The sequence below is a fragment of the Numida meleagris genome, chromosome 3 (genome assembly GCF_002078875.1).
Source record: "Numida meleagris isolate 19003 breed g44 Domestic line chromosome 3, NumMel1.0, whole genome shotgun sequence".
Classification (NCBI taxonomy): Eukaryota; Metazoa; Chordata; class Aves; order Galliformes; family Numididae; genus Numida; species Numida meleagris.
Window position 1 is genome coordinate 56,886,166 of NC_034411.1, and position 72,089 is coordinate 56,958,254.

Sequence of the window (72,089 nt, forward strand, 5' to 3'; positions counted from 1 at the left end):
TGAAAAATAAGTATTCATTGCTTTTGTGATGCTGTTAGAAAGGGGCAGTACAACCAGTCATGACAGTCTTGAAATGTAAGCAGCTGGAATGTTATTTGAATTAAGAATTTTTTTTAAGATCAAATCACTGCACTGCAGTTTGTAGCTTTAGTGGCATATGAATACCGTGTGAGGCAGCAATTTGTTTCCATTTCCATGCAAACTGCAGAATTTATTCTGTTAGAAAATGGAGAAGATCTATTAAAAAAATTTTGAGTGAACTAACATAACGTTCAGGCTATACCTCTACTGATAACGCAAACTTATGCCCATAGTATTGAGTGTTTTCTTATGAACTGGCAAAGATTATGTATATTTTTTAATTACTATCAGTGGATAAGGCATTACACTTACTTTCAAGTTTAAACAAAATGGCTTTTGCAAGCCTATGAACCCATGAAAAATTTTAGTTGAAGTCTGCAAAGCCTAAGCAACAATGATTTTCCCTTGCAGGGTTGGAGATTGGCATTTTCTCCCACGTACAGTGCTGATTATGTGATGGAAGGGTGTTACATAGGGCCAAATCTGTCTCCCCTCATCATCATTCTACCAGCCTGATGTAAAGCTTTTTGAAGACATTAGAAATCATCAAATCCACATTTCTTACTATAATCAGTGTTGCACAGTGTATCTGTGAGTTATCTAGAATCAATTCCCGTTGGTAGTAATCTAAAAACGTTTGCTGATTGATTGAAATAGTTTCAGATGTGGTTACTGATAGGTACCTACCTGAGGTTACAAGTTGCAGGTGCTTTTTGCACTGGCATTGATGTTGGCACTTCAAGATGATATCTTGCCTACTTGCTCTACTTAGAATGCCCAGGCACAGAAATAAATGAGAGTATTCTAAAAATTATGCTTATTTGCTGCAAGATTTCTCTATTGTAAAATACACTATATATTATACACTACATACAAGAGACTTTGCTCTCAGTTGGGAGTTCTCCCAGAACCCAATGCACTGTTTATGTCACAGGATGTGATGGAAGCTCTGTGACACTGTACTCAGAGGTGTCACTGAGAAAGCTGAACACCAACATTGAGAATACCAAGAGGTCAGTGCCGCAGGAAGGATAAAGGGCTAAGAACCACGATCTTAAAGAAATTTTTCAGTTGGTTATTCCAATTGAATGTTCCCACCTTTATCTGTAAACAATCCACTTTGAGTTTTAAACAATATGAGAGCTGAACAAACAGCAGAGGAAATAAACATGACTATAACAAAAATGGTTTCATATTTGTCCTCTTAGAATAACTGCAACTTCAAGCTCCATCAGCACCTAAGTTTGTGTAAAACCCAAATGTGTGATCGAGACTTTCTTGTGTTAGATGCATCACAACGCTAAAAGATAAACATATTTTTGTCAGCCCCTTCACACAGGAGCCAACTTATATCAGCAGCATAACATTGCCACATCAAACTAGTACTGCTAGTGTAGGCATACCAAATATCATTCTCTTAAGAAACTATTTATTTTCACCTCACAAATATGCTGTATGACTCTAGGATAGTTATATTGCATACCTCAATCATTATGCATTATCTAGGTTCATTCAGAGTATGACTTACAGTGGAGTGAAAAATCAGTTGTATTCTTCATTGTAGTTTAGCAACAGTCTCTGATTTGGTTGGACAGACTTGGATGCCTCTGCATTGCTGAATGAAGTATAATTCTATGTTAATGATGGTGTGATCACTTAACCAAAGAGTCAAACCTGGATGTTCAGCTCGGTCCCAGATCTCGATATATTAAATAATGCTAAGCTGTGCTTGGAGTGTACTGCTCAACTGAGATGCAAGGAAAAAAAAAACCTTTTTTTTTTTTTGCATAGGCTTCTAAAATTTCTTCTTTTAAGGATACATACCTTCCTCAGTCTAGAATTAATTACAAATTGAAACACTCTTAACATATTTCTTCAAAACTCCCCCACTGAGCCTAAAAATCAGACAAATGGTCAATCACATGCTGTTATTCATATCTGTATTTAGCAGCACTTTCAGTGGAGTAAATCAGCTCAAAATGCAAGTAAATCTGTAATAGCAGGATCTGGGAATTTGCACTACCTTGTTCCACTTACCAGCCCACAGAAGTAATTTGTGTACAGTGCTGTCTGAGGTAGAGATTCTCCGTGCATAAAGTCACTGCAGAAGGGAACACTGATCATTTGTTGCATGTCACCACTAATTTTGTGCTCTAGTCTCAGGTTTAACTATTTAGAAATAAACACAAATATCTTGTTATTGCCAGGTATCATAGACTCATTGTAAATACAGATAGATATCTGGACAAAACCCTTCTGGCCAGAGTATTTCTTTTACCTTTTCTTGTTCTTTAAGATTTCTAAAGGTACAGAACACACAAGTCAGTTGCTATAATTTCACTTCAGTTCTTACTAGCATAATTCCACTCATTAGCATAAGTGGAAAAGGTAGCAGATGATCATAGAAGACATTTCCATTATATATAGACTTTATGTCAGTCTGAATGTTTTTTAAGTACACAGCAGTATCCATGTGGATTAACAGATGAGAAAAAGCAATTCAGAACATTCCAGAGCATACTACCACGAGATAACCTTAACTTCACTGATAAACACAAGGGAAAAAGCACATACATACCTCTCAAAGAGTTTCACTTTCCAACTCCATTATAGGAACATTTTCTACACAGCTGACAGTTGGGGGGTTTCTACTATGAAAGATGTTCCTGCTGTTTTTTGTTTTCCAAACCATTAAAATCTTATGTATTTAGAAAACCTGGCTTAACAGTGTGACATGTTCCTGTTACAGACACTGGGTTGGTTTTTTTTTTGGTCATTCATTAACATTAGAATATTCTCTATTTAGAAAACATGGCTTAGCAAGATGATTTAAGTAACTTCAGATAATTTTCATTCAGGTTATACAAAACACTTGTCTGAAGAACAGGAATGCGAAAAAAAAAGAAATGAGCTGTGCACTGTGTCTTTTCTTGATGAGGTGCTGCAGTCACACTTCCCCCACATTTACTAAGGAAAAGGTTAAATCATTTTGATTTTCTCCCTTCCAAATACTGGCATTTTTTAAACATAAATTCAGTTGATTTCAGTTTCAAATGTTGGCAAAAACGTCTTTAGCTGTAAGATCTCAGAGACAGATCCCTGTCTTTCCTGGTAAAAGTCAAGCCCAGTTAGCAGCTCCACATCCCGAACACGAGCGGAATGAGCCTGAACTCTTTCTTCAACCCATTCAGAAGACGACCTATTATCCTGCCAAAACAAACAAGAACAACGTGCAAGCACTGGTCATTGTCTAACAAAACCACCCGACAAGAGAGTGTCTTTTGTGGCATTAAAGACCTTCAGTTTGTAGAACTTTTTTCTGAGATTTCTTAGACATCCTTGCAGCCCTACTTTTAGGGATCTCACTTAAATGGTCAAATGGATGTCGTAGAATCCTTCACCTCCAAAGTAACACAGAATCAAAACTATGCTAAAATGGCAAGTAGGACTTTTAACTACAAAGTACATGAGTCATACCTAAAATACCCAAATCAGGATAGTTTTAATTATGGTAAAAATTAGCTTCAGTACTCAGGCTAGCCAAAGTGCAGGCAGCTGAGACCCTGAACAAAGTCCTTGCAGCAGCTCAGCCTTGACTGCTGGACAGCAATAACAACTGCTGGATAGATGGGGAAAAATGGAAATATAAGCTCTAATCAATGCAATAAATATACAGTTGAAAATGTTCAATTATTTATGTATAAAGCCTTTTTGCAAACAGATGACAATTTACCATAATACACAATGAAAAATATGGAGTGCAGCAATATTTGAGGTCTACTGCTAAACTTTAGAAATAACAGTTTTAACTGCTACAGTATAAAGGCTAAACCATGCAGCGTATTTATTTTGTACATTCAGTCAATTCTGAGCTATCAGCAACAGCATAAGCTTATACCTGTCTGGAATTACAAGTTCAAAGTCACTAACTCAGTTAACATTTCATTGCTTTGAAGGCCAGTTCAAGTCTGTATAGCTATACTTGGTGTGAGGAAACTCCTTGACACAGACACTGAGCTAAAGAACCTGCTGCATCCTGGGGCTTATAGAATATATATATATACACCAACAGATATTACAATAATACAAGGGCTGCTCCGAAAGTAATGCCTCCTATTTTGTTATGTTGGCCTGCAATGGTAGCAGTTGATATTAGTAGTCTGACAGTAGAGGCTGAACCTTCCCACAAATATTCTGTTACATTTTGTTGCTATGAAGCACAGGCATGTCATTGAATTTCTCCATGAGGAAAAAATGGCATCCACTGATGTTCATCAACACTTGCTGAACATTTATGGAGACCAAACAGTGGATGTGGACACAGTGAGATGGTGGGTGGTGCATTTCAGCAGTGGCGACAGTGGATCACCCCTGCTGGTGCTCATCTTTACAAGCGCAGCGTGCAGGGTCTTGTTCATCACTGGCAAAAATACATAGCTAATCATGGTGACTGTGTTGAACAATAGTGTTTTGTAGCTGAGAATTTCCTCTATCAAATAGTGTTATTATTATATGTAAATATTACTATTGCTCTTTATTGTAGTTTACATGGAAATAAATAGGAGACATTACTTTCAGAGCCACCTATGTACATGTCATGCTCAGCTAACTTACTTACTTTGTTTGCTACCAGAGATATGTACTCTTAGTGGAAAGCATACATCTTATTTAATTAAAGCACATATTTGTGGTTGTCATCTGTGAATTTCAACTGCAGAATGATTCAACTAAGTGCCTTCTGTCTAATTTTTGACATACATGGAACAAAAGACTGAAGGAATTCCTCCACGTACTTCAAAAAGAGAAACACTATAAGACCTCTAATACCTCTGGAGTAAGTTTATCTTGTAGCCTTCCATAAAGTTGTCTCATCAAATGGTTGGCTGTGCTGCTGTTGGCAGCTCTTCTCACTCCCCTCTCAGGTGACAATATTTCCAGGTTTTCTAGTCAAGCCCATTTGTTTCCTGCTACCTTTCCTGGAGCTTCTTGCTGTCTTAGTCATCCCTATCTATCAACTCACTCTCAGCTCATGGGAATGAATCAGCTAAATATTTAGACATCTGAGAATCAGTTCACAAAGCTCATTTGCACACAGAAACATAAAACTATACTTACAGCACAACTTTCAGTGTTGTCAGGTCGATGAGGAATGATGAAGGACAAAGCATCCAAGGAGCCCGTACAGTTCAGTGGAGTATGGGATGTGTTCTTGCAGCTACTCAGAACCACAAAGTAATGGGTTGGGACAGGGATTTGTGTGTTGTTTACATGCCTATAAAATAAACGCTAATTAAGAGATTTATCTAGATATCAACTATGAAAACCATTGATGTCACTAGTATTTTATGAAACTCATCTCAGCATAGATCTTTCACTACTTTATGACTTTTATGTATTTTTTCTGATTGACATTAATACCTGGAGGGATTCATAGTCTCAGTATTTGTTTCATGAAACAGCCGAACATGCATAGATTAGTCTTTTTGCTACAAGCACAGTTTTCATTGTGAAAACAACAGAATTATATGCTCAGCAGTCTATTTTATCAAAGTCAGAGATCTCTACATCTGGATGGTGCATGATAGAGTGTCACGTGTGCACTTCATTACATTAAGAATTTTCACACTACACTAAACAGGAGAAGAGAAAAAAGATCAGCCTCAGGTTCTTGTCAGCAAGCAATGCCAGAATGATAACTTGTGGCTATGTGATATATATACCAGTTTAGGATTCCCAATTCCCAATTTATTTGCCTCCATTTACTGGTTATTCTGTTAACATGGCCACTTTTGCGTATAAACTTACGAGGAGCTTCCCAAGTTTGCTGCATTTCTTCAAAATTTAACCAAACACCATCAGTGAAACCATTATTCTGCTTAGTACGACCGACTAACATGCTGAATAAAACATGCTTGTTCAAAACTGTAGACAAAATTATGTGGTTGACTGCGTATTACAGCATTCTGCTTGGAAGGAAGTTCCAGTCTCTCCTCCCTTACAGCCTCCTACTTTGTGGCAGAGTTGATTTTCCCATTCTCAAACCATTTTTGACAGATGTGGTATTAAGTCTAGCCTGGAATAAAACATTTCCAATGACAGATTCAGTAGTGTAGATTTCCCAGCAGTTGTCTACTGCATAAGTGTTCTTACTGTCAAAAGACATATTCCCTATATTTGGTACAATTCAAATTGTTAGCTTTTATTCTGTTTTTGTTTGTTTGTTTTGTTTTTCCTCCTCCTGTCACTATTCACTAGTATAAATATTTGCTCTTTATATTTCTACTTCACAGAATTCTGCTTTATGTAAGTCTTCCTTCAGCCCTATTTCTACACACAGTTGAATTTTAAAATGTATTTTGTTATGCTACCAGAACTCATTAAAAGGTATCTAGAACTTGTCAGACTTCCAACTGTGTAAGCTATGTTAAAATAACGCTCAGGAATATAATATGTTACACGCCCAGTTATATGATTCAGTGAATGCATCCAAGACACAAAACTGATCTTTAGTAAAACACAGTTTGAGAAAACAGGGAGAAATTACAAACTGCTCAGCCAGTACAACATAAAAGCAAGACAACTGTTCTTAAACACATTTTCTGTGTACTTACATACTCTCCCAGTATTTGTGCTATAGAGGCTGAAAAATCTAGGCATTAACTTGAGAAGCAAATTATTGGTCTGTATCTGTGCAAACGTAGATTGCTACATATATAACTGCATTTTTTTTTTCCTCTTTACTGGACCTTCAGTTTCTATAGTATCACATCTGCCGGCAAGATAATTTGCTATTGTATGAGTAACAGTGGGTATATCATTACTATGGGAAGACTCAATTCTCCTTGATACTTCCTTTTTTGTTCTTTACAAAAATATTTTGTTTGTGTACAGCCAGAAATAACCCATCATTTGAATTTTCCATGTACTTACTGCGTAATTTCATCAAGAGTATCAAAATGGCCATCATAATTGTAATCAAACACTGGTCCACTGATAACATTTACTCCATTCCTTTCTCTAGCATAGTTCTGAAGAAGTACATCATGGAAGTAGTCCCATATGTCTGCAAATGAACAAAAATACAAGCATATTTAATTTAAAATTAGTTATTTCATGACTTAAAAAAAAAAGAACACGGTACCTTTTTATTACTTATCTGTAGCACAAAAAAAATTGAAACTAAAATGCCTGTAAAAACAACCCTTTATGCATAGTTTGGATTTCATCAGAAAGTACAGACTGTCTCTCACCTTTTAAAGAGTAATGGTAAATGCTATTACACCTGTAAATGCTATTACTCCTGCACTACCAGAGGTAATGCATTTGATCTGAAGATAAAGATACAATTCTAAAGCTGAGAGGCCATCTATTTCTGGCCCGTCTGCTAGCATCCACAACTGTGTCAATTAGTAGAATCCAAGATAATGGCTTTTAGAATGGAATATTTACCACCTGAGGGCCAGTCTAACTCTACAAAACTCACATAAAATATCAACGGCAATTTAGCTTATTTAAAAGATGTTATTAGAGCAAATACAACTTCTATGTTCCAAGCTACTGAAGCTGTTTGAATATTTACAGCTATCAAGGGAAAAAACAATCAAACAAAAAAATCCCGTAAGTTCAGAGGGCTGGTAGGTTACCCTTACCTATTTATCTTGTTTTGGTCTAAAGTAAATTGTTGTAAGTTTAAATTTTTATAGAGCTTTCCTTGGAAAACTGGGTTTTTCATAACGTCTTTGATTTACTTGGAAGATTAAAGCCACTTAGGTTTTCAGGATCTCTATTTTTATATGATGTGTGAAGGATAAATGAGGTCTGAATACATTAGGAAGGTAGTTACATCATTGCTTCTGCTTCAGCTTTCTACTGCAGCAATTACTCTTTCTCTATGAGAAATGAATGAAGGTTTAAGAGTAAAACAGTAAAAATACAGATTTGTAGAAACCTTTATCAATGATTACCAATAACGTGAGTCAAATCGGATGGAAAGAGTTCATGTAGGTTACTGTACTTGTCTAACAGAAACATCCACCTAAAAATATTCTACAATGAACATTGTTTGGAGTTGCTGTTTGATGAAACAGCAGGTGTCAGGGCATTGTTTACAAACTTGTCTTCCCTTGAGACCTTGCAAAAGGAAAGAAAAGGTGCTGTTTTCCTTCATCTTGAGACTTTCACCAATAGGGTATTGTCATATGAATTCCACAGCTTGTGTTTCATGTCATGACAACATATAGGAAATGAAGAGAAAATTCAAATGGAAACAGGTATACCTAAGCAGAGGCCAGACAGGACTATAAACATAAAAAAAATAGTTTACATAAGTGCATTTTAAAATGTTAATCTAATTTTTGAAGCTTTGTATATATTTGCACAAGATCTGGATACATTAAGACTATGAATTCTAAGTCCTTGTCATAGCTATGCAAAATCCAGAGCCATAATTACAGGGAATTAATCAAGTTTAATCAAAATCTTGGATCCTACCTCTAAAAGCTCTATACATGGGAACAATATTGCTAGTGAGTAAGGCATCATACTGTTCAAGTGCAGATGAATTGAAATCTATGTAAAAGAAAAAAGTATACATTAATGAGATACTACACAAAGACAAATCTGATATGTCACTATAAATTGCAGGTACATGCAGTTCAATCATTATACATTTCTTAACATTTAAATTTCCTTCTATTCTGAAGAAGACAGAACATTCCCTGTTCATTACAGGGGAGTTGGAGTAGATGACCTTGGGGCTTCCTTCCAACTCAAATGATTCTACGATACCAGACGTGAAACCATATACAAATACATTTATGTCTGAAGCATATTGTGCTAGACAGAAAACATCCATCATAATTATGACAAATACCAATGACAGTTAAACAACAAATTTTCTTACAGTTAATACTCTAAAGAATAATTTTAGTATATTTGTTGACAGAGTAGGAACTATTGGAGCATAATATCCCTGTATTTATCACCTATTATAATTTCCAGACTATTCTGCTTTCATGAGATGCATTTTCTTTTAATTTTCTTTCCCTATGAAGTAAGTTCCCCAGAAAAAAAGTATCTTCAAAAATATAACAAATGGTGCAGTACCTTTGTGACACGATGACAAAGGCTCTGTGCCAGGACTATCTGTTTTCTATCAATTTGTAACTTAAGTAGATATCTGAGCATGGGTGTATAATCCTGCTGCAAGTTTAGTATCTCCAAAATTTTTATGTAGTCTGTTAGTCATTAGCAAATTTGGCAATAGGAAAGGAGCATTCATACAGGGAAAGAGGGACAGCCCTTCATTCCAACCCTTTACATCTTTCAAACCTGTTATCACAATCAAGTTGTTCCATTTATTTAAAGAAAAACCTTAATGCAAGATTGCTCCTTGCTTTAGATGCACGGAGCTATTGTCTAGCTTTTGGTGAGTCTACAAACTCTGGAAATATTTTTCTGCCCAATATGCTGATCCAAAGAAGTTTGCTTTGGTGTTTGGTTATATGTTTAAACATAAACCCACATCCATCTGATTAAGACTTTCTAAGCTCCGGCTATAAAAAGAACCGTGCTCACTGGGAGGGTAGAGGAAACCATAGGTCAAGTCCAGCCCTTCTGGGTAGTTGGAACAATTTTGGCTATGAGCAATGGGGATTCTAACATCAGCCCGCAGACAGTCTGAAGCAGTGGGAGGAAGAGAAGATGTGCTTTCCTGCAAAAAGGAAAAAAAAAAAAAAAAAAAGTATTACACCCACGGTTGTGGTTAACATAATGCTCTGTATGTTTTTAACTCTCTCAAATGGCCTTCATTGAATCTTCTGTTTTCATAATGAATCAGGTCAAGATAAGCAATGGACGCTGATGTTCTCGGCCTTGTGTTTTCCCTCTTCTTCTGTTTTTAGGTAATTCCCTAAAACCCTCACACAGCATGTAAAACTGCAGCAGCAAAAGTAAGGTTACACCTTAGGCAAAAACAAGTGACAACTTTGGCTCATTCATTCCTTTTATGGGAATACAAACTTGATATCACCGCAAAGCAATATACTCCTCCAAAACAATGAATATACAAAGATGACAGTATCACCACACGGTAGCATTTGAGGATGCTGTCTTGATAATAAGAATCTGTGGCTCTGAAGAGTTAAATAAATCCAGGGTAAATACAGCACATTTTACTGGCTAGCTTCACTAACATCCACTGAGATACATTAATATACACACTAGCTAAGAACTGGCAAAAAGCAATTCTAATCAGTATAACTGTTTCTATAACCTTATATTTTACAATAGCATTATATTTAATTTCAGAATATGTGTTCCTGTATGTAACTGTGCTTTCTTTTTCATACTCAATTACCTGTTATTTAATTTCTTTATATTTTTACAGAAGTTAGACACTCAAATTGAATTTTAGCACGTTGTACATTCTGATTGGTTCAAATAAAGCAGAAAAAAGAAAAGAAATAGGAAGTTCCTCTTGTGCCTCTTTGTACTCCTTGATTTAAATTTATTCTTTCCTATTCTTTCTATAGGAAACATATATCATTGTTTTAGTCTGCTTTTTGGAAATAAAGGCCTCAGTCACACGATATCTACCAGACTTTAACCAGAATTCCTTATGGATGAATGAGTATTTTCAATCCTCTTTATTACACATTTATGAATTATACTAATATTTGATAACCTACAGGTTTAGTCACAGTGTATGCAGTCCACAGTGGCATCCAGATATCATGACTGTATCCACTCACATATTGATGATGGGGAAGGAGGCAGTAGATGTTTTCCTTCTGAAGAACTTTGGGTCTCCCATATGGCAAATGATATGAAGTTGCATTCTTTACTATAATTAAAAATATATATATTTATTCATTCTATAAAATTTCTCATGGAATCAAGGTTTAAGCAAGCAGAGAAAAGAGACAAAGCAAAATGTAAATTAAAGCATTAATAAATACAAACAGAACTGATGAAAAAGACAAGTACGTACTTTTTTTAAGCTCTTAACTCAGTGGGGAAAAAAGGTGTATAAAATAGTTTTCATTTTATGTTCAACATAAAGAAGTCAACATAGTACTATATCAGACATTCAAATTCTCATTTCTTTGTAATTTCATATTTAAAACTTTGGAACTCACCTTGCCAGTGAAGTGAGAACTGTATCATATTGGGCTGGGAAGTTTTGTAGTGCTCCATAAAATTTCCAGGAGCGCCACAAAACAAAACGCAAGTACAGGAGTTTTCATTGAAGACAAGCTTGGGGTTGCAAGGTGGCAAAAAAAGTAGTTATGGCATACAGTCCAGAAGTACACAGGCTTTCCACTGAAACTTGTATAATTTTTCCCAGTATTTTAACTGGATTCAGATTTTGTTCTTCGACGCCAATGTGACTACAAAAGCATCAATTAGTATCTTTTATAGAAATGCAAAGAAACAAGAAAAAAAAGTTAAGTTTCCGACTTGGCTCTCTTATTTCACATTAAATTGTAGTTAACACTGCCAAAGTTTCCACTGAAACCAATAAAACACAATCTAAAATAGTCATAGATTCAAAAATGTTGCTGTCCTTCTCATCTCTAACTACTTACTTTCATCTGTGGTGAGATTTAACCTCTCGTTTATTGCTGAAGCATTTGTCACCTGCAAAATATTACAGAATCCTTCAGAATGATTCTGCTGTTCACAAAATTAAAAGAGAACACACTTGACAAATATAATTAGAATATTCCAAAATTCCTACTTACATCCTTGCATGTGCATCCCAGTTCATCTGCGGGAGTCAGTTGGGAAACTGGACATGAGACAGGAGATGACTCTTCTTTTGCATGTGAAGGATTGTAAAAAGGTTTCTTTAGCAGATGATTTAAGCTACCATGCGTGCCATTGTTTGGTGCTGGTGTAATATGCAGCAGATCTGTTGGAAAATTTGAAAACATGAAACATATTTTGAAGCTATTTTAAGACTAAAGTGGTATTTTAGATAGTACAAAATATCTTTGCAATTCTACACATTTTCCATGCATTTCTTATAAATATAGAAAAAATAGCATACTGAATTATTGAAACTATTAATTATCATTATCATGCAATTTTCTAGATACAAGGGTTTACAAATATCTCCCACTGCGTGAATGTATCAGAATACTATTCATACAATTTTATACATTGCCATAACATTCCTAAGATTTTATGACTTTATGCAGAGTACAAACTTATTTGCAAATCATCACATTATGAACATGCCATCTTACTGCATTTCTGTGTGATCCTTTAATCCATGTTTTCTGAGGCTCATACTTCCTAACAGCTCACTGCCAGGGCAGCAATCATCCACCTCAAGCTACAAGAGTTGTAACCCTCTACAGTGCTCTTATCACAAAATGGTTCCATGAGTACCATTTCAACAGCAAGCCCAAGTGGCAGGAGCACTTCCCTGTGGTTATTCAGTGGACTCCTTCTGCAATCAGGAACAATATCCAAAGCAGAACAAGTTCTGGCAGCTAATGTTTCAGCACTATAGAGAAGGCAAAGCATCACGGCTTCTACATTTTGTACGAAAAACCTAGCTTCTGGATGAATTCACTACACTTTCATTTACCCTTTTATTAGCTCTCATAATGCTGGTATTTGAAAATACTGTTGGTTTATCATCTTAAGTGTTAGATTGTTTCTACTCACCACACATAAGGTTGTAAACCTCTATGTTTTCAAAAGCATCCACTTCTGTTTTTTCTTTAAAGCTTGGGCCATATCCTAGGAATATAGCCTGGATTGTAATAAAACAAAAGCTGTTATATAGAGAAACTCAAATTAAAAAGCAGTTCAGTTGTACTTTATTTGAAACAGGGACACTGTCATAAAAGTTTCAAACCAGGATTGCTCTGATAAAGAAGGCAAATTTTGCCCACTGCATATAACTTGAAGAAGAATTGTTTTCTTTTATTTTTTTAAAACATTTTGGTTTATATTTACGAAAACTATTGTTTGCTGTGTTTCAGATTCACTCTTTTTCATATTTTCATTGCAACAGCTGGTAAGAGTTATGCCATTTCAAGAAATGTCGAGTCACGGCACTCACAGATCCCATTTAAAGGCAATCCAGAAATAAAAGGTTTGGTTTTGTGGCGTTTTTTTTTTCATTTTATTTTTTTGTTTGTTTAAATTCATGTTGCATTACCAAAAGTCTTTGGGTAGCTTAGGAACCTATAGCTGTGCCTCTAGCAAGCAGCAGGAAATTGGGGAGACCCATCTCAACCTTTACAGAGACCTAAGTCAATACCACCAATGGTACAATGTGGTACTGGGCAGCCCCTGCTGGAGTCTGCAAGCATTTTAACAGAACACTAATACAACATACAGTCTCACATTAGTTTCTACTAATTTATAGGCCTCCCAAGATGCTTGCCATGAAATTCAGGAAAAAGGACTAAACGGGACAATGATCTGTTTTAAAATAATATTCTTATGTTCTCGTAATAGAAAAAGAATTTAAAATTTATTTTTAAAATACAACATTAAGACATTACTACTTTGAAAAATCATGTTTCCTCAATCATTGTGTCACCAGAAGATTATCTATGATTATTGTTTCCAGAATTTTAACTTTTTTAGCATGCAAACATTGAGCACTGTTCTTATTGGTATATAACATGTGGTTTTAATACAGTTGTGAAGATCTGGAAGGCTCTGGTTACTAGGCACAGAATATGGGACAAGTAGTGGTCACGCTTGACCTTTCTTAAAGGTTCACATTACAGAGTACATGAAGAAAAGTATCTTCCAGAGCTTGAAAGCTCAAGACTTCAACATTTTTTCACTATAGCCAGAAGTGAAAATGAGACAAAACTTAAGTACAAGCTATACAAAAATGACTTTTTGCTCTGATGACATGTGTAGGGCTTGTAAGACAGGCAGAGAAAATTAGATTACACTAATTTGAGCACGCAGGCCTTCAGATGCTCTACTGAATTCCCAGAGCTTATGGAGCTTTTTTGGTCATTGCTTAAGTAGAAAAGGAAATAATTTATTTTTCTACATCTGAACACGGTATGCTTGATTTAATGGCTCCATGGAGTTAAGGTGAGACAAAATAAATTTTACTACAGGATCCAAAGTGCCAAGACATGTACACATTGATGAAAAGCAATACAAATATGTGGATCTAGTATGTGTTCACAGTTTAAATGTCTGGATGACATATAAGAAAAAGCACACTGTAAGAACTGTCACATATTATCCTGGTTCACCTAGCACATTCTGATTTTCTTCATGAGAAGATGCAAGACCTGAATAAAAATCATCTTACCTCCATACTTTTAAACTCGTTGTCATAGCCATGGTTACCCTGATCACAAAATGTGTAACTGTTGTCCCTAAGGAGAAACCATCATACACTGTAAATTAAAATGGCATGAATAAGGTCAGCTAATAATTGTCAACCCAAATCACAGACTCTGTATAATATCTTTAGAACTGACTCTGAAATAATATTGCACTACTTTTTGCTCATTCTGTGCTCAAGCTTACAAAGATCTCTGTGTCTGGTAATGCAGATTGTGATGGACAGAAATAAAATGTATCCTACACAGCTACTGAATCAATGTTTTTAAAATAAGTTGAAGAAATGCTCTTTTTTGAACTGAGGCCTTTACATGTCAAGAACTTTCAGAACAGTGCAATCTACTTAGAAGAAATTCTGTGGTATCAATACTTTAATATAAAAGTCATAATGGGAAAACTCAGCTGTTATTTTCTGTGGAACAACATAAATAAGACTGCAAGGGATTTTGCCTCACAGGAGAGTGCTATTTCATCATATATTTTAAAGGCTGAAGGAGATAATTGTGTGTGAGAGGGTTACAGAATTAATAACATGTCAGAATAGTCTGACTTATGATGACTAACACTTGTTTAAATTTACTCGTTGCTGAGATACACAGAAAGACAGTCATCCTATATTGATTCAACACACTTGTCATGACCATATATCCTGTCTTCAGTGGCACCAGGACATTGGAGCACATTTTTTTTAAAAAAAGAGAATATGAGGGAAGTATCAGTGAGGGAAATGAAAAGAACATAATGATAAAAGTGATGGTACCTCACAGCCAGCCACTGTCGATCCACCAAAAGATGAACTTTATCAATACGAATGTTGTTAGCATAATGGAATCGTTTTGGCAAGTTAGGTGTCAGATAGGGCTTGAAGTGCTGAGGTGACCTTTTGCACTGCATGACAGAAAAAAGTCCAGTCATGAATTTCATGCAGCATCAAAAATACACCATAAATCATTCAATATTAGGACAAACATCTTAGTGACAGGAATGTAAGTACAGAACATATCATTCACAGCATGCTTCTCCAATATCCTGCAGATCCCATTTTTGGTCCAAGAGGCAATGGAATGAAAAGTGACTTGTTTTGGAACTGTTTGGAAATATATCACTAGAACATTTAGCTATAATATTAGTAGTTCACAACCTATAGGAGAAAGTTCCCTGGCAGTTAATAATTTTCTGCCACCTTCTATCACTACGCCATTCAATAAATAACGAAGAAAACCAAGTATACATAACATAGTACAGTCTATAGAGTTTTAGTTGCAAGATTGAACAGGCGATGTCTAGCACTCAGCTGTTGGCTAAAGACCTTAGCTTTCACATCCACATTTAACATGTTAATATAACTGCTGTGTTAACAGGCATGCCACTAATGAATTTGGTATTGAGAGTCTACTGACCATCAAACAACATGCTGCAACGATTTAACTGCATGCGGTCATCAGGAGCCACTCTAGCAGCAAGAAAGCATCACAGTAATGTTTCAGAGGCATTGATCTTGTTTTCTAATCCAGCACTGGGGCAACACTGAACACTGAAAACACCAAGTGAAGAGCTGCTAGCAAGTTGTTTAAGCCAGAGAAACTGACCTGTTTTATCCCATGGGCAATACACAAGACTATAGCGTGCCTGAAGTCTGATCTGCCATCTTCAACTTTAAGTCCTAGAATTGTATGCTCTGCACAGAGGGACATTACTGTGTGGAATGAAAGTAAATGTCCCTCATAGTTATCTAAGAAGCACAGTGGAAAATGAAAAATAAGGATGCAGCAGTTTTGCTAGCTCAGGAGAAGACACTGTTCTGCAAACAATACTCTAACAAGAAAAAATAGAGGGAATCGACTCCATTAATGTACAATACACAGTTCTCTTCTCTGTCCAAAAGCTTCCTCCTAACAACCTGAAAGAAACAAAATACACAAACAGTAGCTATGGACTGACAAGGGAAGAGAAAATCTCATACCAGGTTATTCCTAGAAGACAGAGATGTCACCTCTCCTTGAAACTATTACAAGTAGCAGTTTCATTGAGGGAAGAGAATATGCAGAATCTGCTGTTGCCTCTACAGAATGCTCTTTGGTATGACATGATCCATGTCAATGGGGTAGGTGATGTAACACTGAAAATGTTCCTTCTTAACCTCTGATATCCTACTTCCATGTCTGCCTTGTATGCTGAGGAACAAAGGGTGCATTCTTGGGTATTGAGAATCAATAAGTATTTAACCACGAAAGTTTACTGCTCTTTGGACTTCAGGTGGCTAGCAAAATCTACAGGTAACATACTTTCAGTATTCAGTTCTTCAACAGGTTACAGGAAGACCTCTAGTGGTGCTTTATCAGAAATACACCCATCTGAGATAGCCTAGTATTTCTCCATGCTGAGTAGTTATTCTAAAAGTATCAGAACATCTGCCTACTGCTTGGACTAGGACTAGTCACAGAATAGAAAACAAACTGGCACTGAAGGAGAGAAAAGAGAGTGAGTTGTTTTTATGCTTAACTCACTGTAAGTTATAAACGTAAAGAAATACAAGGCATCAAGTTTCTTACATGGGTCCTGGTTTGTACACCACACTCACCCCACATGTATAAGTGTATATCTTGAATGCAAAAAAAAAAAAAAAAGAAAAAAGGAAAAAAAAGTGACACTACAAGGAAAAAGTATTAAAATATTTACTTACTGTGAGGTTTTTAACAATTCCTTCTGAGTCAACTGTTAAAAAGGAAAGATAAATTGATATACATTAAGATAGTTCAATATGGTTTAGCACTTTCACCTTTCACATTTTAGAAGAGCAACTTTAGTCTTTTGACATCAGCTTTCTGAAAAATAAATCTGGACAGTTTACAGAAGGAAAATTCTTTCAGAAAGAGTAAGACCATTAGTAGAAATGATTCAACAATTCTAAGGAGATTAAGTCACATAAAAAAAATAACATTATTCACTCCTCTGGACTACTCAGAATGCCTTGTTCCTGTCTGACTTAGTCTGCAACTTAAGCCAAGGAAAGTCTGCTTTATGTTGTATAAATGCTGTCTTCAAATATTTTTAAGCCAAGTTAAGGGAAACAGCTTTTCACTCTGCTGATTAATAGCAATTATCTATTTTCTATATTTATTTATCTATTTCCTGTCATAGTGTTTGTGCAATCCCAAGATTGGTCCGCACTTACAAGTATAATAGTTCTGTGGAACGACGCTTGCTCGAATGCGAGCTGCAGGCCCAGCATATATGTAGAAATTAATCTGATTGAAGTAATTGGTCATGTATTCTAATTGGCTGCAGTAGGTCATATCCATCCCTAAAGAATACAGAAACCGTTATTTTTCTAGATATAAGAAAGTGAATTATAAAATTGACTTAAAGTAGTAAGTACATATATTACACAGCAAAAGAAAACGACTCAGTGAAGTTTACGCTGAGAAACAAAATGATACACGTTACCATGATCAGCTAAAACAATGATGTTTACACAGTTGTGCAGGTTTCTCTGTTTAAGCCCCTCCATTAGCATTCCCAGCGTTTGATCTGCTAGCTGTAAAGCTTTGATTACCTGTGAGAGAAACAAGCTTCCTTAAAACTTTTCCTTTTTACTGATTTAAAGTTATCATTTAATGCAAACATGAAAGTCTGAAAAAAGCAGGTTTTCTGTTAGCTTTCACGTTCTCAATATTGCTTCTTCTTTTCTTTTGCGCAAACATCTTTGCTACAAAGATGAGTTCTTCCATTCCTGCCCACTACAACAAGGCTCTCTGTGGAAGACCATTATTAAAGATATTGCACAAAATCATTCCAGGAGGGAGCTGATAGGCTCCTTAAAGATGTAACATTTTCTGTGTGTGCAAGTAGAAAGGAAATATTACAAATTAACAAACACTGAAGGAGAGTGTAGAAAGTAAATAGAAGACAGTTCTGGGAATTTGCTAGGCTACACGCTTCAAAATATCACTTGCTGATAAAATTCAAGTTCAGTCTAAATACACTCAGCTTGAAATTTAATATTACTTCTAATAGTTTGATCAGCAATGATCTTCCGCTAATCTTTTATGATTTCAGCAGTGTGTGTGAGCCAAAGGAGCTGTAATCCAAACAAAGTGCTTAACCACAAACAAGAAAATAACGGAATGAAAACTCATACAACAATTGTGGTGATTTTTGATCTAGCATCCTTTCCAAGTTGATAAACTGGAAAAGTTCTTAGTACTCTTCCATTTTTAGTGATATTTAGTCCACTAAAAACACAAAAGCTACTTACACCACCACTAACTGGTCCAAATGAATGTCCAGAAGAATCTGGTTCTTCAATATACAAAGTGTAGAAATCAGGCCTTGAGTTGTAAATAAATTGGAAAGGAATATTATGAAAACTTGGAGACATAATTACAAAAGAATATTTTCATTTTAAAAAGAAATGAAAGGAAATGTGAACAGAATTATAAGTAACCTGCTCAAACCTTAACAACAGCAACAAAAACCACACAGCAAATACAATCATCTACATTACTGTGAGTTTTGTAATTAACCAACATGGATTATTTGAAATAACATTTTCAGAAACTGTATCCAGTATCTTTAATAGAATCCAGAAAACACTATGTAAAACTTCAAAATCTTAGAAGAGAAAAACAAGCTGTTCCTTGAGATATAAGTGGGAACTACCACCCAAATTACCTCATCCTGCTTAAGTGATGAAGCTCTGGAGAGCACCTCCTAACTGCATACATATGAGGAATTTGGTAGCAAATCATGATTTAAAAGATTTCACATGTTTTCATATCACTCTAAATACAACAAATAGTGATTCTTCATCTGTCATTATTTCATTTAAGCAGTTACAACAGGCTTACTTATAGAATAGGCTTAAGTTCAGCAAATTCTCATTTGAGATGGTGAGAGAGATTCCACATTTCACAACTACCAATAGAAAGCTCAGCTACTAAGTATTAAAATCTTTCTAAGCTGTATTCGTACAAACCATTGGAATATTGCTGTTACCTCTCAGACTTGGTTTTATCAAGCCATTTTAATATTCCTGAAATTCTCTCTTCATATGTAACTGAGCTGAAAAAAAAAAAAAAAAGATAATATATCAACAAGTCCTTTATGATTTGCCTTTCTAATTCCAAAGAACATAGATACAGAGAAAGACACCACTCCGTATGGTAAAGACAATGACTTGGATTTCAAGAAGGACATATCCCATTAATATACCAGTAATCAGTTTTATTATTCTCATTTTTGATTGAATGTAACACATTTTTAATGATATATCAGATAGACTCTGAACCTGAAAACAGAAATATGAGTGGGAGTATTCATATGTTTAGAACTGAATACATGCTAAAAAGGAGTTTTCAAGTTCAGAAAAACCTGAAATACGAGTCAGAATATTTTTTCATTCTTTCCACCATGTATAGACCTCGGACTTTCATATTTTAAAAGCAAACAATGTCCCCAGAAAAATCTTCACGAGGTGCCCTGTCTCCTGTGAAAGAATTTACTCATTTAGTATCTTTACTTTCCCACAAAGCCATGCACAAGCTTCGTGTTAATAAACTATAGTACTCAGGTGTTTTCTGAGTACCAATAGTAGATATCACAGCAAAATATTTGTTATCTGTAAAGACTTATATTTACATTCTTGCTTTGTAATTGTGAAAAATCATCATTTACTGAAATAACCATAAAAATTTTGAGATCATTTGCTGGTATCAATGTCTCCCATAAGAACAAGATTACTATGAAGGTTATTACTGTATTTTCATGCATGTAACCAGAGAATTAGCAGCAGTGTGCACATTATCACATTTTCAAGCAAAATCAGAGGAAATTTGTCTGAAGTCCATCTTCCTCCAGTAGCTTCCCTATCCAGGACCTTACTTCAACAAGTTTCTGCCTTCTATAGCCTCTTGCCACTGCTTCTAAGGGTTACTCAGGGTTTAGGTTATTGGAAAATGTTTAGGTTTAGGTTATTCTCCAGTACGAGAACTTGTAAAGGGTTAGATATTATATGGAAATTTTATGTATTAAAATGTGGCAGTTTTTAGAATAACCCAGAAGTGGCTACTGATCAGTCATAAGAGGCCTTCCTAGTGGGAAATTAGTGGTTTGCAGTTGGCTGGAATATTCAAAACTGTCTTTGAGAGGATAGCATACATTCAATAACCTTTGCCTTTCTCATTGTGAAGAGCCTAAAATTTAACTGTTAATGGTAATTCCATGGTAAAATCACAACTATATAACAAGGAACTTGTCACTCAGACTGTTGTTTAAAAGCCTTGCATTTTATTGCCTTCAACTGTTATATGGCATTTTGGATTTTTTAAGTAATTTATGGCAATTTACCACAATCCCTATAAAAACTTACCTATTGAATAAATAGAAAAAGTTGGGGTATGTACCATTAATTGGAACATCAGAGCCTGGCCAAAAGTATGTGCCTGCTTTCAAACCTTGGTACATTGCTGTCAGCCAGATCTATGGATAAAGATACAAACAATTGATTTTATGGCATTTACACCACTGGAAGACCTGAGATGACCAGAGTCAAAATACCAAATTGGATTAGAAATACGGACTACAGGCACACATTTCCCTTTCTTCTTTCATATATCAGGCAGCTACCTAACAAACAAATAGGTTAAGCAGATACTACATGTATTTATATTTTTTCTATTTTTTGTACTGCTTGATATTTCCAGTAAATGACTAGTATTATAACCACAGGTACAATAAGGAGGCACTTCATTGATGAAATGGGCCAAATTTTACACATAAATATTCATTTTGCTGGAAATTAAGATCCCTGTTATTCTATCCCTTGCTTTTACATGCCTGGATATTGAAAGCGTCTTTGTTATGTTATTCTTGTTGCTGTTGTTGTTTGTTTGTTTCATTTGTTTTTAAAAAATGATGTATTCTGGAAGTAGATTTGTAGATTTCATTGTTTGGCTAGCTGTCAAAAATTAATCAAACAAACTCCACAAAATAAAACCCTATCAAAACTTTACTAAGGTTTCCTGTAGCGAGAATTCCTTTCCAATAACCATCAAGATATTTAAGGATTTTTCATTAACTGTTACATTGGGAGAAATTTTTAAGTTTCAGAATTAACATTGCAAGAGTTCTTTTATCTTCATAAAAAGCAAACCGTTTCATAGTCAGCTTATAATATGAAATATTATGACATATATTATGATATATATTATGACATAATATGACATATACCGTGTGCTGCAAATATATCACGCAACTTTCCGTTTTGTTCTGTTTTTGTTTTGTTTAACAATATGGCATGTGAGCTACTGGACATAGAGAAATACCATAATAGAAATAAACTTACTGGCTGACCCTTCCACCATGACGGCTGAAATTTTTCTGTGCCTGAAAGTGAGAAATGCTTGTTCAAATCTACATCATACATGTTGTTATCAATAATACCATGAGATTCTGGATACAATCCCTGTAAAATGAAAAGAAACAAACAAGTAAAAACCCAGGCATCTAAAAATAAAGTACAACTTAAATTATGTTGCAATGCAGTGTTACAATTATTTTATGGACATTTTATCACAGAAACAGAACATACTTTATAACTCCCATAGAACATCATACTCCTACTAGTGAATTCAGTGTGCCTTTCAAGTTCCCTTTTAGTTTCCCTGTTCCCTCCACAGCTCAACTAAAAGCTGATCTGCTGTAGATTAAGTACCATGTATGTCACATGGCTATGTATCAGGTTGCTAAACCTGTCCCAACACAGACACTCATCAAATGGCAGTGTCCTCATCCATACTCATCTGTATCCAATTAGAATGACAAGGACCAGGAATAACTGGTTCACAGACCAGAATATGATAAGATACAGACATAACCATATAGACCATATTTCTTTCCCTATACACAGTATCTGTATCTCACTTCTATAGCTTGACTTCCCATGTCATTAGTCATTAGATGAGTTAATTCCTTGGCACCACAGGATCTTTTCTGTGTCATCTAGATAAAGAGAGGCAAAAATAACAAACTCTCACTTACTGTGACAATAGTATAGTGGTTTGGAAATGTTTTTGTGGGGTAAGCAGCTCTCATGTATTTTGAATGTGTGCCACATGTTTCTGCAACAGATCACAAAATTAATAGATTTCCTTATACACCTTTTTTTCCAACTGAAAACTAACAGTTTTATATACAGAAAAAAATTACACCAGTTAATTGCTCGGTTGCTATGGTATTAGAGAGGAAATTTGACTCTCTAATATGACACATGCTTTCTGATGTTTCCTTGTGAGGTAGGTCTACACTGCCATTGGCATCAGTGAACACAGGATGCTCAATGTTCAGCTCTCGGAACCCTATGTGCCTGAAGCCATTTGACACATCTCTAACAACACTGCTTGGCCTCCAAGTGCTGCTCCTGCATCTGGTCTGCCAAACCAACTGCATCTCATACTTCAGAACAATCAAAATGGCACTGGCATATATGCAACCAGACTGAAGCCTTAGGTCAGTCCAGGTAAGCTATTCTACAGAGCTGCCTGGTAGACAAATGCATGGGAAGGCCTCAGCTGCCTAAGCACTAGAGTCCAATGCCATTTTAGATATTCTCAGATATCCAAGACACATACAGGAAGCTGGTAGTTACCATGCAAGATAAACAAAAGAACTGTGTGCCCTAGGATCCATAAAGCAGTTACCTTCATGGTGTATATTCTGTAACAACTTGCTTGATTAGCTCTACTGAAAATGCTGGGTTAATGGAGGTCGATAGAGAAGAAATATTTTATGTTACAAATCAGCTTTACAGCTCTTCCTTTCACAAAGAAAGGAAACTCCCTTTCCTACTTCCTGTAGATTTCTAAGAATTTTAAGCATGAGTGGGCATACGTAAATACTGACTACTGACTACAAGTACAGCTACTTTTGAATTAGAACTGCTCTTGTTAGAAAGGATTTGTTGGATACATATAACTCGCATGGTGTTCATGCCTTTAAGCATGTTTCAAAAGACTGGAATTGAACACTGACTTCTCCATGCATAATTTCTTCACTGATGAGGATTTCTTCCACTGTCAGAATGACAGCAAAAAATGAAGTATTTGCACAATAAGCCATTAGCACACTGCTTTGAGTTCGAGCTTCTGCATATTTCTCCTTATCTACAAACAAGATTGCTTACTATTCAGTAAAATGTAATACTTTGCAACAACAGTATGAAGTTTTCAAATAAGCACAGTAGAAACAGAACAGGATATATTCTGAATAGACACAAATGCTGTCAATCTAGACAGTGACTTTAAAAAGAGCATCTTTGAGGGACACTTCCCAAAAAAATAGTGCAGTTCCTTACGAGCAGGAAGTTTTAGTAGAGTACAGAGAGCAAATGAAATCCAGCTCTGGAACTATTTTTCAGCTTTAAAGTGTATTTGAATGTATGTTTCAAACTACTTGTTTAATAAGAAGCTGCAGGCCAATATTAATTGCCTTGTTAAAAAAAAAGTCATGTTTGCTGTGCACTCAGATACAAGAGTTAATGTAGAATATGAAATACTGTGATACAAGAATTAATGTAGAATATTAAATACTGCAAGTATACAACTGATGATGGAGACCTGATTTGGGATCTTATTGTTGAGAAACACTTGTGAACAACAGAGCAGCAAAAGGGACTAGAAAGGTTGTATGCAGACTTCTAAAGAAAAGACACAAAGCACTCTAGGTAACTTACTGAGTTTTTCAATATTTGGCAGCAAAGAACTCCAAGTTTGCAGATATTCTGCTCTAAAACCATCCATTGAGAAAAGGATAAGTGGTGGCAGATCAAACCTACAAGAAAATATCACTTTTTGCTCATTAAGGAGTTAGAAGAATTGATGACTTGGTAAAGTTTTTAACAGCAATACAAATTCTATTTTTCACAAGCAGAATCCTGAACACTCATATACTTCCAGAATTGATATCATAGTGGGAGATTAACAAACAGTGCAAATACACAATTCTCCTGAAAAAGAAAACAATGGATGAATAAAATACAAGCTACTTAGTACGCACAGAACCTATGAAAATAAGTTGTTTTGTTCTTTTTCATCTTTTAATTACAAATATAAATCTATGGACTAGCATCCAAATTCAAGCCGAGAGTATAGAACAGCCAAAGCACCTCTGAACATAGTAATGAGTTGGATTCTGTCTCTTGTCTCTTCATGTATCTCAGGACAGCTACACAAAGGACTGTGAAAATACAGCAATCACCCAGTAGGCAGCAAGGCTTAGGTGGCCTCAGGGCTGGGAAATGTAAACTTCTTGCGATATCAGGTTTGAGGTAATCTCTTGCCTTACAGCATTTGCTTTGTGAAAACATTAGCAAGCAGTCCAAATTCTTTGTGGATTAAATCTTACAAGCTTCCCAGGTTCACTGAGCTGGAGAACACTTTCTTACCCTAAGTGCACTGACAAACTGTACTTAAAGCTAAAAGAATGCAGCTACCATGACTTTAATAAGACATTATGTAAATAATAAGGATTAAAAAGCCTCAGATCTTAGTTCAAATGTCAGGTAGATAAAAAGCGCACAAATTGAAACTGATCTCCAGAACAGTGTTTAGATTCTTGTACAAATTCTAATTAGAACATGCTACCAGTGAAAAAAACCTAAGTTTTTAGAAATACTGTCTTCTAACCAGTCCGAAAGGACTCAAAGAAAAATACATTAGCAGATATAAAATGATAGTGTTCTAGCATTGTTCTTCATAAAGAGTAAAAATCTGTAGGATCAAGTAATCTAGTTTTGTGATCCAGTCTATTAACCATCATTATATGCTCCAAGGTCACATTATAAACATAAAAAGACTACAATTAAATGAGAAATGTAGTTTGAAATAGGTTTCACTATACAAAATATCTCAAAAAAGCCCAACTATCTGTAATTCATAGGAAGGGTTCGCTGTATAAACCTGGAAAGCACTGAGAGAGAATAACTACTGATTCAATGCAGTAACCCTGCATGAACTCTTTTAACTTTCAGTTATAATATAAGTTTTGTTAACTTTCAGTTATAACAAAAAAAAAAAGGTTATATTTTCACAATATCACAAGAAACAAATTGTCCCAGTTATTTTCTCATTCACAGTGCTCTTTTCAAAACAGTAAAGTACACTGGCATCAACAGTTTGTATAAGAACACTTTGTACAAAGCAGCATCCCATTTGGAATCTGAAACAAAATGGAGCTCCATACACCAGTGTTGTTTACAGCACTTAGAAGCCTTCCTCCATTTAGAGTTTCTAAGCTCTTACCTATGAAACTCTGTGAACTCAAGAAGTTATTTGTTAACCTAAGAAGCGCATTTTTGTACCTACACTGAGAGGTACATGCAAGAACCCATGAACTTTAGAAAGAAGCTACACTACTAAAGGTATTATTGCTATAATGAAGTATAGTGTACCAGTAAAATAAATAACAATGATAACATCAAAGATACTGTAACTGAACCAGAAAATAATCCATTTTACTTTGTGACCAACTTTCAAACTATGTTTCTGGCTAGCTTCTACCTAAGACGTCTACCTGTAGATAAATATCTATACAAAATAACTACAGGTGGGCATAAAAATTGCTGTGTTCCAGCTTTTGCAGATATAATGCTACTTCCATAGCTTCATTTTTATCTGTACTATCAGAGACACTGTACTAGTAACCTTAAATGGACCATGAACAATTTGTGTTACATTAATCTTGAATTAACTCTAATAGTTTTTCCAGGTTTTTCCAAACTGACTTACAATCTGGATTCAAACTCCTGTACTCTGCTCTAAACTGTAAATGATAAATGAATAGTCTGCAACAAAATGACAAAGGTTTTAGAAAGAAAAAACATTGCTAGCCACAGTCCACTTCTACAGAACATCCCTATAGGCAGGGACCTTATTCTAAGTAAACTTTCTGTTTTTCTAACCTCTTAAAAAACCTACTTCAGCTGACTGGAGTATTTCTGAGCATCATATTTTTATTTGTTAAAAAGATAAAAAAAAAAAAAAAAAAAGTATCCTACCCAGCTGGACATTGAGGAGTTTCAAGTGATACACATGGTTCTTCTACCCAAGGTATTTCACCTAAAAGGACAAAAGAAGTACTGAGTTAGCATTAAAAAAAAATAATACAAACAATTAGAACAAATAAGTTTCTTGGATGATCCTTTCAGAGAACTTCCCGTGACTTCTTCTGTTTCAATACAGAATTAATGTAAAGTAGGACTAAAATACCTTTAGAAATCATTTAATGCAACCTGTTAGGCCTTTAAACACTGGGTACACAAACAAGATGTAGGAGAAATAACTCTGAAAGCTTAACCTCTAAGTTTTATCTAGCTTTAAATGGAAAATATTTAACTTGTATCAAGGATACACGCTAGAATACTGCCTTCTTTTTTTGCAGATTCCATTTATACATTTAGTGATGACTGCTGGGGCTTTCATTAGCTTTTTCTCCCACTTTCCTTTAAAGAACCCAAGTCCTTCAGTCTTCCCATGTGGACCATGGCTTCTGCCTTTCAAGTCATTATTCTGTTCTCCCTTGAATATTCTCCACCTGCTTCTCACGTACACTCATTTATGATAACAATCTGCCCATCTCTTTGGATGAAATAAGAGATGTTAATAAGAGAAGAAATAAGAAATGTATGGAAAAAGGAAAAAAAATATATTAAGAAAAAGAGAAGTAGCAGTGGCTGTTAAAGTTTTTAGCTTAACGTAGAAAGTTTCTCTCCCAGTAAGCAGCCAAAGGTGGGAACGTATAGTGATTTTAATTAGGTCAGCACTCACTACTCAAACAAATTAGCATTTAGTCAAACTCTTAGCTGTTTGTAGTTTCTTTTTACATTTAGGTGACAAATATACATAGGTCACTCTGAAAGTAATGCCTCCAATTAATTTCCATGGATATAGCAAACCACGGCAACACCATGTGATAGAGCAAATTTTCAGGTACAAAACACCATTTTTCAACACAGTCACCATCATTAGCCATACATTTTCACCAGTGATAAACAAGCCTGAATGCCGTGTTCATAAAAATCGGCATAAGCGGAGGTGACCCACTGTTTCACGGCTGCTATGACAGTGTAATGGCCAGGAAAATGTTGCCCACTCAAACCATCTTTCATCATCCCAAACAGATGGAATCAGAAGGCACCAAATTGAGACTGTACAGTGGATGTGGTAGGACAGTCCATCCAAGACTGCCAATGTGCTCCATAGTCTTCAAACTGATACGGGGCTGGACATTATCATGTCGCAAGAGAAGGGTTGTCTTCTTCTCTGGCCTGACTCTGAAGTTTGAGCCTTCAGCTTAGTCACCATCATGGTGTAACGGCCAGAACTGACGGCTTGTTGAGGTTCCAGGAAATCCGGAAGGATCACTCCCTTTCCTATCCCAAAAGACAATGCATATCACTGTACCCACAGAGGACTGTATCTTGAAATTTTTTGTTGATGATGACTTCATGTCACCACTGCATGGACCACCGTTTTGACTGGCTCATAGTGGTGACACCATGTCTCAACACTGGTAATGAGGCAGCCCAGAAAACTGTTACGAAGTGCCTTGTATTGGTTCAAATGGTCCTGACAAACTTGCATATGGCGTTCTTTCTGTTCCTGTGCGAGCATTTGTGGGACCCACCTAGTGCAAACTTTGTGATATTCTAACATTGCCACTATTGTTTCCAATGCACTGAAGCTGATATTCAGCTTTGTACACAGTTCCCTGGTTGTAATTCACCAATTCACACAGATGAGCTAATTGAAACATTCTTCATTTCATGGTGTGATAGCTGTGCATGGCCATTTGGAACGTGGTTTGTTTTTCACATCACTGTTGCCACTGCAGAAATGCACAATTCACAGCCTCACTATGCTCACATCCACTGCTTGGTCTCCACAAACATTTAGGAAGTATCAACGAATGTCAGTGGGTGCAATGCTTTCCACATGGAGGAATTCAACGACACACATTCGCTTCATACGCACTTCCATGTCAGATGTCATTCTGTCAGACCACCCCTCTGCTGCCATCTGTCACACGGCAACAACATGTAATGGAATATTGGTGGGAAGGTTCAACCTCTACTGCCATACCACCAACATCCACTTCTGATGTAGTGGGCCAACATAATAAAATAGGGGGCACTACTTTCATAGAAGCCTTCATAATATTGCAGAAGCTACCATCAGTCCCTTCCATCTGAACATATACAGGAATTCTGAAAACAGATACATGTTTTAAGTCAGCAGTATACTTTTCAGATATCATTTCCATAATCCAAATTTACCAATGATATTAAACGTTTAGATAGGGTCTGTATGAAATAATTAGGTATGATCAAAGATATTAAATTAACAAATCCAATCTGACAATTAATTTTCAATAAAATGAATGGGAAATTTTAATTACATATATTCAAATTCCACGGAGTTTGAAGCAGAAACCATGCCTTCAACTATTTTTGAAAAAAAAAAAATCCAAGCAACCACAACAACAACCAAATTTGGGTTACTCCTGCAATATTCTAATGAATGACACATATCTCACATTTCTCTCTAGGAATCCTCTTCTTCCTAGTAAAAAATATCAAAAGTTTTCACTTGAAAACATCTTCATCTTCCAAAATGGAAGGCTCTATAAATAAAGCTCTAACCTTGAGAAACAAACATATCTACCTTTACATTTCCAGTGTTCGCCCAACTATTTATTTCACATGATCTTTGATTTACCTTTGCAAACTGTATGGTAGTTTACACAGCAGTCATTTTCCTGCAAACAGTCATCAGAACAAGAACAATAACTTCCAGGTAATCTTGTCTCACCACAACGGAAATTAGTACAACTCCAGGATCGAGCTGAAAAATGGTAGAAAAAGATTATTATTCAATCCCCAGAAATTCATGTAAACTTGTTGTGTTAAACTCATATTAACATATTCTACTTGAGTAGCTTTATAAGTTTTATCTGAGATGAAAACACAAGACTTCTTTTAACCCATAAAGACCATTCCTGTTGCCAATGACTGGTAACAACAAATCATAGAATAAACCATTTTAGAAAGGTACTGTCAAAGACATCTTGTTCAGTGACTTCTACACTTCCTGGAAGATCTCAAAATAAATAAATAAATAAATATTAAATCCATATTTCTCCTGTGGAAGAGAAAAAGAAGACAATAGATCTTTTTTTTTCTTCTCTTGTGCACAATCTGCAACAGATAGCAAAAAAGATATAAGGAGGGCAGAAGCAGGCAGAAAGTGATAAGGATGAAGAAAATCCTGAGCTGCTGCCAAGAGAGCATAGAGAGTAACTGGAAAAGAATCTGGATTTAATGCAGAAACAGATAAACTTCCTGGAGGAATACTGTAATCCTGATTCTGCTAATTGTTCCCAAGTGATCCTCAGGCCTACAGAAGGCTGAGAATGCACAGCATGGGAAACACTTATTAATTTTTAAAAAGACAAGAGGTTCTGGCACACAAGCATCATTTCAGTCTCCTAGTCAAAGAAAATCTGAGCTTCTGCTCATCCATGACTTCATCTAGGCCAAGAAACACTCACTGCAAATGCTCTGGTTTTCCAAGGGAGTTGGCTGCGCTGTACTGCTGCGCTCTCTGCTACATGGTATTATGCTCTAATGTGATATGTGAAGCCCATACAAATTACTTGAAAGAATATTTTTGCCTAAAAGGCACTCCTCTCCATAACACAGAGATGAAATAATCTGAGAAAGAGGCGGAAAGATTTCTTGTCACATCAATAAGCTAAGGGCCTCTAACGATCTGAAGGCAGCATTCACTCAACACCACTAACTTCCTCCATCCCCAGATCATCATGTGGAACAGCAAGCCTCAACACTTTTTATCAGATGGCTTTCCATGTCCCTGTGCAAATAAGAGAATTGGTCATTTTCCAGTTAATTCTATGCAACGCAAGAAAACAGAATCAAAACCCATGAACAGTGCCTCTAAGGGAACATACTTGGCTCCACACAGGCATCTTCATAGTCCCAGCAGCAGTTTTGGTGCTCCTTGCAGCCGCTGTCACACTGGCAGCCCACCACATCTTTCCGATAGGGCTCGTTGCACTTGTGCCTGCAGCTGACTGCAACAAGAAGACAGGGTGGTCTTAGTGCCCAGGCTGCAAGACAGCCATGTCCCATCTGGATCAGCTAAACAGATCATGGATGCAGAGAGAAAAGGTGTTGAACAACTTCCCAAAACAATGTCCCAAGTCATTTTCCACTGTAATCACTAGTGCACAGGTTGGACCAAGCAATGTGAGAGCTGTAGGATGTCTTCTGGATGCAAAAAGTCCTGTTTTTTGTTTCAAGTGCACTCACCTAGGATCTCTGTCACAGCTGTCTCTGCATCCTACTCAGCCACCGGTTTCTCCCCAGCTTGTTTCTGGGTCCAGGACACAGAGAAACCCAGAGGGCTAGGCAAGGCCATAAGCTTTAGTGCATTCAGGAGCCTGACCATCTCCCTCCCACTTACCTGGGACAAAGTGCCTAAAAATCTTGCAGGTTTGATTGTTTTGAGCAAAAGAAAGAAAAGGGTCCAAATGAGGGGCTTCACACAGGAAACGGAAATGTACAATTAGTTCCTCACCACAGCTCTGAAATCCCCATGCAGGGAGCGAGAGCTCTGATACATCCAAGGACAACCTCAAATCTCAAAATAACATCTGCAGATCCACTTAACCTATTAGGAGCCTTGTGTCTGTGACCTCTGTACTGTAGAAGTACTGTATGAAACAATCCAAGCATCTACATTTCCAGTTTTCTCATCCATCCACAAAGCTACACAGAAATATATATAAGCACTTAGGCTTGCTAGTAGAATTCCGTTATAGTTGCCAAAAGGTTTGTGCCTCTGCAATATAAAAATCAGGCTTTGATAGCCACTATGTATGAATCATGTGGAGCTAAGAATTTTCTTTCTCATGCTAGTCAGATTTTTTCACATGTAGAAAGTTCTGAAGTTGCACTTTTTGCACTTTGCTCTTCACATGAGTACATTAACAATAATTGTTCACGCAACAAACCTATGCAAATGACTAGAATAATGAACAAACACATGTAATGATCACAAACGGATCTTTCTTAAAAAAGTACAAATGGAAAGAAGAAACTAACAGTTAAGCGTTTCATTGCTGGAACCTGCTCTGCCAAGAAGAGCTGTAATTTTCCACAAATGTGCATAAGCATACACAGTTTTTCTTTGTTTTTAGACTGAAGCTTAAACTATTTTGTTTAGTTTTTCCCCTATCCATTGGCTTTAGAACAACTCAAAGTTGTTTAGATCCTCTACCTGAATTAAAGTGATACAGAATATACATATCATATACATGATATAGAATACAGAAAATATATTTCAGAAGAAATATAAACCTTTTCCTCTGCCTAAAATAGAACTGTTTGTACACCTAATAATCTGCAATCCATACTTCTAATTTCTTCACTATATTTACAGAACTGTGTGAGTTCTGCAAATTTAGTATGTCATTAGTATTACAATTTAGTATGTCATTAACTTTTATCTGGAATAGACAGTACAGTTATAGGAGCTATCAAGAAGTTTACCTTGAGTATATGAACTGAATGAATTGTAAAACATCAGCAGATGTCACGCCTGTCCTAAATGTACAGAGCAGCAAACCACCCTACTCCTTTGGCTCCTCCCAAGACTATAAGTCCCCAAAACACCTCTCAGCCATGACTCACTTTGCACCTGAACAGGACCACTCTTTCCCTTTGCCCTCAAAGGAAATGCAGCAGTACAGTCATGTACCACTCCAGGTTGAGGCTTCCTCCCGACTGCCTTGTAGCGCTATGTGTCATTACTTCATCTTTCCTAAGCAGAGCTGGTTATAAAAGTAGAAATAAAGTTAGGCAGGCCCTATTTATGATTGCTCTGTAAAGTCTGCAGAGACACCAAAATTCTCATTCGGTGCCATCTTCCACTTTCCATTCACTTACTACAACTATGACCAAGTTCCTCAGATAAATGTCAGAGAAGATTCACATGGTAGGCATCTATGTATTTTACAAAGGAAGTAGTAATACAATACACCTGCCATAAAAAAAATAATTACAGTTCCATCTTGTTCAGCAAGGATTGAAAGATCTTCAAAAGAGTTAGATGTTGATGAGTAAGTAGGTAGAAAAATTTGATACATGTTGATTAGAAATGGAAGAGCTACCGTGCATCCTCGAACTCCTCCAGTACAAGATAGATATTTTTTTGACTCTAAAGGAAGTGTTTTAATTCACCAGGTAATGTTTGTTTGTCCCCACCCTGCTTGACCCCTTAATATGCTACTTTGTTTTTTTTTTCTAATTAAATAATAACATTTCATCCCTTTCATCCCTTTTTATCATAGTTTTACATAAATTTAAGTTTTCAAAGTAAATGCATAAGTTTTAGCCACCTCAACTATGCCAAATATACCTGAAGTATGAACGGTGATGATGGTCCCATGATCTCTTCTACAAAACACATCACTTAAATCATTGTAAAGTGAATAAGATACACCCTATCTCAATTTTCATAGAAACACTATTAAGATAAAATTTCCAAAGCTGTTGTGAAGCAGGTTTAAAACTTGTAGGGTGAGAAGTGAGACATGCAGTGGTTTAGGATAGGTTTTTCAAGCATAGATTATGTGTACAGGGTTTATATAATCCAACTCGAAAATACAATAACTTTATCTTCATAGGTGGCAACTTTTCACTGAACATTTATATTACATTATAAAAGAGCCTTCGCTGAAAGCTTTTACCAGATCTAGCTTCAGTGGTAATTATAATGAAAGTATCACCAACATACCTTGCTCCTGGGCTCCATGGTTTAGTCCTAGTCCCAAACCTAGTCCCAGAGATACAACCACCAAAGCAACTAGCAGAACCTGCCACACAGACACACAAAAATTCATAGTTCATAATAAACTGTTATGCTTACTAGAAATTAACACTATGATAGGAGAGGCACAGGAACAATAATCTTGTGAACTGTTTGTAAGGCAACGCCTAAATACTGCACTTTTAACCTACGGTTAGTCCCATCTTGTGACTGGGGAAGTCTTTGCAGGGGGAAAGATAGCAAGAAGCAGTAAATACATTTATGTATTTTGCAAATTCTTAATCTATGCACAGAGAAGGAAATCTCTATCTTTCGCAACACGATATTCTTTTTTATAGCTTCTCCATTTCCCTGAAATGCCTGCAAGGATTTCTTAAAAGGTTCAGCTGGACTGAGGCTGTAAATGACAAATTTTCACCCACAAGACATTTTCTCTTAATGAGTAAGACATTGTATCAATAAGGTTAGAGGAAACCAGAAATAAACAAACAGTCCAAGAAAATTCCCACAGAAAGTCATGTATATTTGGGAGACTGGGGAAGAGCTGAGGAAGCCTGTAGCAACTTATTAGATACCTCAGAAATGCTGGCTGGCACAGCAAAAATCGACAACACTCTCAGTCTATATCACAGCGTATCCACTTTTCACTAAGGGCAATGATGGGAAAGAAAATGCTTGTCAGAGAAAAGCACCATCAAGCAATCCCCTCTGTTTCCTGCTTTTGTCTCAGAGTTTACTTCTGTTTCCTGTCACTTCTAGCAACCACCCAGCATTAGCAAATGGTTTCTTAACTGAGACTATAGAAGTTATAAAGAGTTGATAAAAACCGCATGAGTCAGCAGGATATAAGCAAGTGTAGGTATGCTGTGTTGTTACTGTTTACCCATCTCTGCTCACAGAAGCATCCTGGGTTCTACGTTACTGTTCATCCTGCCCCAACATCTCACCAAAAGACAGTGGTGGGGAGCAACACCCAGGCCTCTGCTGAGGGGTGGGTGTACATTTTGGCCATGAAGCAGCTCCAGTGGGACACATCCTAAGTACACATTATTCCTTCCCATGAACTGGGAGATCACCCTTACTTCCTGCTGCTCACTCCCTGGTTTTTGGGAAGGATGAATATCCCAACAGTAGGAATGAAAATTGAATTGGTGAGAGAACTGGATAAAAGAGTCAGGTGGGAAAAGTGCTGTTGCTCAAAGCACCAGAAAAGGCAGGGTGAAATCTCATGAAAAGACCCTCACCTGGACTCAGGTATGAAGGCTGCAGTTCAGTGCCACATCTAGCCAGACAGGACTGAAAATTTGGGGTCACATCTGGGCCAGCACACTTGCTACTTCTGGACAGGGAACATACTGTTCCCAGGGGACTGTCCTGGGTTTTGTTGCCTAAGTGTGGAACAGCCCCTATGTTTTAGGATGCTTCTCAGTTTATTCTTCCAAGTAACTCTTGAAAGTACCATTTATTTTGCACCTTAGTTAGGCATACTTCTGACACTGTTTCTCATGGTTAAATTATTTTTATTGAAGATTTAAAGAGAAAAATGTCTGTTATTTTCACTTCTTTTCCTCAGCTTCCATTATTTCTCTCATATATTATGCAATACTTGCAAATTGCAGCATTAGATATGAAGTCATATAAGTCATATTATGTGAAATTGTTCTGATGATATGATAATGAAAAGTATCACAACTTGCCTCTTTTTCATAGGGCTGTTTTCAGAATTAAGTTTTGAGTCTCTCTGAAATCAGTACCTGTCATTTTCTCCGAAGTCCAATTCATAGATGCTAGAGTTTGTGTTAACGCTTACACGCATTCACACGTATACAAACATACATATATATATATATATATATTCAGTGTTTGTTTCACTTATGGACAAAAATAGAAGCCATGTAACAGAAGTGTATCAGCTCCAACAAAAGGTCCCAAAAATGTAGAAAAAGCCCTACAGAGTATTATTTACAAGGCAGCTGTGTGACTTCTAATGCCTTGGGGAAGAGAAAAAGAATTGGCATGATACTTGAGATGTGAGGCTGACAACACTAGATGAAACAGTTCATTCATCGTATCCTCTGCTTCAGGAGAGTTTTTCATCAATGCCTTGCCTACATACTCTTTTTTATAGATGATAAGTCTGAACACACAAAAAAATAAGCAAAATGTAACCAGGCCTACTTTGCCCACAGATGCACCCATTTTAAACAAACGTATAAAATAGTGCACTGAAGTACCACCTGCTGTGCAAACTGTCAGCTTATCAAGGTAAAACAAAAGGTGTACTTCACTGCCAGGAAAAAAAGTTTTGACAGTCTTGAAGCCTCTGGATAAGTACCACAAGAACTTCAGAAATCTGCCAGAGAAGTTTGTGCCTGCAGGCTGCAAAACTTCAATCACCAGTTACCATGCTGCCCTGAATTATTACATTAATATAAGGAAACCAGTAAACCTTCTGCGGATATGAAAATTGCTGAAGCAATTCCTACAGTTCTGAAAGGCAAAAAAGGAGTGGCTGCTCTGAAGAGCAGTATCTACTTACAGCACAGATGATCTTGTATTTCTGGAGTGTTTTTTTCTTCACATAGTCCACTGGTTGTAAAATCACCTCATCCGAATGTCCGCTTTCATGCATGCCAATTTCATTGTGAGGATCCATTCTCCAGATGTCTGCTCTCAGCTGCACACACACTGTGCTCCTCTCACTCCACAGCTGGGTTGGCTGCAACTGAGAGGCTGCTCGTGCTTCAAGTGTGCATGTACTTTGTTCACAGGACTTTAATGAAGTCCTAACTTTTGCACTGGTGATAGGCTTGCAAGAAGCCAAAGTAAGCAGGAAAACTACCAAGCAAGGTCAAAGGCTGAAAAGAAGCATTTGAGCACAGAGAACCTGTCTGCTGCATTTCAAGATAAAGATGGCATTAAATAAACTATAGATTAGAAATAATATGTTGCTACGCAATGTCTTGCAAATATGACTATTTGGCTACTTGGTTAAAAGCCCATCACAGAGTACTTGTTGCTCCCAAAGAAAGCAACACTTAAGCAGATAGTTTTATAGCTCCTGCTGTGGTCACAACTATGCTTTGAGCTCCCTTCCCTTATTGGACAGGGCTTTGGGCAACCTGATCTAGTGGGTGGCAACCTGCCCACGGCAAGGGTTTGGAGCTGAATAGTCCCTTTGGACCAGGATACAAGATTTAACTTTGCAATGAATTTCTCTCAAGGGAAACTTGCTCCAGCACAGACTTATCCAAGGGCTGCAGTCCCCTTAGGGTTGTACCTGCTGCAGCATGGAAGTACTCAGATCACCTTCTTACTTGAGACACTGTAGTTCTAGCCTATCCAGTACAGCAGCACAGGAGGAACAGCACTGCCCTGACAATATGCCAGGCCAGGGACATAGCATTTGCTGTTATCAGAATGTTCCCAGGCACAGCAAAGTAAGTTGATAAGGCATGGAGCAAACAGCAACCACTATCAAGCGCTGGACTCTAATATACTGCAAAGTAAGCAAGACCCCTGGCAAGCACAGAAGCCTGCCAATTAATAGCTAGATCATGGAATCACAGAATGACTGAGATCAGAAGGGACCGCTTGGGATTATCTACTCCAACCCCCCTGCTTCAAGCAGTGTCCTCTTGATCACATTGCCCAGGATCACATACAGGTGTGTTCTGAACATCTCCAGAGAAGCAGACTCCACAGCCTCTCTGGACAGCCTGTTCAGGGCTTTGTTACTCTCACAGTGAAGTTCTTTCTCATGTGCAGATGGAACTTCCTATATTTCAGTTTGAGCCCCTTGCCTCTTGTCCTGTTGCCAGACATGACAGAAAACAGCTTGGCCCCATTCTATTGAAAATCTTCCTTAAGATATTTGTGCAGATTAATAAGATCCCCTCTCAATCTTCTCTTTTCCAAGCTAAAGAGGCCCAGGTGTCTCAGCCTTCCCTCATGGGAGAGATGCTCCAGTCCCTTAACCATCTCTGTAGCCCTATGTAGGACTCACTCTAGGGGGCCCATGTTGTCTTCTACTGGGGACAACGGCTATAACAGCTACAAATTTGGTCTAGAACATCCCAATCAAATTTGATGTTATCTTGAACGTCCCTAGCCCCACCCTGGGTGCCAAGAAGTACTCATGTGGGTTAACCACAGTAGACAGCCAAGCCCCACCCAACCACTTGCTCCCTCCTTCCCGGTGGGATTGAAGTCAGAGTAATAATGGCAAAAGGAAAAAAAAAGCTCCCAAGGTGAGCTAATGGCAGTTTAGTAGGTAAAGTAAAGCTGCATGCACAAGCAGAGCACAACAAGGAATTTATTCACTACTTCCCATCAGCAGGCAGGTGTTCAGGTATTTCCAGGAAAGAAAGGTGTTATCACACCTGTATGGGTACTTAAGAGTACTTAAGACAACAAAGAACTAGACAGGCTTTATTTATCTTTATTAATGAAAAGACACCCTTATACTCATTCCTACTCCATCTTCTAAAATGAATGGCATTCACATAGGGGAAAAAAAAAGAAGAAAAACTTGCTTACTGTACTTGTATAACAATTGTATAATGCTGCTTTTCATAATGTTTGCTTACTTTTTAAAATATTTAAAGTAATTTTGTAAAGTAGGTCACTGGAATAAGACGGTCATTTCTTTCTCATGCAAACTTTTCTTTTCTTCCTTCTTTGGTCAGGCTTACAGGCCCAGTATTACCTAACACACAGAGTTTGCCAGGGCTTCATTCCTTGGCAGAGATACCTAGGCGTAATCCCAGCCCTTAAAATCTGTACAGTTCTTCCTCTTTGACATTTGGGTCCCTGACACAAGGCATTACTTAAATCTGAGTTGCCTAAGTAATGGCCCTGTTGCTATCCCCTCCTGAGGCTGTCCATCCTCCCAACCCGAGGCTGTCCGTGCTTGCTCGGAGAGAGTCTCTCAGTCACCGATGTGGTGGAAGCAGATCTTGTTTATTCCCTGGGACGCTCCTGGTATTATACCCGTACACCCGACCGCATCCGCGACACGCGCTGGTCTCGTAACTTCTGTCCAATCACAGCCTCAATCATGCGCTGTGCATGAGGCTCCGCATCCAATCACAGTCTTGGTCACGCACCGTGCACAAGGCTCTGTGTCATGGCCTGCCCGCCCTCCTTCTGGTTGGTTCTTCTGTCTTCTAAATCCTTCTTTGACTGCATGGGTACTTTCCCAGCTTTCAGAGCTTCCAGGTTCATTCGGTCACATGCGCAGGCGCAATAGCTATTCTTGCATAGCAGTATTGAGAACTAATGAGAGGCTATTGCTTAATAAGCAGCCATTGAGACCCACATGGCCCTGACTTGGGCCTCAGATCTGTCTCAGGGACTAGATTCTTTGCCATTGGTAGGATCATATGTAGTTCAGTTTTATTAATGTGAGATCTGGTTGTATGAACGTGGTGGTTTCACATTAATGGGCAGCTCAGCTCCACCACACTGCTCTCCCCCTCCTCAACAGAACAGGGGAGAAAATATGATGAAAAAACTCATTACATGGGTAAGATAAGGACAGGGAGATTGTTCACCACTTAGCGTCACAGGGAAAACAGACTCAGCATATGGAGATTAATATAATGCAGCAATACATTATATTGGTATACAATGTATTATATATATATTGGTAATGCTGCAGAGCAGTGAGAACTAAAAGCAAACTAAAAAGACCCCTTCCATCCACTTTTGTCTACCTCCTCGCACTGAGTGGTACAAGGGAATGGGAAGGAAGGCTGTCTCTGCTGCTACTTCATGGTCACTCTGATTCAGCTGCAACATGGGGTTCCTTCCATCCTTCCTGGGATGCTGTCCTTCCTCAGCTAATCCTGCGTGGGCTTCCCACAGGCTGCAATTCTTCAAGCACTGCTCCAGCATGGCTCTGTACCATGGAGCCCATATTTGAGATGCAGACTGCTCAAGTACAGGTCCCCACGAGCAGCAGCTCCTCCAGCCCTCCTGCCCCACCAAGAGCTGCTCTCCATGGGCTGCAGCTCCAGTCCGGACCCTGCTCCTGTGATGGTTCTGTATGGGCTGTGCCTCCTTCAGGCCTCATCCACTGCTGTGCTGAGGGCTCCTCCATGGCTGCATGTGGAGATCTGCTCTGTATGGTGCCCACGGGCTGCAGGGAGACAGCTTGCTCCACCATGGGCCACTCCTGGGCTGCAGGGAACTAACTGATGCTCCAGCCTGGAGCACCTCGGATACCGTAAAATGGTCTATCACAGAACTCTTTAAAACTTAAATTAGAGTGTTAGAAAGCAGGCATTCTTTATTGTAATGAGTGCTGGACGCATGGAGGTTGAGCTCCACCTGTCATGCCTACCTTCCACAAAAGATCTTCAGCTCACATACATTACTTGTGTTACATATGCAGAGGTTTTCACAGAGGTACATACATATTCAATACTTGCTTTCACAATGGATTCCAAGCAGAACTTCCTTATCTACTTGGTACAAAGACTTAACAGAACTCTCCTTATCTGTTTGGTACAAAAACACAGACTCTTCCTGTAGTCTAAACAAACTACAGGGTTATTCATCAAGTGACTTACCAAGCTTAAGAATATCATTACAGCTTGTATCACCTCCTGTCCTCCTGCACCAACCCTGGGGGCTGGAGGGCTGTTTCTCTCACATTTCTCACTCACATCTCCCAGTCGCTGTTGTACAGCAGCTTTTCCCTTTCTTCAGTCTGCTTTCCCAAAGGGACACCCAGTGTTGCTCATGGCTGAGCTCTGCCTAGCAGCAGGTCCCTACTGGAGAAGCTGGAGCTGGCTCTCATCTGCTGTGAGGCAGCATTGGGCTCCGCTCACAGAGGCCATCCCTGACATTCCTACTGCTTTGGGAAACGAACCCAATACAAAGTGGGGTTAATTCATGAGCTAAGTCACTATTGGGACCACTTAGGGAGTGCGAGACTATCTTGTAATCCAATTTTAAAGATGAAAATTGGCTTAGTACATCTTAGGGCTGCAGCCGAACCATGGCTGGGAACAGCTGTTAGCCTGTGAGCTAGCAGTAAGGGTCCTCAAGGCGTAAGATGCACGAGATACACATCTCCAGGGTTCCATTTCCTGTCCTGTGCTAGGCATGGATCATGAATTTGGCAAAGAATTGCAGTAGATAACCCTCCTGAGCGCTACTATTTGGCAAAAGAACAGGCAATCCACCCATTGTGGGCAAATGCTGCTCCTACGTGTTGGTCTGACAGAATTAACAACAGTTTCAATGCAAGGCTGCAGCGCAGACACAACAAACCCACTCGCGGCCACCAGGCACCGACACTCACAAGCACCGACCGCCCTGCGCGCAGGCGCTGTGCCCGCCCCGCCGGAACTCCGCGGCCGCCGTAGGGAGTGAACGTCCGGCGGGGAAGGGCGCCGTGTCCCGCCGTGTCCGTTTGACTCAGGGCCTGGCGCGGCCTGGCCCGCCCGGTGGGAAGATGGCGATCCCCATGGTGCCCATGGAGACGCAGCTGCAGAGCATCTTCGAAGAGGTAGTGGTGAGTGTGTCCCGACCGCGCCGTGGCCTTTCCGGGTGGCACGGCTGGCATCCTGCAGCGGGCCCTGCGCTCCGGGGCAGCGGCTCCCCGAGGCCCGCGGTTTGGGGCGAGCGCCGGAGGAGGTAAACCGGGGCAGAAGGGGTTGGGGCACGGCCGTGGCTGCGTGGTGCGGGAGGAGGCCAGCGCTGGGAAGGCAGCCCTCCTCCGCGGCCTTCTGCGGCTGCTGGCGGGGCCCTGGAGAGCGACGGGGAAAGGATTCCTTACAGTAGAAATTCTTCCTTTGCTCGGTTCTGTAAGGCGCTTGAGGGTGGTGCGGACTGGAGCTGGGCATGAAGTAGGGGGAGCTTGCAAGGAGAAAGAAGCCATCCGCACAGCTGAAGGTGGGGAAGATGACTTTACAAGGAGCAGAGGATGCGCAGAGCCATGAATTAATTAATTAGCAAAGCAAACCCGTTGGCAGTTTCTTAGTAGATTTGGATAGTTTGTGGATGTTAGTGAGTGTTGTGGCCAGAAATACTGAGGTGGCATTGGCTGAGGATGTCCTGAACAGGAGCTTGACTGATGTCAGGTGGAACCAGCGGTGTCTGGTCTGGAAAGGATACGTATGTCTCCTAGAGCAGTGCTACCGAAAATCGTGGAATCATAGGATGGTTTGGAAGGCACCTTTAAGATCATCTAGTTCTATGACCCCCTGCTATACACAGGGACGCCTCCCACAAGACCAGGTTGCTCAAAACCCTATCCAGCATGTCCTTGAATGCTTCCAGGAAGGGATCATTCACAACCTCACTGGGCAGCCTGTTCCAGTGTCTCACAACCCTTACAGTAAAGAGTTTCTTCCTAATATCTAGTCTAAATCTAACCTCTTCCAGTTTAAATCATTTCCCTGTGTCCTGTCGCTACATGCCGTTATAAAAAGTCCCTCCCTAGCTGATGTGAAAATGGTGATTTTCAGGAGTTGAAATGCTGAGTTTTTCATTCTGAGTGTGCATTATAAAATGCAAACGCAAGATAATGTTAAACTTATGGCATGCTATTTGTCCACACTTGATGATTTGTTTGCTTGGGTCTTGGTGTTGTCATTCATGTTCTGTTTTCACATGTTTAACACCATAATTTGACTGTGTGGTCGCTGCCTTTCTTTTTTATTAGCAGTATTTTTTTTTGCCTGAAGTTGTTAGGGAACAGCAACCAAGTCTTAAACTTTCCTTTCATTTGCAGCTGAGAAAGTACCAAGTTGTCACATTCACTGCTTCTATTACTGACTGAATGGACAGCAGTGAAACTTAAGCTTCCGTGCACAGCGGATGAATATTGCGTTCTCTTTTGCATCTGGGGAAGGCTAGGAATGACACATTGAGGCGTTTCCAGGTTTTGCAATTTAGAAGCATCACCGTTATTTCTTTATTTTTCACGCAGTCTTTATTTCTTCCATGTAATAATGAAAGTACGTAGTAGTTACCAATCACATCTGAGTGTAATATAAAATTCCTATAAAAAGGAAGCTATAAGGTAGTATTTTCAAGAATTTTGCCTATACATTGGGATAATGCTGTAGAAACCTAATTTCAAATTGTGAAAGGAGAGTTACAGTTACAGAACTAAAAGATTTTTCCAACCTTGGGACGTAAAATAATTTCTAGGTGTTTATAGGGAGGGGAAGAGAGGAGCCTTAGTCTGGATCCTCAAAGCAAGCAACCTCAGTGTTGAGAGTCTAGCATAACAGAAGAAATGCATCTGCTTCTGATAGAGTCCCAAAACAGCAGGATTGTTTTTCTTCAGTGTTGTTGCATCCTGGTAGTGAGACGCTCATAGAAAGCCTTTTTACAGTAACTCACTGTGGGTTTTTCTCTTGCAGAAAACTGAGGTAATTGAAGAAGCTTTTCCTGGGTAAGTGTAAATGCTAGTTTGTTTGTTTGTGACTTTCTGTGTAAATGTATTTTTCCATTTGTGCTCCTTCTTTGGTGTAGTGCTAATAACCAATTTTCTTATTTGCATTAGCATGTTTATGGACACTCCTGAAGATGAGAGAACCAAACTGATCAGCTGCCTGGGTGCTTTTAGGCAGTTCTGGAACAGTCTTTCCCAGGTTAACATTTAATTTCCTTCTTCAATGTACTTAATATACTTTTTGGGGGGAGTGGAGGGGAAGATGGGGGTATAGCAAAATCTTGAACAATAGACAAATACTTAGGCTATAAGGTCTGTTTCCAGTCATTCAGAATCTGATTTCAGATATGGCATAGTAAAGAATATTTGCAAGAAAATTATTAGCTTTGACCTTAAGGAGGCTATATAGTTGTTTAGAAAAAGTTGGTATGCATTTCTAATAAAGATAACGAACTGGAAGTATAACAGTAAAAAAGAAGTTATTTGTTACAAGATTTTTGGTAGAATTGAATATGTAGGGGAAAAAAAAATGTTTAAAAGTTACCTTCTAAAAGTTAGGTACCTGTAGGCATTCTTCCTGAAAGAATCCTCATCTTCATTTTCAATGAATTTGATTATAACTCTGAAGAATAACATAACCAATTCTATTTTATTCCATTCTGTGCTAATTCACATTTTTTAAAAAAAATTGTCAGTACGAAAGTATGACTTCAGTGGGAAATTTTCCAGTATTATATCAAATGACCTGTAAGGAAAACTGGATGTTGGACAACTGGACTTCTAGCATGTTAAATCTCGTTCTTATCTTCTGTCAGTTTCATTTCTTTATAGTGGGACTTTTGTATGAGTTTTATTATTTGTTTTACTACTTGTAAAAACATAATTTCTCCCCTCTGCTGCTTTTTCAGGAATCACATGAGCAGTGTGTCCAATGGATTGTAAGATTCATTCATAGTCAGCACAGTCCTAAAAGAATTTCTTTTCTTTATGACTGTTTAGCAATGGCAGTTGAAACTGGACTTTTGCCACCAAGGTAAGCTAAGACGCAGTGAGTCAATGCGTCGAAGTTGTAGTATTGGAGGACGTTCTGTGAGGTTATTTTTGAAGTATTGCTGGAGAACACATGCTTATTACTGCCATTTATTCTTGCGTTGTCTCCTTATGCTAGGATGGTTTGTGAGTCTCTGATAAACTCTGATACACTTGAATGGGAAAGGACGCAGTTGTGGGCATTAACGTTTAAACTGATCCGGAAGATCATTGGAGGTGTAGACTACAAGGTATCTTCCCTATGTTCCTTTCTTTGTGAGAAAATGTATTACTTTCTGACTTTGTTTTTATGACTTTGTTTGCGGTGTTAATGAAAGAAAGAAATAATTTAGTGAGACCAGTTTTAATGCTTTTTCATAACTGAGCTTTACCTTAATTCTGTACAGGTATGCAACTATTGCTTCTCTCCTCTTTTTTATTACACAGTCATCTTCCATCCCTCTATTAGTTACAAGTGAAGTATCCCTAAGGCAGTTGCGTAAGTGATACACGTAGAAAAGCAATACTGTCAAACTGTAAGGCTGAAGTTTTTGCATCTCCTCTGCCTCTTGGTGCTACATAGGAAAAGGGTCCTGAAAGCTGAGTCTTCAGCAAGGTACAAATCCAACACAAGCGACAGAAAACCATGAATCTCTTGCAGAGTACCACCTTACCAGTGTTAGTAGGCGTGTTAGAGCAAAAACCATAAACACAGGCTTGTTCTTTGAGCAATCTGCATAAGCTCATTGAATGTCTCTGGATGGACATAAGAATTTTAACAGTTATTCTCATCTGGGATATGCTGAGATTGAGAAATTCCAGAAGGGGTTTACTGTCATTAACATTTACATTCTCACTAGCAATGTGTCTTCTGACACTTAGCAATAAACAGCTGATTTTTCTGAAAATGCTGTCTGACCGCATTTATTGTGTAATGTTTCTGCCAGAAATGAAGAATATCTAGGCACGTTAATGTTGTTTGCTTTCTTCTAGGGTGTACGCGATCTGTTGAAAGTGATCTTAGAGAAAATCTTGACAATTCCAAACACTGTGAGCTCAGCTGTTGTGCAACAGCTTTTAGCAGCGAGAGAGGTAGTTACCTGAATTTTATATACCACTATAAAGGGAGATAGGCCTTTATATCATTCTTTTGCCACTCATCAGTATTTAATACCCAGGATGGTTTTCTTTGGGAGTTAGTATAGATCAACAGCAAAGACATGTTTTTTTGTGCTCAAATTGTTTCTGTAATTGTGTTTTATACCTTATACAAGGAGCTTTTGGGGAATGTTGTAGGTAAGGAAGAGTCAGACCCCATGAGGTAAGCTGAGTGAGAGAAGATAGTGAGATTGACTTCCTTTTCTCTTAGTGAGTGAAAGTACTAGTTGTTTTCAGTGTTGTATAGGCAGACATAAAGGCATAAATTTGCTTGGGTTTTAACAAAGCTAACTTAAGCTAGTACAATTAGAAACAGCTTTTAATCTAATCAGAGTACAACTTAAGAAAAAGTATATTAATTCTTACTGATATATATTCTGGACTGCCTCAGGCTAGTAGATGGACTACATCTTTGTTTATCTTACCCATAGGCTTTTTATGCTGATATATTTTTCTACTTACAGGTGGTAGCCTACATTTTAGAAAGAAATGCATGTTTGCTACCTGCCTACTTTGCAGTTACAGAAATCAGAAAACTGTATCCTGAAGGAAAACTTCCCCACTGGGTAATGATGAGACCTAAAATCATGTAATTGGTTTTCATAGAGCAAAACTCTAAATGTTGTGGGTATTTTTTTGTTTGTTGTAATCAAATGTAAGAAGATTTTAAAATCTCTAGTCATTTTAGTAGGTTTGTGTTTCTCTTACTAAAATGTATATACGTTTTTAGTCTTAAATATTCCTTATCAGTTTATGCAACTTAAACTCTTAACCTGTTTTTTTTCTCCTCTTCTCACCCAGTTGCTAGGTAATTTAGTGTCGGATTTTGTGGATACCTTCAGACCTACAGCAAGAATAAATTCCATTTGTGGTAAGAGAATGACTTCAAAACAAACTATCTATTTCATTTAATACGACAAAATTTTGTTGTACTCTGGGGCATGTATTTACATAAGCAAGATGATTCAGAGCTTACGTTTCACGTAGTATACTTCCTTTTGTCAGTTTGATTTTCGAGTCCTTTCTCTTCAGTTTTTGTATTTTAACACAAGTTGATAATGAAAATTGTATATGTCCACGTACTTTTGTTATGTGGACAGCCATATAATTTCTAACTAGAGTAGATCTTAGGAAAATCATAACTTTTCCTAAGTGTAAGGATTTTGAGCAAATGTATGTCCACTGGTATGTTAGTCATAGAATGTTTTCTTATTTCAGTTTCCATTGGAGCTTTTGTAGCTGCTCAGCCTCATCCCTGTTGTTGCAGACAAACAGGGATGTGTAAACATTAGTTTTCTAGTTGAGTACTAGCTTTTCTCTTCCATGAGAGAAAAGCTCACCTTGATTTGTTGCTAGAAATAGGAAGAGTAAAAATTTGGCTGTTGTAATGGTGATGCATCTTGCTGTTTTCTTTAAAACAAACAAACAAAAAACCCTTCATTTACTTCAAGTGACAGCTGCATTATTTCTTAGCTTTGAGTAGTATTATTGCAACCGAACTTATTTAATGCCAAGGCTGAAGATGTAAAATCATCTATATTGTCCCAAAGCATTTTGTTTCCAAAGCATGTAGTTATTCCACTTGTATAAAAATGGTTGAAGGGAGGATAGAAATATTTATACTTACTGTTTTATGTGACAGTGGGCAACAGAAGCCATGGAATTTGAACTGACAGTGAGACTAGGTCAAAGTTAAGGCACCTAGATATAGATACTTAGGTGCACAAGGGGCTTAGTTCGGATGCTTGTGCTTAAGCAACTGAAATAAATCTCAGGTGTCTAATCTAGACTGTCTTGTCTAAATTTACTTACAAAAAAGTCTTGGTGTGCAGTCTACTGAATCACATTGGCCTCCACTGACTTAGTTGGCTAGATCTCCACTGACTGTAACTGGAGCATGGACACTTAGATTTGACTAAGCTCATCTTGAACAGATACTTACCCACATCGTCTTAGGGGATGAAAGAAGGAAAATGGAAGGAATAGATTATGTACTTACATTAGTAATGTCATTTTTGGAAGAAGGGTTAGTTAACCAAAATGTAATCCCTAGGCCGAGCGCTGGCATTAGAGCAGTCTTTGAGTAATCTAGAAAGTGGGCACAGAATTTGCTCCTCTCAGAGTAGACTAAAACTGTGACAACTTTTGGAATAGGTTTTTTGTCTTGTTTCTGTTTTTTTTTTTTTTTTATATGGTTGGGCATACAATATGAAATGCTATGATTTTTTCCCACGGGACTTAGTGTTAATTATTACAAATACTTTCTATTTTCAGTGTACTCAGTCTGAATAGATGGGGATTTAATTCCTTAGATATTCTATTAGCTGAAAAGTTGACCTTCCGATTGGAAAAATAAAATCAACCTCCAGCAATCCCATGCTAAAAAGACTTAAACAGTGGAAGATTTAAGGAGAGCATAGAAGTGGCTGAGGCCAGTTTTTGCATCAGAATGATTAACAGTGGGCGAACTTCACTGTTTTAGAATTCATAATGTTTCATTGCATATAGGTCGCTGTAGTCTTCTTCCTGTGGTAAATAACTCAGGTGCTATGTGTAACTCATGGAAACTGGATCCTACAACTCTTCGTTTTCCTTTGAAAGGTCTCTTACCATATGATAAGGTATGCCTTACTAATCTTCTAAAACATGTAATATTCAAGAAATACAAAGGTTTTGTACCATGAGGAGAAAAAGAGCTTCAGTGGTGGATACTCTACCATTACAGCCAAGCTAACGCTGCAGTTGCAGATCTTTTTGCTGTGTTATATATATCAACCTATATGTAGGGTACCTGTAAAGTAGCACGTGGTGTAACTGCTGCGCAGGATGCTGAAGAAAAAGACGTTTTATGTTCTATGTCAGTGTGTGCATGTGGGAGTAAGCGAGAGCAGAGAATTGATTGAAAATTAGTTCGGCAATGGGGAGATGGAAAAAAAAATGGGAAGATAGTTTCTTCTTTTCCGTACTCTGTTATTCCAAAGGAAAGATTATTTTACAATTAAAATATAAGTTAGCTTAGATAAACTTAAAACTCTGGAGTGTGAAACAGTGGCATACTGAAAGAGTTTAAGATCACAGCATCTCAAGGCTGTTTGCAAAAAGCATGCCATTGGTTAAAGAACATCTTTCTATCTTGCCCCCATAATTCCAGCTCTGAGGAGTAGCAATTACTTCCTCCTTTCTTCTGGGTATGAGAGAGCAAAAAGATTTGCATAGATAAATCTGCATGAGTAAAACACTCGTTGCTGTATTGCATAACTCAGTTAAATGAGATAGCCTTAACCACAGTCTTGAGGCAATATATGTTTGTATGTGTTTGCTTTTTTTTTTTTTTTGAAGGATCTGTTTGAGCCACAGACTGCTTTGTTGAGATATGTGCTGGAACAGCCGTATTCGAGGGATATGGTCTGCAATATGCTAGGTCTGAATAAGCAGGTACTGTACTATGCTGTAACATGTGATTTAATTCTGCATAGAATCTGCACTATTCTTTTTCTCTTTTCTTTGCTATAGCTAACTAAGCAAAACAGTTTAGGTCCAGAGAGTGATTTTATTTTTATTTTTTAGTTTTTTTATTTTTATTTTTTATTTTTTGATGAGATCATATTAGGTTAATTGGACACTGTTGTTCCTATCATTTGTATATTGCTTTACGAATGTTAAATTGAAAAGTAGAGATTTAAAATGATTTTTTTTTTGCATTGCTTTTTTTTCCTATAAGGCCAGCCTCAAGTACACCTTTGACAGACAGTAGGAGACTGCTAGCTCAAAAAGAAAAAATGGTTATTGTTCACATCAGTTTTCAAAACGTTGTATTTTGTTATATTGGCATGTTACAGTACTAGAGTAGTAGAAATCTGTGTTTTGTTTTGTTATGTTTTTTTCTTTTTATACCTTAGAACTGGGAGGGCTTAGTCTGACTTGGGGATCCTTGAGGCTGGCCTCATAGTCACTGTTTTGTCTTTTCTTTTTTTCTTCCTTTATTTTTGTTCTGTCCTGTCTTGTCCTGCCCATCCTCCAATGCTCTAGACCTTGAACATTGCTCAGGTATGTTCACAACCTTACTGTTGTATTGTGACTAACGATACGCTGGCCGCTTTGTAGCCACTGATTCCAGTTAGAGAATACATGTACAGTCAGGGCTTGAAATTGGCAGGACCGTTAGCCAAGGGCAAATTGTCAATACGTATCTCTTGATATTTAAGAGATGTAGCATAAAATTGACAGTCAGTGATACTTCGATGGAAAGATTTTGATTGGAATGAATTCCTACCATCACCTTTACCAGTCGCAAGAGCTTTTACTGCTGGAATTTTCAGATGAGCAGAGATTCATAGGTCAATATTTCTTTCCTTGTGCAAGTGAAAGAACATCCACTGTGCTTGACTGTAAAATTTTAGGCCTGCAAATACAATCATTATTTTAAAAAAATTAAAAATTGTAATAATGAAAAAGCTTTTCTAGTAGATTTTTTTTAATTAGGAACCCTCTGTAACAAACTTCCCAACGGGTAGTTATAATATTCTCCAAACTAGCTGAAAGAAAGTACTGAGAGAAGTAGTTCCTTTAAAATTTGCCTATTTATGTTTTCTTTGGTTTCTGTTTTATTCTTTAATAAAGAAAAAAAGGACAATAATGGCAAGCCTGAGAAAATCGAACAAGCGGACATTGTTTGAAATTTGAAGTATAGGTACTATATTTACAGTTGATCCCTTGCTACAATGATTCCGCTCCTACTTTAAAAAAAAAAAAAAAGAATCTTTTTAAGATTTATAAAATAGCGTTGCTGTTTGCAATACTATAGTGAAGGTTGTGTCAGTGTTTCCATTTAAGAAACTTTTTTCAGATTTGTAACTTGACTATGAAATTTACATGATCCTGAAACCTTGTGTATGCATTTCGCATTTGAAGTGAAATACACTAATACTCCAGTGCTCTTTCTGGATTGAGGTAGTGGTTTTGAACATGCAGATAGCTACATCTTGGTAAACAGTACGCTGCATACATCGGTCTTTTGTATTTGAGACTCCTAAAGCAGCTGAAATGTTAAACTTCAGAATTGAGCTGCTCGGTTTAGTGATCGGATGAGTAGTATTTGTATTCTGTGTCTATTTCTGTGTCTACATTTAGATAATAAGGAAGACTTTTCCTCTGTATCTTGTAGTTGGTAAATGATACAAGATATACACAAAAATATTTATTGAACCCATTTTATTTTTCTAAGCTATTTGTGATCTGCGCCTTACGGTCAAAAAATGTCAATGTTAAAAATGCTGTTTTTTTAATTTCTACTTTGCTGTCCTCTGAAAATAATTCAAGGAAATTCAGTTGAAGTAATGAAATATATTGAAGTTTACTTAAAATTTGTTTACTAGCATAGGAACTTCTACACAAAGTTTCAATCTAGCATGAAATTTTATGGCCAAGGAACAAACTTGAAGAATGTAGCTTATGAAGGAAATGCTGACAGAACATGAACTATAGCTAACTGTGCTGCTACAGTTACACCAGTATAATGATGTTTAGGCTGTTGAAAATTTGTGAGTCAAAACAGAAATGTAGCGTAGGGTAGTGTAGTGGTACAGAACAGGAAATGTTAAATGTTCTACTTAAACATTTATGTTGTTCAAAACAATAGTTGTAATCATTTCTAGGTACAAATTGATGTTATAGTTTAATTTGTTAATTTAACCATTTGAGAAAAGATAATAGTGTGTTTTTTGGAAGTTGTGTAACTGCATTGGTGTTTTCAGTAAAATGGCTGATAATTATGTATTTTATTGTTAGAACTGAACTAACCTGTATACATTGATTGTCACCATAATAAGATGCTTAGCATTGCAAATAGTGCCAAGTTTGTTTCAAAAACAAGTGCAGAAACACCTGGAAGTGATAATCAGGCATTCCTTTTTACTTATGTGAAGCTGCTTGTATACCCTATCAACTATTCACACAGATCCAGTTGCAGGATTGGCGCCTTCATTTGAATCTTTTGGCATCACAATCTAGGTATGGTTCAGCAAATCGGAAATTTGCCCTAGTTCTTGAATATTCTTGAAGATGAACAATGAAGTTCTCTGGTTCAGTCGTAACTAAGCAGATATATATTAGACAAATGTTCACTTGAACCGTCTCTGAGTTTTGTAGAAAATAGAAATCCAGCTGTCCTGCTAACCTTGCAGAGAGAAAAATGAAGGTAAAATTTGATATGTTTTTAGATTCATATGTTCCTTTCAGAAATCTAAGGTTTGTTGTGGGATTTCTATGAACTTGTTCTGTATCAATTATGTGGGTTTAAGCCCAGATGCAGTAATGCTAACTTCAGCATATTCCTTCTATTGGAGTCTGGGGTGGTTTTTGGTTGTTCTTTTTTTTCACTAGTGCATATTTCTAAGTGAGTTAGTATTTTCTTTTGTATGCGTGTGTGAAATGGCTTATAAGAAGCATGCTTCTATCGTGTCATTTCTATATTCATTATTGGCTGGGGTAATGCTCCCTTCTTTTTAAATTATTTTTTTAAATAATTTTGTTGAGGTATGTTACAATCTGTTGGTTTTTTGATTGTGGGTTTTTGGTTTGTTTGTTTGTTTGTTTTTTGGAAAATGCGTAACAGTTAAGAGTATGTTAATACACTGATGCCAAATCAAGATTCAACTTGGAGATCCTAATTAAGGGAGTCCTTAAAACAGTTGCATATTGAAATCAAGTTTCAGTAGTGTCTTAAAACAGTCGTGAAGTCACTTTGATTTACATTTTTACCTTCTATGTACATACAGGTTAGCATTAAAAGAGAGTTCTTTTTGCTTGCATAATTAGTCTGGATGGTGTTGCCTCTAAACAATGAAATTGACTCCCAAGTTTACATTAAACTTTGTTTTCTCTGGGTTGAGGAAAATTTTAAAACAGACATAATTTTTCATGTCTTGTCCCTGTAACATTACGCAAACATTTAATTGGGAGCTATAGTATTAGCGATTCTGCAAATCATCAGTGGTGATCTGTATGAGTGTATGAGATTACCTGTGCCATACTCTGTCCAGGTGAACGTGTAGCAGTGATCTCTCGTAGCTACAGGCCAGAACAGTTTGAGAAAGACGCTTATTTCGTGTCTGTCCGTGCATTGTGGCAGTAGAATTACAACATCAAGTGAAAGGAATGATGTAGTGCAAAACCTGACTTTCCTTTCCCTTTTATTTTTAATGTATTGTGCGTTGATGTTGGAGACCTACTTTCTGATATTAACAGTGTTAGCTTGGCAAAATAGTTAGGCTAAGGGGTGTGGTTACCGTTTTTGATATATCTTTGGCTGTCTGTATTAAGAACAGTTGAGTGCATTTTTCTTATTAGAAAGTGAGTAAAATTCAATGAGGATAACTCTAGAATGCCCACTAAACTTGGCAGAAATAGAATCTGACATAATATAAACAACTTTAAAGACTAGTTTTGAGTCTTGGTAGCATATAATTTTGGAAAATGGAAGTGAGAGAGGGGAATGCAGTCTCATTCTGTGTGAAAACTTTGAGCTGTACTTATGTATGGAGATGTCCCTTTCTCAACAAGTCTCTTAGGCTCTAATGTTTGGCCTCCTGAATCCATTCTTAAGCTAAGATATTTATTTAATATTTTTGAGCTAGATGGTGTTTCTTTAAATTACTTAAAACAATAATAATGTGCAGATAGCCTCACTGAATTCGTAAAATACTTTACTTTTAGGATAGTCTTAAAAAAAAAAAAAAAAAGGCAGTTGAAGATTTGATATACTTCAGAAAGGTACCACTAGTACGTTGGAGGGCTGGTCTCAAGAGAAGTTTCAGTATCAAATTGTCACAGTAGAACTTTTTTCCCCTGTATTTCTTTATGGTTTAATAATGTTTTCAATGATGTTATGTATTTGTCAGACATTTGAAGACTATTCTCAGAGTAAAATGGAGAATGTGTTTATGTAACGAGATTACACTATATTTTTGTAGGAAAAGAAAAAGTGGTTTTTGAATGTTATGTTTTTCCACATATATAAAGTATATCTGTATACAAAATTGTTACTTCTTTTTTAGGCATTCCAAACCACAAATTCCTGTATATTATTGAAGAAATTCAGCCCTCACAAGTTGCAATACATATTGAGATGCTGTCTTTCTCTTTTGAGCACTTAATAAAACAAGATGAGAACCCAATCCTGCAAACACATGTGCAAGTGCAGTATTTCATTTTGAGTAATCCAAAAACTATAGGTACAACATTTGTGCTAAATATGCAAAAAATGCCAGAAAAGTAGTTAAAACAAGATGGAATGCGAAATTCTGCTATGTTTTTTCATAGGCTATTGTAAAACAATGAAATAATGAATTTCAGAATAAAAGGATGAATTTATTTCTTCCCGCTCATAAACCTTTTCCCAGTCTTAGAATGATTCAGAATAGTAAAAATTCCTACTGGAAATTCTGGCTTTCTTTTTAACAGTAATATTTTCCTGTTGTATTCTTTGAATAACTTGATCCTAAATTAATATAGCCTAACATGATTAGGCCTTTGGGCATTAACCCAGTGCTTAGCAAACTATTAAATTTCAAGCCCTGTACGTAGTAGTTATGCATGCCGGATTATAAACTAGTCTGTAGTCTTGTCTGTTGCACCCTGCTCTGCTTCATAATTAGTTGCTCTGGGGGAGTGGGGGTGATGGGATAACCAAAAAAAAAATAAATCAAATTATTTTCAAGTTTTAATATTGCTCTCTGTAAACCTGTAGTGTGGTTGATCTGTGACAATGGCATTGTGTACTGGAAGAGAAGGTGAAACAGTAACTGATGCTTTCTATTATAGTTAGAGGTTTGTGTTAAGCATGCTTGGAGAAAACACAGCTAGAATTGTAGCTTTCTGCAGTTTGGGGCTGGTGAAGAGCATGCAACAGGGGATGCTGTTCACTATATTTTGTCAATTTTTCCCATTTTTGCATATTATGTTTTATTTAAAAGAATCTCTTGTTTCATGGCAAAAGATTACCATTGATGAACGTTAGAACAAGCATCCCCTTTCAGCATCTCTCTTTCCTTTTATTATTTCTTACTTTATTTATTAAAAGATTTTTAGGCTGCCTGGCTAGTAAGTCAAAGAACTCATCTAAGGCATCCCTAAAATATTTTGAGTATTTGGATAATCTTTTTGAACTGTTTTTACGTATGCCTTTTTGCCTCTAGTAAGGCAAACTGCATTCTCATGATTAGTGTTTGAGCAGCTCAGTTCCTTTTCTTTTGTATCGTTTAAAGTAATAATGTTTTCTTTAAGGCTGCATTATGTTACAGGTGTCAGATGTAAAAATTTCAAAAATGAAAGAAAAATGGGACCATTCCTGAGGAGAGATTGTAATGAAGCAAACAGAAGTTAGATTGTTCCCATAGTGCTAGCGCTGTGAATTTAACTGAAATAAGTGAAATTCCACACAGCTTCTTGTCCTTAGTAATAACTGTGTACACATACAGGGTAATAAAAGGTTGTTGCACTTGAAATTAAACTTGATGGTCTTTACATGTAATACTTATGATCTAAGTTTCAGACTACTGGTGGTGGTCCAGGTGTATATACATCAGTACTAACATGGATCTGAATACGTAAAGTGCTTCTTACTTGATTATTGCTGAAGATCGTTGGAGAAGGTGTGTTATTTAAATTGATGCGTGTGTTTACACAGCTCGCTGTGGAGATTGTGGCAGTCAAAATCCAATATGTAAAGAGTTCAGCACTGTGGTACATATTGTATATAGAACATTATGTACTTACACAGAACGTACCACTTGGCTTTATTTTCAAACCTTTTTGATTCTCTATTGTACCAGGTGGTGATGTGCCTGTAGGGCTTCTAATTTTAGGGGTGGTAACCAGATGTTAATTCTGCTGCTAGTTGTAGGTGAGCTCAAAATGGGAGTGAGAAAGAGAAGAAATAGTCATTAAATACCTATACTGTGTTTTGGGATGCTTCCTCTGGTTTTGGCAGTATGGTTGATCTCTACTTTGAAATTTCTTTAAAGAAGAGGGGGAAGACAAAAACAACAAACAGTGTTAAAATAATTAATTATGTTTTTTCTGAATGCAAGATCAATGCAAAATAACGTTCTGTACAAACTCGCTGAAAATGCAGACAAAAAATACCAGATTTTTTTTGTGTACTGATGATCTGTTCTTGAACCGAGTAGGGAATAATGCAATGCATAATAAAATGCAAAAGTGATCATGACCTGTAACGTAGTGCAGCTTTAACACAATGGCTTATCCTTAACTTAAGTTCAGACTTCATTTCATGCTTCCCAGCCTTCTGTCAAAATACTGTACTGTAATTGCAACTGTACGAGTTCTGCAGTTAATGGCAAGGCTTTTGGAATACTGTATCTGATCTCTGCCTTACAGCACAAGCAGCGCTGCCCTGTGCTGGAGGACCAGTTGGTGGATCTTGTGGTGTATGCCATGGAACGGTCTGAGACTGAAGAGAAGTTTGACGATGGTGGAACCAGTCAGCTTCTGTGGCAGCATCTCTCCAGCCAGCTCATTTTCTTTGTGCTCTTTCAGTTTGCAAGCTTTCCTCATATGGTCCTGTCACTGCATCAAAAGGTAAATTGCTTGTATCGATCCCCGCTGGTAAGAGAGATACTAAAAATATTAAATTAAAAAATAAACATGCTCACTCCCTACTACTTCTTCCAAGAAGTACCTAATGTGTAACATTTTTTCTTTCATGCTGTGCTCTGTAGAAGCAGCTCAAATTCTTGAGTCACATTGTGTTTAGACTGGATATATGGAAAAAGTTTTTTTTACAGTAAGGGTAGTGAAACACTGGAGCAAGTTGCCCAGAGAAGTGGTGCAGTCCTCTTTCCTGGAGGCATTCAAGGTCAGGCTCTGAGCAACCTGATCTAGCTGTAGGTGTCCCTGTTCATTGCAGAACAGTTTGACTAGATGACTTATAAAGGTCCTTTCCAGCTCACATGATTCTGTGGTTATCTAGGTCTGTTTTCAGTTTATTCAGTTACAGGGTATTGCATTATATTTGGGTTCAAAATATGTTAGTTGCTAGAATCAGGAGGTAAATCTAGCTTAAGTCAGAAGAAAACTCGAGCACTGTGCTGCTGCATCCAGTGTACACTCAAGCTTCAAACGAACAAACATCTGTGCAGTGCGTGAGCTAAAGAAACATGCCTTGTGGATGGATACAAGAGCTTATGGCTTGTTTTTCTAACCAGTCTAAGTTCAAAGATCATTTGTCCAATTCCAATGACATTAGCAATTAGAGTCCAAAGATACTGCTACTTCCTCATAGTGATACCGTTAAAAGTGATGCACTTTCAATTATTTAGCCTTTCCTTTTTGAATTCTGAAGGTGGTGGTGTCAGCCTTCCTTAAGAAAGGATAGGAAGGGTTACAGTGTATCAGCAGTATCCTGAGCTCTCTGCTGAGAGAATTGTGGTGCTGATGGTATGAAAAAAGGTGTCCTTTCTACTTGCTGTAGAGTCAACTTGTAGCTACGTGGATAAAATTTCTAACACGTGCTACAGATCTTTCCACAGTTACATGAATGTCAAAATTTAGTGTATGTCCACATAATGGATAGTTTTTCTTTGCCCATTTTGGTAGCTCCAAAATTAGGCTGCATTCCTGTAATGGCTGTAAATGAACCTTTGGTGAAGTAAATCAGTGTTATTGAAGCAATAGGTGCTATGCCACTAAATTACACCAATGTAAGCTAAAAATAGAACAAGCCAGATTAGAGGTTGTGTACTCATTATTGGAGAGTTGCTATTACAGATAAACTAAAACTAAAAATAAGACTATATGGATATGTATATAAAAATCAAGCGTGCCTAGAAGAGTCCAGATAAAGCAAACTCAAGTTGTTTGGCTTCAGAGACTTTTTAAATGGAGTTAATATAAAATCCACTGTGTGCTGCTATCACTTGTAATACTGCCTTTGGCTACAGGGCTAAAATGTGACAGTTTAAGTCACATAGTTGAGTTGCTGTTTTGTTTTGTTTGTTTGTTTTTCAAAATGGTATCCCTGGAGAGCTAAATACACTTTAAATCCTACTGTTAATTGCTGTGGCCTTCACAGTGTTTCTGTGTTTTGACTATTTGCCTTTTTGCAATCTTTCTGAAAATCTGACATGTATTTCTGCTTACGATGTGCTATAAAATGTCAAATAACCTCTGAAAACTGGGGCTATTTTAGCCTCCTCTTCTACTTTTATTGGTATCTTTGCAGTGTGTTCTTTTCCTGCCTGCAGCATTTGTCTGTTATTGAGTGTTTTTGACAGTTGGCAGGCCGTGGCCTCATCAAAGGAAGAGACCATCTGATGTGGGTGCTACTGCAGTTCATCTCTGGCAGCATCCAGAAGAATGCGCTGGCTGACTTCCTTCCTGTTATGAAGCTTTTTGACCTCCTTTATCCTGAGAAAGAAGTAAGTCTTCTCTTTAATTATTATTCAACATGACAACCTTGTACATAGATGTTACTATTGTTCTTCAGTTAGTGTTACATCAATGTGCTGCATAGTTGGAGATATTTATAATTAAATGAAAGTACTTCCTAGCTGTGATTTTTCAATAACCACTCGCAGGCAATGTTTTTTGTACAAAACAACAGCAAACACAACCAAAATCTTAAGTGATGTCTTCCCTAAATCTTGTTTGACTAAGGTTTTGAGAAGGGGTTTGCTAGAGCCCCAGGAATATACTATTAAGGAATAGTATTATACAGTTTCATTGTTACATCTTTGAATACATTATCAGATATTTTCAGGTGCAAGTAAAATGAACAAGACACTGTAAATTTGTTTAGTATTAATGATTGCTTAAAATTCTTTCTGTGATCTATAAATCAGATCCTAGTCATGCTTGGTACATTCCTCTAGAATGAAGGATCTTAAGGTAGAGAGAGTTAGAAGAAATTATTAAACCATCACCACAACAGTCCTGTCAGCAAGACATCCGCATTGTTTGCTCTTACAACGTCTACAACATCTTACAACGTTAACACAAATGTTCAATGCACCAAACTGATAGGTTTGAAGGTAGTATTTTTTTCCTCCTATGAAAGTTTTGAGTGACAGAAATTCTATGGTGCAATTTGTTGTGTGATCTCACAGATGATTTTATTAGCACAAACTATGAGAAGAGTGACTGAACTGGTTACTTTAACCGTAGTGATGGGATTTGAGTTATGCTTTTTTCAAGTGTTTGTGGGACTGCTTTGTGGGTACGTTGGTTTTCCGTGCAAGAATACATGCAACTTTCATTGTTTCCTTCTTTAGTGTATTCCTGTACCTGATATTAATAAACCCCAGTCCACTCATGCTTTTGCGATGACCTGTATTTGGATTCATCTGAATCGGAAGGCCCACAGCGACAACTCCAAGTTACAAATTCCCATTCCTCATTCTCTTAAGCATCACCATGAGTGAGTTCTGTTGTTTTTTGTTGTTACATTTTGGGTTGTTTGTAGACATAATGAAATAAGACTCTTCAAGTCTATGTTCAGAATCTATTGTGTGCTGAGATGTCATGTAAGGGTTATCAAAGAATTGAAGCAGCAGTAAGATCTCAAAGTAAAAATACTACATAAAAAATGAAATGCTGTTGTTATACCTTAAAGGAAATTGCTTTACACCTAAAAGGGATAAATCTTAACTGCTGATGGAGATTCAGAAAGCAAATTGATTACTTTGTTTTATTATGCTATGAGTTGGAAAGTGTGGTGCACTAAGTTTTTTCTGAAAAAGTCGTTTTTGAAGTGTATTTTCCTTCAGAAGTATTTCTCTTACAGAAGAAAATGTAACTTGATCAGTTTTTACTAAACATTGAAACGAGCCATGGCATAAGACCTAGTTTTTTGATGCGGTGCAGTTGATAAATGTTTTCTTTTCCATTATTTTAAAATGGATTTTTAACTGGAGTTATTGTGGCTCTAATTCTTGAATGCATACGTGTACTTGTTTCTTTCTACTTAGTGTTTAATCTGTTTTTGGTACTCCAGGTTTTTGCAACAGAGTTTAAGAAACAAAAGTTTACAGATGAATGACTACAAGATTGCCTTGTTGTGCAATGCTTATTCAACCAATTCGGAGTGTTTCACTTTGCCAATGGGCGTACTGGTAGAAACTATTTATGGAAATGGCAACATGAGGATATCTCTTCCAGGGACTAATTGCATGGCATCGGGGTCTATAACCCCGCTGCCAATGAACCTCTTGGACTCGCTCACAGTTCATGCCAAAATGAGGTGGAGTATATTGTTAGCTTTTTTTTAACAAGTAAATCGTTATGTAATTAATTTTCAGTACGAAAAGATTCTCATGTTTGAAACTGCTATGTATAGATCTCTTGTTTTACATCATAAACATTGTAACTTGTATGCATTTGTTTTTGACTGAAAAATATTTTCTCTTTCCTCAGTCTGATTCATAGCATAGCTACAAGGGTAATTAAGCTGGCTCATGCAAAATCTAGTGTGGCCTTGGCTCCTGCTCTTGTGGAAACCTACAGTCGCTTGTTGGTTTATATGGAAATAGAGTCCCTGGGCATCAAAGGCTTTATCAGTAAGAAAGAAAACTCCCTCCCCTCAACCCTTCCCCTCTCCTTTAGTTCAGTAGCATATACAAGCTGTTTTGTATTAAAAAAAAAGAAAAAAGAAAAAAGAAAAATCTTAAGCAAAGGTTCTAAATTGGGCAGAAATGATATTCAATGTAACTCCTTAAAATAATTCAGATGTCTGCTGTATGTGTTCAGTCAAAAGATTATTGAGCTCTACGCATGTACGGCATCTTAAAACACTGCTTTCATGTGCTCTTTGTAATGAATACAATACTCACAAATCAAATATCTGACATGTAGCTCACTATAACTGTCTATCCACAGTGGTCTACCTTCTAGTTACATTTTGAAGTGTGATCTCTTGGAAAACTTATTTTATGAACTTTTACATAAGGTCAGCTCCTGCCAACTGTGTTCAAATCTCACGCCTGGGGGATCCTGCACACTCTGCTAGAAATGTTTAGCTATCGAATGCATCACATCCAGCCTCACTACAGAGTCCAGCTGCTCAGCCATCTTCATTCCTTGGCTGCTGTGCCACAGAGAAATCAGAACCAGCTTCATCTGTGGTAAGTGCTGGTTACCGTGTTTAGTTGTAATGGCAGGTTTTGTTTTTTTTCTTCACTGTATGTTGAAAGTTGTTTAAGAACTATGTTTGAAATAGGATGCAAGTACCTCCCACTCCTAGTTCCGTGACTGTGGTGTTTTGTGGAATCTCAGCAGGCTGTGTTTTGGAGCTACAATTAGATGTTAGCAGAAGTAGTCTGCAGTTGCTTGCAGCAGTCTATCTCAAACAGGCATGGCAGCAGTGTCACAGTCAAAAAACAGTAACATGCATCAGCACCATCATGTCAAGAGATATCAGAAAACTGCTGAGCTCCTTGCAGTGGAGGAAAGGAGCTACGCCTGCTGCTTGTAGTCACGATGGTTGGTTTGACCGCTAGTGGGATTGTGCTTGTTTACTCCTGTAGATGATGTGTTATTTCATTGCAAGAACTAAGCTGATTCCACTTCATTTGGTAGTAACATTAATTTTCAGTCAGATCAGAGAAATAAACTTAACTCATCTTGAATCTGTAAAGGAGTCAGTTCAAAGCTGTGGGGGCTGTGTGTGAATTTGAGTGGAAAAAAACAACTTTGATGCATGTCTTACATCAGTGTCAGTCACACTTTAAAACAATAGCTAATCTGCATACAAGAAAGATGGAAGGACTGGCTGAAGTTCTAGAGTCCATATGCAGCTAATTCCAGGGAAAAACAGTGGTTTTGGTCATCTTATTTTTTTGTAAAGGTTAAGGTGCCGACTGATAATCAGTTTGTATCCAGAATCTAGGTTTGGTTATTTCTGTTTATTTATTTATTTATTTATTTATTTATTCATTTTATTTTTATAAGTCCATTCACTAGATGACCTTTAAGGTCCCTTCCAACCAAAGCTATTCTGTGGTTTTTAAACTGGAAAATCTTGTTCCTTTTATTCACTGAATACTATTTTGTCTTGTTACTTTGTGAAAGACAAGATTGTTATGTGAATCAAACAACTTGGGTGCACATAACATGTAACTATTTTGGGGTAAACTAATAGATGGCTTTGGCATTTCGGAGACAAAAGATTGTAAAAATCTCTTAAATTACTTCAAAGTGCCTGGTGTGAAAAGCACTTCTAGTCAGAATGCTGTAAAATAAAGTGCTTTTCATCAAAAGCAGTACTTCATTTCTTTAGTAAGGATGATTTAGTGCTTTCCATTTCAAGGTGGTATCTTTGCAATTTCCATGCTTCATTTATGTTTTTTTGTTGTTGTTGTTCTGTTCTAGTATGCATAATATTTATCCATGTATCTTTGTTTAGATGAAGGTGTTTAAAAGGTAGCAAAGGGGAGCTCTAAACTGGCAAAACTCAGGTTTCCTTTTCAAGGGCTCTGCACCTGAAATTTTCACTAAATCAACTTTGAGAGCTCTATTTGAAAGAAAGCTGAGGACATCACTTGCAAAACAAATGCTTCTGAATGTATGGAGCAGAAACTAGAAGAGTATTTTTGGAATCTTAGAAGCAGTACTATAAGTGTTATTTACTAACTGGACTGTTTCCTTCTTTCAGTGTTGAGAGTACTGCTCTAAGGCTGATCACAGCTCTGGGCAGCTCGGAAGTCCAACCGCAGTTTACACGATTCCTCAGTGATCCCAAAACAGTTCTTTCAGCAGAATCAGAAGAACTCAACAGGGCTTTAATCTTAACTCTAGCAAGGGCAACGCACGTGACAGGTAATAGTGGTGTGCTGAGATGGCATCTAACTGAAGATTGAAGTCAGGCCACTTCTCTAGAATACCATTTAACATAAAATCCCAGAAGTGATCCAGTCAAAATGCATATCCTGCAAATTTCTTGTTTTGAAAAAAGTATAATTTGTGTTTGTAAGTATTTTCATTATTTTTAGGGAAAAAGCTATCAGTAGTCAGGTTTTGTATAAAAATCAACTCTTAAACAATCATATAGTGTTACCATCTTGTTTTCTTTATCCTGCTTTCAATTTCATTATTAAATGTTTGGATTGATTACTTATATGTGACATTAAAAAAAAAAAAGCGTAGTGTTCAAAGCAAGTATGTTGCTCTTGCAGAACCCAACACCTCATTCGCTTATCTTTAAGAAATAGTAGCATGTGTTTTGGATTTGGGAAGGAAAGAGGGAGAAGTTTTTCTTGTGTACTTTAATGTGTTAGCAATTTATAGTGACAGTGGGAAGTTTTTGTTAGCTTGGTAATGGGAATTTGCTCTAGCTCTTTAATTTATGGAAAAATATACTTTCAGTGTAGAGCCTTGATGGAGAGTGAGAACAATTGATTTTAGAAAAAAACTGATGGAGAAGTCTTGATAAATAAAGGGCTTCTCTGTTTTTAGTTTTTATCCCTTTTGATCAATCTATAATGTTAAGCCAACATAGGAGGGTGGAAGGGGGGGGGGTTAGTTTTGTGTTTGATTTCTACAGCTTAATTAAGAAAACTGCTGAGCAGTTTTTTAAAGCAGTACAAAAGTACCATCCAGCAATTTCATCATCATTAATTTCCTCAGGATTTTTAAAAATTTGTTAGTTAATCAGCAGTAGCATGTCTTGCTGTTGTTACAGAAAATTAAATATAGAATCTTAAAATGGTGTTTGCTTCATATGTAGCTGAAAGCCTAAAAATAATTGCATCGTTGTTAATAGCATAAAATAGCTTATTTTACGGAATAAATAAGATTGTGAAGAAAGGGATGGGAGAAGTTGGTTAAAAAGTGAGCCCTTTTGTTCAACAGAGCCTTAATGCATGTTGCTACAGAAAATACCAATAAGCAATATTAGGATTGTTTTCACGTGAAATTCTAATGTTGTCAATCCATTTCTTAGATTTTTTTACAGGCTCTGATTCAATTCAAGGAACTTGGTGCAAGGATATACTGCAGACTATCATGAGTTTTACTCCACATAACTGGGCATCCCATACGCTAAGCTGTTTTCCAGCTCCGTTGCAGGTAATAGTTATGCTGATGATTTTATAACTGGAAATACACAGAAATTACTCTCTAAACAAATTATTTTGCTTTTTGCTAATTGGTGAGATTGTTTTTCTGTCTGTGCTACGTTAAATCACTAAACAAACAGGATTGTAATGCTGATGTATCTTCAGAAATAGATTAGCTTTTCCTGGAGTATTCTAAGGTCAAGTTTAGCCAGCTGATGCTACCAGTGAAAGGTAAATCTGATCTTAAAAAATACATAAATAATGACTGAAGAAGCCTCTAATCTTGTGGCGATTTGTCACATGAGTGTTATTGACAAGACGGTCTGTGTGGTGTCAGGGTGAGGAAACAACCCTGTCTAGTAGATTTTTATTGTACGAAGAAGTAGAAACTTAGAACCTGCAAAGTCACGCTAAAGTTGGCCTGTTATACTTTTGTTTTAGGCTCTTGGTCACACTACAACCTACTTTCCTTGCAGGTATTCTTCAAACAGAATAACGTACCTCAGGAAAGCCGTTTTAACCTGAAGAAGAATGTGGAAGAGGAATATCGAAAGTGGAAGTCGATGACCAATGAAAATGAAATAATCACACGCTTTTCGGTGCAAGGTTCACCCCCACTTTTCCTTTGTCTCCTATGGAAGATGCTGTTAGAGACAGATCACATTAATCAAATTGGTTACAGGTGAGCATAAAAAAGGTGCAATTTCAAAATTCTTGCAGCAGCATTTTCTGTTATGAGGACATAGTCCCTGTGCATTGGAGCTTAATTGGTACATACTTTTTAAAATTTGGAACACGGGGAAAAAGGGAGTGGAGCCAGGTATTGGTATGTCATAATAATTTTGTGGCATCTAAGATTGATTGTACCTCCTGACTGATGACTTTTTTGTTTGTTTTCTACACAGTGGTCTGTAAGAGAGGTCTAGACCAGGATGTCAGGTGTTCGAATTAAGTGAAGTTTACTTGTAACAAAGTGGTGTTTCAGGTGATCCAAAATAGTAAACACAAAATATGAAGCATTTATTTACGTAGCCAATTTGCGCTGTTAAAAGCCAAATGTATATATGAGTAGTTAAATTAAGTTGAAAATTGTAGGACAACTTCTGTTTGTTCTTAGTAGTGACAGCATCAGCTCCAGTCACAAAAGTAGATTATTCCTTTTCAGTCCTCACTAGGTCTGTTGAAACAACAAGTATTTATAATAGCTTTTGCTACTCTTCTGTACAGTCAAGGAATATCAGTATTTTAATGCTAATTTTATATTAAAGTACACAGTATAGGAAAATAAAATTGCATTGAGCTACGGGTATATAACTTTCTCATAGATTACATGCATAAAAAATACGTAATGAAAGCATGTATTCTGAGCAGAATACTGTAGATCAGAATTGGTGAACCTGAGGCATTTCTTCTAATTGGTATCCAGACTTTGGAATTCCCTTGCTCTTTAAATGGGACTTTTTTTTCTTTGTTTTAGTTTCTTGTCATTTAATAAGGTGAGGGGATTTTGCTTTTCAGTAAACATTTGTGTAAATCCCATTCATTCTTAAAAAAATGTATCAGATGAAAGCATATTAAAGAGTAACATTTGTTGGTTGCTTCCAAACATTCTTGTCAGAGAGATGGTTTTTTTTTTTTTTTTTTTCCTCTGTGATAGAGTATTAGAAAGAATTGGGGCCAGAGCTCTTGTGGCGCACGTCAGGACATTTGCGGATTTCTTGGTGTATGAATTCTCTACCTCAGCAGGAGGTCAGCAGCTCAATAAGTGTATTGAGATTCTCAATGACATGGTGTGGAAATACAACATTGTAACACTGGACAGGTTGATACTTTGTTTGGTAAGTATTGCTTTAAAAGAAAGGATCTGAGAGGATTTTCTGCAAAGAATTTGGTCCTTGCTTTCTGTGCCGATTTTGTGAAAGCAATCTTTTTTAGACGTGCATTGATGTTAAATATTGACTAATTGATAAGTAAAATAATAGATTAGTTCTGTAAATAATGTGAAAGTCTTGTAGTTACCTGAATCTATAGGGGAAGCATTTTGTGGTTATTTGAATTGAATTAGTATTATTGAACATTATTTTTTGTGCTGTGAATCTTTGATCTCAGAGTTCTGCAATTATTTCTGCATTCAGAAAAGACAGGAGTGTCTTGGAAACAAATGGAAAGTCCTGTACCCTTGAGAGTATTCTCTTTTTGCTTGAAGTTCGGCCTGTTTCATCAGAAAAATAGAAGAGAAATGGCATCTTCTGTCTTTTCAGGTTATCCTGTAAAATAAAGAAAAGCAGGACTTAGCCAGAGAGAAATAAATTGTCCTTCAGTAATTATAATTAACTTGTTCTAAGATGAGATTTTAAATTGTAAAGCCGATTTGAGTTTTAGTGGGGATTTCAAACTCAAGGGCAAATGTGATAGAGTGGCTGGAAGCTTGAAGCAGTCTTAGCCAATTAATGATAATGAAGCTGTTTTCAAGAACAGAGTCGACAGACAAAAGAGAACTAGAGTTCTTGGGGAATATACTTTCACTAGGAATTTTTTGAGACTTTCTCCCTACAGAATAGAAAATGTGATGGTTACTTTTATCGGGAGATGATGGAGCCTACCTGTGTTCTGTCTTCCCTCCTAAATACAGCTCAGAGACTATATTTTCAGTGTGAATTTGTGTGCAGATGTATGTAATGTTCAGCTGTGTTGGCTTGCTAATGTCTAGCGGTTCTTGAGCAGACAGCAGCATCAACTCTATAATTCTGTTTTCTGATCCTTTTTGTTTGAAGGCTATGCGTAGTCATGAAGGAAATGAAGCTCAAGTCTGTTACTTCATTATTCAGTTACTCTTACTCAAGCCTAACGATTTCAGAAACAGAGTGAGTGATTTTGTGAAGGAGAATTCTCCAGAGCACTGGCTGCAGAATGACTGGCATACTAAGCATATGAGTTATCACAAGGTATCAAAGCTAATAAAACCATCATATTCTAATACTTCCTGTAGAGCTCAGACCAGCTAGAAAATCTTCTTTTGTGAAAATTACAAGGCAGTTCTGTATATTTTCAGAGCTACTTGAGTAGTAATTTGTTTGGGCTAATATAAAAAAGCAATGCAATGTTTATGTATTTGTGTTAAAATTATAATGCAGTAATATCCATGGAAGCATCTGAAGGGCTGATTAGAAACCCTTGTTCATCTAAATCCAATCATTTTAAAACTTTGTTTTTACTGAGATTCATTTAGGATAGAGTTCTTGTGCACCAGGGAAAAGGTATATTTCCTTCTGTTACTTTATGCCCAAAACAACAGTTAAATCCACATTTTCTCCTAATCGTTAAAGTTTCTCCTATCTCCTGGGTGCGAAGAATACAATGTCCAGATGTGTCAGGGAAGAGAACTGCTGAGGTTTTAATGCTTTTGTAAACATACTGGCTTCTGCTGGCTAGAAAGGGATGTACGATGGAGTGCTCTACCAAAGGATGCGTAAGTGCTGGATCAAAATAGATACAACTAAACTCCCATGCAGCTAAGCAGATACAGTCTAGTTCTGATCCAGGGGCTCTTTGGTCCCTATTTGCTTCTGTGCTAGCGATGTAGTGTCTTAACTTTCTAAAAGTGAATACGTAGTTGAATACCAAATTATATTAATCTGGGAAGTGCTCTGACATAGCTGTAAAGTTACGAGACTCGATCTGGCGTGTGGAAATTTCAGTCACAGGTAAATACCATGCACATGCTTCAGCTGTTCTCATCTGTTATTTGAGTACATTCCAGTTCTTTCCCGGGGAGTAATTACATGTATATTATTTCTAGTGTTCTGATTTAGTACATACTGCAGAAGCTTTCAGTGGTGCTAATTTCCTCTAGATTTCTTCTTAAAACACTTGACAAAGGACACATTGCACCTAGTTGCTTTTAGCCTTGCCTTGCTTTCCTTATTGCTCCCTTATGCCCCCTTGAGCGATGGAGGAATTTCTGTATTTTTTTCCTGAATACATATTATGCAGTCATAGCCACTGCATGATTTCACTAAGCTTTCTTCAATAAGCTTTGCGTTGATAACCTCTTGTTGCAGTTATGAATGATAATGAGGGTTATGAAGTGTCTTTCAAAGCAATGTAGGTGCTGAATATTTAATATAGTGCTTTTAAAGAAATAACTATTAAGCTTGTTTGTTTTCTTTCCCTCCAGAAATATCCTGAAAAGTTGTATTTTGAAGGCTTGGCAGAGCAAGTCAATCCCCCAGTTCAGATCCAGCCCCAGTATCTTCCAATTTATTTTGGGAATGTATGCCTGCGATTTCTGCCTGTGTTTGACATTGTAATCCATAGATTTCTGGAACTGCTGCCAGTGTCTAAGTCACTAGAAACTTTACTGGATCATCTGGGAGGTTTATACAAATTCCATGGTAAGTTACCTGTGAATGCAGGCTTTTATTCCTACTGTGGTGATGTTATTGTCCTTCATTTCCCTCATTCGTAATAATCTGCTAACAGAGTGATGTTTAATCCTTTAATATTCTGTGAGCCATGTGCGCATTTCCACAAAGGAGTACAATATGTGATTAGTGTATTTCAGCCTACAAACAGTGAATGTGCTTTTATTTGTGTAGCTTCTGTTAGACTATGCTTGCTTCACACCTTTCCCTTTCACCTGCTTGTAGTAGTGGATACTCGGACTTGTGTCTTAACAATTTTTCAGATACCAAGACTTGCACAGCCAACAAAAAAAAAACAGTTCCTCCATCTATTATTGTTTAAGACAAAATCATTTATCCTGATTCTTTTTAACACTAAATTTTTACTACACTTCTACAATATATACTTTTTTTTTTATAGATTACGTTATTATGTTAAGGCCAGACTTGATGTTCTTTGTTAACTGTGATTTCATGCCTGGAGTCTTAGTATTTAATAGGTTTTAAGTGTAGAGATAATTTAGAGGATTTATTTATGAATAGATTACTAATAGTTCATGTGATGATATTGACTTGGCCTGACTTCTGCCTGTCTCCACACACTTCCAAGCATAAATGCAAGACAAAGGAATGTCAGTGCTGTATAATGAAACAAAGAACATGAATCTATTCCATATATGCTGTTTTTAGTTATATGCAGTTTAGTCTTGTCAAGCTCTTGGTTTGAATTTCTTGCTTGGCACCAAAAGTGTAGTAATGATGCTAAGAGACATTCCTGTTCACTTTGTTGTTTTCTTCTTGGCAGACCGTCCAGTGACGTACTTGTACAACACCCTTCACTATTATGAGAGACATCTCAGAGAGCGCACAAACCTCAAGAGGAAGCTTGTTCATGCCATCATTGGCTCTCTCAAAGACAATCGCCCGCTGGGCTGGTGTCTAAGTGATACTTATCTCAAATGTGCAATGAATGCCCGGGAAGATAATCCGTGGGTTCCTGATGACACTTACTATTGCAAACTCATTGGAAGACTAGTAGACAATATCCTTCTTAGTGTGCACTAAGTGAGCTGTACCATTGTCTTTTAGCTTCGTTTTACCAAAATGTTCGGTTTTCATCGCTTAGCCTATTTTGAGTTTGTTTCTAGAGACATGAAGAATGTCAAAGCAGTAAAGCAATAAAGCAGATACAAAACCGACTGGAGATGATTATTAAAAAAATATAAATAGGATAACTGACCTCTCTTTTAACAGTACAGAGCTATTCCTTCCAATTACAGAAATTGTTTAGAAGATGAGATCAAAGTTGTAACGTATCTCTTTATTTCTTTATTATTTTACAAAATGACTGTGCTCTCCTAGCAAAAACATCTTGAGACATATGGTGAAAACGAAGTACAGCTTTGCAAATGTTAACTACTTAGTCCATTGTTTCTAGATAAAAATGCTGATATTTATGCATTCTGAAATGAATCTTAACTGCCACTCAAAATAAGTTTGACATAAAACATGATGAAAATAAGTGTAGAACATAAGATAACTTTTCTCTGTGCCATTACCAGTATTACTAAGAGAAAAATATTTTAAGATTGTGTATGGCTAAAAGTATATAGGTGAAAGTCAATATACATTATGTTAACAGCTGCTGAGAATGTTTTTAGGACCGAATAATACCTTTAACACAAACCTAAATGTTCTTAATAGTTGCTTTGTATTTTTTACAATTATGACTACAGCTGATTTAACATACTGTGGAAATAGCTGGTGAACCGTTGCAGCTATGTTCTAGAGAGCAGCACTAGTGGAATCTCTCTGAATGCCTTCTTCCCTATTAGGATTAGCTTTATGGGAGTTGGCCAGTTTTCTACATTTTTTTTTTCTTCGCTCATCTTTCCAAATGACCTTTTTCTAATGTGTAATTTGGAATGTTTATTAGATCTATATAAAGAAAAGTAAAATTATATAAAACTCTGCTTTTATGCAAATGTCAGCAGTGTGTTAGATCTTTTCTATATGTAGCTCTAATGAGCTATTCTTACTTGTGAAAGTATTTTCAGAGACTAAGCAGGTGCTCGCGTTGCATAAACCATCACTAGAATTCTAGGAGATCTTTTAATGAAGCAAATTAAAGGTTTCATACTGCAGAATAGAAAATTATTTTTATTTTCATCTTGTCTTGGAAGAAGGTGCTGAATGAGATGGTTGATGTTTTTTCTTCCACCACTTCACCGGGGAAATTTATTCTCTGTGTGACCTTCTGTGTGAGTCTACGCATGTATGTGTTATATGCATGTGCATTTATGCAGTGTATGTGCATTTATACGCACGTGTATTTCTGCAACGCTTCAGTGGCTTATAGTTCATGCTCATGGCCATATGTCTTATTTTTGAGCTGTCTATTTTATTCATTCTCAGCAGTTTATCTTTCAGATCAATTTTGTCTATGTGGCATATACATACAGTTTTAAGCAATGTGCTGTGTACACTAGTCCTTGTTGGGGAGCTTATTTTCCTTAATCACTGTCACCTATGGCAGGCAAATCACCTGGTCCATTTCCAAATTGTGACTGGAGATTCAATGAGTTTCCTAACCCAGCTGCCCATGCTCTTCATGTTACCTGCGTTGAGCTCATGGCACTGGCAGTTCCAGGAACAGATGTGGGCAATGCACTATTGAACGTTGTGCTGAAGAGGTATGCTGGCTCTCTGAAACTATTTTCTACAACTTATAATAATTAAAGATTGCTAAGGTAGTTTGCGATATTCATTTTCTTAAGTTTTTGTAACATTTAAATTAATTAAAACTTTCACTATTTGCATTTAAGTTTTTTTTTTTTGTTTGGTTTTTTTTAAGTTTTAAGAGGGTTTTCCATTGGGTTCAGTGGCACAAAGCTGGAAAAAGTCTGCTGTCCTTTCAGCTGGAGTGAAAGGAGAAATTCCATCAGTTAATACACAGAGAAGGGGGCAGAAACCATTAGTAGCACTCTGAATCCTATGTGTAAAATCGGTGATACTTTGAAAGAGAACAGAGTTGCAAGGCCAGCATTCTCTCAGGATGCATTAAATTTGACCCGTAGTTCTATTTATTGATTCCTTGCTGTACTGAAGTGAAAAGAAGGATCTAGTGTTCTTGCAAAGATGACTCAGATGTCATCTTCGATCAGTAGTGACAAACGGAAATGATTTTGTTATCAGCTTTATTCAGCTTAGTAATGTATTATTGTTAGCTTTGTGGTACGTGGAGGGAACGAGTAAATAAAAGGACACGTAGCTGTTATACACTCAAACTGTTTGGTAGCAGTCATAGTGTAATTACACCCTTTGAGAAAAACATGCTTCTGAAACAAAATCATGTCGGACTAAAATTTTTCAAGCAATGTCATAGTGGTACTTACGCTGACTGTTGTCTCTCCTGAATAGCTACATGTGTTTTTATAGTTCTGGAAACTTCTTGAGAAATATTCTTTGTATAAATACACCTTGTTGTAGGTACATGAAAAGCACAAATTGCAGTTGTGAATTTCAGAGCTTGGGTTTTGTTTTTTCTCTATCTGTAGTCAGCCCCTGGTGCCAAGAGAGAATATCACAGCTTGGATGAATGCTATTGGACTAATTATCACAGCCTTACCCGTGAGTCGATACATTGTATTTTATAATAACGTATCTTGTTCCACAAAAACATTATTAACTTTCTAGAGTACATTTCAAAAATTTTTCAGTTTGCAATATGATGGCAACATCTGCAGGTTCCTCAGAGAGCCATTCTGAAGGGTACTTGCATGCCAGAAAAACATGGCATGTTTTCTACTTCTCCAGCATGGAAGAAGTGATGAAACTTTCTGCTTTTCTGTTTTGTTTTCAGGCTAGGATGAAAATGAGTGAATCACTCCTATTAAAAATGCAGTTAAATTCCACATGCGTAGTATTAATTGTGAGCTGGAACTACGAAGTCAAAATTTCATATGGCTTCTGATGCAAATCTAATCATCTTAATGCTTACACGTGCACATCCTTTATCTGCGTGTGTTTATATCGTTCTCTCAACTTCTTGAAAAATATTCTTAAACTGTGTAAATATGCCTAAGACTGTAAAAGCAAGTGTATGCAATATTAGAGTTCGTGTTTCACTAGACGCTTTGTTCTTCTGAATATGATGACCAGGAAAGTCTGAATAATTTGAATCTTTCTTACTTGTTGCTTATATGTGCAACAGTTGTCCTTGTGACCTTCCTCCTTCAAAGTGTTTTTTTCTCTTTGGAAAAAAAAACATCATGGATTTCATCCCAATTATTTTTGAAGCAAGGATTTCTCCTGAGCGTTTTCCTTGCACGTGAATTGATATTCTGTCATTTGTACCTTTCTTTTTGTTTTCATGTTGGTTTTTTGGCCTGTTTGTGCTTGTACTCAGAAAATTTTTGGTCTCTTTCCACTAAGGCTTTTGACATCTGCTCTGTTTCTTTTGAAGTCTTTTACAGTAGGTCTCTAAATAATTAAATTAATGAAATATGTTGTGATAATTGTCATACCCTTGAGTGTGCCACATCCACTAACATGGATGTGTTTGTTTTGTATTATGCATCCTAATTTTCAGGTTCGTCAAATCGGTATATAAACTACCATCTAGTTGAAAACATCTTAGAAATATAATAATGCTTCTCATCCTTTCTCTACTATTGTCTCAGGTGTTCTT

At 37.1% G+C, this 72,089-nt stretch overlaps 2 protein-coding genes across 5 annotated transcripts in view; one reads left to right on the plus strand and one right to left on the minus strand.

The window, feature by feature from the left end:
• ENPP3 (ectonucleotide pyrophosphatase/phosphodiesterase 3) lies at positions 2,493-36,311 on the minus strand. The gene is made up of 25 exons (XM_021389477.1): positions 35,866-36,311; positions 33,294-33,372; positions 30,445-30,567; positions 29,193-29,318; positions 26,474-26,534; positions 24,152-24,249; positions 22,462-22,541; positions 21,767-21,886; positions 20,792-20,901; positions 19,420-19,485; positions 18,680-18,752; positions 17,869-17,977; positions 17,597-17,725; positions 17,105-17,136; positions 15,182-15,309; positions 14,387-14,453; positions 12,760-12,847; positions 11,826-11,995; positions 11,670-11,721; positions 10,770-10,924; positions 9,658-9,793; positions 8,572-8,649; positions 7,012-7,144; positions 5,197-5,353; positions 2,493-3,288 (listed from the first exon to the last, which is right to left on the minus strand). The coding sequence occupies exons 1-25, from the start codon at positions 35,980-35,982 to the stop codon at positions 3,115-3,117; spliced, it is 2,661 nt and encodes an 886-aa protein (XP_021245152.1). The 5' UTR covers positions 35,983-36,311; the 3' UTR covers positions 2,493-3,114.
• MED23 (mediator complex subunit 23) overlaps positions 40,675-72,089 on the plus strand; it is a 35,081-nt gene continuing 3,666 nt past the window's right edge. For 3 of the 4 annotated variants that reach the window (XR_002436322.1, XR_002436323.1, XM_021389475.1), the window contains exons 1-26: positions 40,675-40,851; positions 42,710-42,741; positions 42,853-42,940; positions 43,650-43,774; positions 43,910-44,021; positions 44,764-44,862; positions 45,393-45,494; positions 45,730-45,799; positions 47,437-47,549; positions 48,268-48,363; positions 48,958-48,975; positions 55,327-55,527; positions 57,222-57,365; positions 58,218-58,363; positions 58,940-59,185; positions 59,359-59,501; positions 59,891-60,065; positions 61,595-61,758; positions 62,882-63,006; positions 63,473-63,678; positions 64,654-64,834; positions 65,771-65,941; positions 67,174-67,390; positions 68,205-68,441; positions 69,927-70,092; positions 70,957-71,029. Coding sequence is in view for 2 of the 4 variants with exons in the window: in XM_021389475.1 (XP_021245150.1) it covers positions 40,792-40,851; positions 42,710-42,741; positions 42,853-42,940; positions 43,650-43,774; positions 43,910-44,021; positions 44,764-44,862; positions 45,393-45,494; positions 45,730-45,799; positions 47,437-47,549; positions 48,268-48,363; positions 48,958-48,975; positions 55,327-55,527; positions 57,222-57,365; positions 58,218-58,363; positions 58,940-59,185; positions 59,359-59,501; positions 59,891-60,065; positions 61,595-61,758; positions 62,882-63,006; positions 63,473-63,678; positions 64,654-64,834; positions 65,771-65,941; positions 67,174-67,390; positions 68,205-68,441; positions 69,927-70,092; positions 70,957-71,029 (3,510 nt within the window). In the remaining 2 variants the exon portion in view is untranslated. The remainder of the gene's footprint in view (positions 40,852-42,709; positions 42,742-42,852; positions 42,941-43,649; positions 43,775-43,909; positions 44,022-44,763; positions 44,863-45,392; positions 45,495-45,729; positions 45,800-47,436; positions 47,550-48,267; positions 48,364-48,957; positions 48,976-55,326; positions 55,528-57,221; positions 57,366-58,217; positions 58,364-58,939; positions 59,186-59,358; positions 59,502-59,890; positions 60,066-61,594; positions 61,759-62,881; positions 63,007-63,472; positions 63,679-64,653; positions 64,835-65,770; positions 65,942-67,173; positions 67,391-68,204; positions 68,442-69,926; positions 70,093-70,956; positions 71,030-72,089) is intronic. The other variant, XM_021389476.1, reaches the window with a different exon arrangement.

Excerpts from the sequence above, each read along its gene's own strand:
- ENPP3 (XM_021389477.1), bottom strand. The coding sequence starts at position 35,982 with ATGGATCCTCACAATGAAATTGGCATGCATGAAAGCGGACATTCGGAT. Across the intron at positions 24,250-26,473 it reads ACTCCTCAATGTCCAGCTGG|GTTTGATCTGCCACCACTTA; the intron begins GTAGGATACTTT and ends ATTTTCTTGTAG. Across the intron at positions 12,848-14,386 it reads ACGAGTTTAAAAGTATGGAG|GCTATATTCCTAGGATATGG; the intron begins GTAAGATGATTT and ends ATTACAATCCAG.